This window comes from Danio aesculapii, chromosome 17 (assembly GCF_903798145.1).
Source record: "Danio aesculapii chromosome 17, fDanAes4.1, whole genome shotgun sequence".
NCBI lineage: Eukaryota > Metazoa > Chordata > Actinopteri > Cypriniformes > Danionidae > Danio > Danio aesculapii.
Genome location: NC_079451.1, coordinates 20886186 through 20958112, shown reverse-complemented (window position 1 = coordinate 20958112; position 71927 = coordinate 20886186). Strand labels below are relative to the sequence as shown.

General features: G+C 36.1%; 7 protein-coding genes across 7 annotated transcripts in view; 4 read left to right on the top strand and 3 right to left on the bottom strand.

Moving 5' to 3' along the window:
* Positions 1-12288, bottom strand: part of rpap1 (RNA polymerase II associated protein 1) — a 39170-nt gene extending 26882 nt beyond the window's left edge. Inside the window, 11 exon segments of the mRNA XM_056477009.1 lie at positions 32-199; positions 1939-2040; positions 2169-2267; positions 4430-4545; positions 7145-7273; positions 7276-7353; positions 9609-9767; positions 9858-9993; positions 10078-10170; positions 10253-10401; positions 12096-12288. Coding sequence (XP_056332984.1) covers positions 32-199; positions 1939-2040; positions 2169-2267; positions 4430-4545; positions 7145-7273; positions 7276-7353; positions 9609-9767; positions 9858-9993; positions 10078-10170; positions 10253-10401; positions 12096-12279 — 1413 coding nt within the window. The 5' untranslated portion in view covers positions 12280-12288.
* A 1642-nt stretch (positions 12289-13930) lies between these two features.
* Positions 13931-21551, top strand: si:dkey-13p1.4 (transmembrane protein 151B). The gene is made up of 2 exons (XM_056477386.1): positions 13931-14162; positions 19934-21551. Exons 1-2 carry the CDS (start codon positions 14058-14060, stop codon positions 21485-21487), a joined length of 1659 nt encoding a protein of 552 aa, XP_056333361.1. The 5' UTR covers positions 13931-14057; the 3' UTR covers positions 21488-21551.
* A 6341-nt stretch (positions 21552-27892) lies between these two features.
* Positions 27893-40005, top strand: heatr4 (HEAT repeat containing 4). Its single transcript, XM_056477261.1, has 13 exons — positions 27893-28353; positions 28692-28852; positions 30550-30744; positions 31229-31396; positions 32865-33041; positions 33139-33308; positions 35776-35880; positions 35954-36072; positions 36147-36327; positions 36427-36496; positions 38567-38756; positions 38850-38928; positions 39922-40005. Exons 1-13 carry the CDS (start codon positions 27893-27895, stop codon positions 40003-40005), a joined length of 2160 nt encoding a protein of 719 aa, XP_056333236.1.
* haus2 (HAUS augmin like complex subunit 2) lies at positions 39704-45171 on the bottom strand. Its single transcript, XM_056477107.1, has 7 exons — positions 44969-45171; positions 42921-43027; positions 42746-42841; positions 41499-41568; positions 41284-41416; positions 41075-41183; positions 39704-40514 (listed from the first exon to the last, which is right to left on the bottom strand). The coding sequence occupies exons 2-7, from the start codon at positions 43005-43007 to the stop codon at positions 40401-40403; spliced, it is 609 nt and encodes a 202-aa protein (XP_056333082.1). The 5' UTR covers positions 43008-43027; positions 44969-45171; the 3' UTR covers positions 39704-40400.
* A 125-nt stretch (positions 45172-45296) lies between these two features.
* On the top strand, positions 45297-50898 carry adprs (ADP-ribosylserine hydrolase). The gene is made up of 6 exons (XM_056477106.1): positions 45297-45784; positions 47770-47866; positions 47940-48147; positions 49531-49718; positions 50233-50333; positions 50409-50898. Exons 1-6 carry the CDS (start codon positions 45607-45609, stop codon positions 50747-50749), a joined length of 1113 nt encoding a protein of 370 aa, XP_056333081.1. The 5' UTR covers positions 45297-45606; the 3' UTR covers positions 50750-50898.
* A 4180-nt stretch (positions 50899-55078) lies between these two features.
* cinp (cyclin dependent kinase 2 interacting protein) lies at positions 55079-56547 on the top strand. The gene is made up of 4 exons (XM_056476682.1): positions 55079-55491; positions 55580-55712; positions 55796-55925; positions 56237-56547. The coding sequence occupies exons 1-4, from the start codon at positions 55328-55330 to the stop codon at positions 56437-56439; spliced, it is 630 nt and encodes a 209-aa protein (XP_056332657.1). The 5' UTR covers positions 55079-55327; the 3' UTR covers positions 56440-56547.
* A 41-nt stretch (positions 56548-56588) lies between these two features.
* On the bottom strand, positions 56589-71461 carry znf839 (zinc finger protein 839). The gene is made up of 7 exons (XM_056476681.1): positions 70388-71461; positions 66007-66903; positions 65738-65920; positions 61960-62052; positions 61685-61831; positions 61472-61606; positions 56589-58165 (listed from the first exon to the last, which is right to left on the bottom strand). Exons 1-7 carry the CDS (start codon positions 71213-71215, stop codon positions 57497-57499), a joined length of 2952 nt encoding a protein of 983 aa, XP_056332656.1. The 5' UTR covers positions 71216-71461; the 3' UTR covers positions 56589-57496.
* Between the last annotated feature and the right edge of the window lie 466 nt (positions 71462-71927).

The following is a 71927-nucleotide window of genomic DNA, read 5'->3' as shown; positions in this document are numbered from 1 at the left end:
AATGAAATGCAAGATGTTGATAACCTCTTACTTCATCTTCAGATGAAACCAGCAGAGCTCGCAAGGCATGCACTGCCGCTGACATCACAGCCTCCACACCATCATCCAGACAGAAACGCAGAAGGAAGAGAAGTCCAGCATCCAGTAAAGAAGACAAGACGCTGCTCTTCAGAGAGGAAATGAACTCACCAGCACGAGCCTGATGGAGAACACAAGCGGACAGTGTTCAGAGGAGACAAATCTACAGAAGGAGAACATTACATTCGGATGGATGGATGGATGCATAAATGGATAAAGATAGATGTAGATAATACAAATATAGACAGACAAACGGACGGGCAAACATAGATAATAAAAGATAAAGACAGACAAATTGATGGATGAATGGATATAGATATAAATGATAAAGAAAATAGACAAAGACAGAGACAGATGAATAAATGTATTGATGAACAGATATAGATAAAATATGTAGACAGATGTATGGAGAGATGGACCGATGGTTGGAAGGACGGAGAGATGGATAAACATAGATGATAAAAGACACATGGGCAGACTGATGGATTGATGGAAGGATAGACAAAGATAATAAAATGTACAGACGGATGGATGGATGGATGGACAGTTATAGATCATTACAAATACAAACAGAATGATGGAAGGACGTATGGATATAAATAATAAAGAATATAGACAGAAAGAGACAGATTAATGGATGGATGGATGGATGGATGGATGGATGGACATAGATAAAATATACAGACAGATGGACAGATGGTTAGAAGGACGGAGAGATGGATAAACAGATGATAAAAGACACATGGGCATAGACAGAAAGAGACAAGATTCATGAATAGAAGGATGGATTGATGGACAAAAATTTAGATGGATGGATGGATTGATGGATGGATGGATGAACATAGATATAGATATAATATATAAACAGATGGACAGATGGTTGGAAGGACGAAGAGATGGTTAAACAGATAAAAAAAGACACATGGACAGAGTGATTGATTGATGGAAGGATAGAGAAAGATAATAAAAGATGCAGACGGATGGATGGATGGATAATAAAAGACACATGGTTAGACAGACAGACAGACAGACAGACAGACAGACAGACAGACAGACAGACAGACAGACAGACAGACAGACAGACAGACAGACAGACAGACAGACAGACAGACAGACAGACAGACAGATAGATAGATAGATAGATAGATAGATAGATAGATAGATAGATAGATAGATAGATAGATAGATAGATAGATAGATAGATAGATAGATAGAAATGATGAATTGATGGAAAAATAAAGATAATAAAATAAACAGAGAGATAGACAGATGGATGGACGTATGGTCATAGATATAGATCATTACAAATACAGATTAACAGATAAACAGACAGATGGACATAAATAATAATACATATAGACAAAGAAACAGATGGAAGAATGGATGGATTGATGGACAATGATTTAGATAAAATAGATGGATGGATAGATAGATGAATGGATGAACAAATAATAAAAGATAGATGGACAGATGGACTAATAGATGGATTGATGGAAGAATAGAGAAAGATAATAAAATATACAGACAGATGGATGGATGGATGGATGGATGGATGAATGGACAATGGTCATTAAAAATACAGACAGATGGACGGACAGATGGATATAAAGACAGATGGACAGATAAAAAGTACAGGTAAAAGTACTTTAAAGTGGAAGCAGAGAGGGGAAAAATCAGCTAAGGACCTTAAGCCAGCAATCAAACTTGGGTCGCCGTGTGCACCTCGGCACTATATGTTGGCACACTTAACCACCATCCCTTTTCAGAGATTGCTGCATATTTCTTAGAACACCACTATTTATAATGATATAATAGCTTTCCACATGAACTTTTGTTCCTAATTTTGAAATGTCTGCTTACTTTGGTCAGGACATTAGCGAGAGTGCTGATGGCCAGATTGCGCTGTTGGTTCAGCTGACTGCGAGAGAGGAGGAACAGCTCTTGCAGTGAGTAGCCAGCCAGCTGGAACCCAGAATAGAAAAAAAGAGAAAATATTGTAAGTGTAACACATCTACAGCAGCTACTGAAGAATGCAAACTAATTTTAAGAGATGTACTGAACAGCAGGAGAATTTAGCTGAACCCACTTACCTCTGGCTCGTCTCCATGATGATGCAGGCCTAAATGGGTGGGCAAGTCTTTGGTGGGTGGGATGAGAGTGCCAGCAAAATCAAAACGTGCTTGCATAGCCTGAAAATGCAATCAAGCATTTATGACAACAAGACCATTTACAAGAGAACATTGAAATTTAAATTCAACACTAATGCTCTCAGGACTGTTTGCAGAGACTGTGTATTAGAGGTAATAAGGCTGTGAATAATGTTTTTTTTCTCCACAGTCGATATTTGCTTTGAGTTTATTATTAGGCACTTTCTGGATTTATAATTTTTTGACTCTGCTGCTGGTAACATTGACTTATGAATAAAGTACCACAGTTTCAGCCCAAAATCCTCCTGGTTTATACCTTTTGGGGACTTTTTTTCCATATAGAAGTAGCCAATCAAAACCCTCACGACGGCAGCACACATACTTTATAAAGCTCACAAAAAATCCATAATTTATTGACCAACAATTTAAGATTAATTCTAACAATAAAAATGTTCATTCATCAGCTGATACAAATATGAAACCCAACATATTTTATACAAGTATAACATATAAGTCTCTCCAGATATAAGTAACAGTGTGTTTCAGATGTTAAAATAGTGACTTACAGTATCGTCAACAATACTAATATTTATAGATTTGTTTTATATGAACTTATTTGTTTTTACTATTTTTATTATTCTTTTCCTCTTTAAATGTTTATTTATTTACTAAATTTTTGTGGATTAGTTCACTTATTTGTTAATATTGTTTTGATTTGTATCATAGTCCAGTGGTTCCCAAAGTACTATCATTAGGGGGTCGTGAGACAACGATGGTCCGGGTCGCTTGGTGATTTCTAAAAATCTGATTCATTTATTAAACTATTAGAATTACCATATTTTATCCATAACATACAGAACAAAAAATTTGTAGTTAATAGTTACATTAAAAAAACTAATGTTATCATCCTTTCATTTATTTTGTGACCACTAGGGTGATTATGTTATGTTAAAGACCCAGCACACTGATTTAATGGCACCAGGTTAAACTTTCTGACACCTATACGGCACTCGTGTAGATAAAAAATAAATACAGGCCACAACTAAACATAGAGGATAGTCTGTGAGTGGCGTTCTTTAAAATTAAATGATGAATAGACTTGGGGCTATTGGTGTGTGTGCGCCATTGTGTGCAAGATTTATATAATTATAACCACCTCAGATGATATTGGGGTTAGCGAGTCACTGGCATTGTTATTCTGGGGGTTGCAAGCTGAAAAGTTTGGGAACCCCTGTCATAGTCCAGTTGGACTAAAATGCATGTCAAAATATCTTCTAACAGGTTATATATTAGGAAAACACATTGAAAATGTATCCTGCTAATTTTAAATAAATATGTCACACATAAAAAACTTTGAAAAATACATTTTGGATGATGAACTCATGATCTATTTTTTCACCCATAGTGATGGGTCGTTCCTAGACGATTCGTTCATTTTGAATGAATCTTTTATGTGACTCGAGAATGAGGAGTCCTCTCGGAGTGATTCGTTCATTCGTGCAGGTGGAGGAGAAGATTAGTTCATTTTTCTAGTCCTCTATGGGGTTTGAGTCGTTCGTTCATCACATGAAAGACAGAAGCCAATCATATGCATTTAGAGCCGGAAAAAGATTTGATCCGTTCATTTCTTGAGTCATCTCTTTACACGCTGTCATGTGATGAACAAACGACTCAAAAACCAGAAGACTCGAAAGGTGAACTAATCATGGGTGTTTCCGGCTCAGACTGTATTCTTTGGCTGAGCTTATATGGGACTGTCAGTGTCAGGTGAACGAATGACTCAAATTTGAAGACATGCCAGAAGAGGTAAGCTGAGCTAATCATAGACAAAACACCAGGTAAACAATGAAGGATTGTTTTCTCTTTCTCAGTAGCATTGCATTGTATAGTAACATTCTAATTATGACTAGTTTGTAGTGTGATCAACGTTTGGGCTAGAGGTGTTTGGAAGCATCTCGTAACATTTTAATCTTATTTTGGCAAACTGAACAAAATGACTCGAAGATTTGTTCATCTCGATGAACAAGACTCAAAGGTCAGAGTCAGTAAATCATCCATCTTCCCATCACTATTTATATGAAAAATTACAATTTGCAGCTTCAACTAACCAAATAATAACAATATTCTCTTTAATGTTCTCCCAAAGAAAACTATCAGTTTTGCGAGCACATTTCAATCACATCACTGAGCTTCCTGGTTTGTACCTTTTTGGTGCTGCTTCTCCTGGGTGCAGGAAGGTCTCTCGTCCATTCCAGTTTTTCTGGCTCCACTTTGTCCATGTGTACCCACTTCTTCTGTGGCCTGATGGGCAGCTCCTCTTCTGTAAAAAATAAATAAATAAATAAATAAACACATGAACCAGCAATATTAGTAATTATTAATAATTCCACAACCAAATCAAAACTAAAGCTAGACTTTCAGTTAATTAAATCCCTTATTCCTTTCTCCCATGTATATCGACATATGCAGTACCACATGCTGACGGCAGTGCAAACACACAAGAACTGTTCTCTGTGCAGTAACCCCTGATGTGCTTCATCCATAAATGTCAATGAGTTCCTCTTATCTCTATTACCTTAAAACAAATTGGTGCTTGCTCTAGCTAACTCTGCTCTAATCAGTCTAATTGAAATTGATGCATCTGTGCTAGCATGCTGGGCTCACGGCTTAGCTGGACAGATCTGCAAAGTGTACAGTCCTGAAAATGTGTGTCCAGATCTTAGACCAGGGAGAGTAAAGAACTGGAAACCATCCAGCTGCACTTGTGCTGACAAAATTGGCCACATCCGGTGCATTAGTTAGATTTTTTTAATGCTGTACCCATGCAGATGGCTACAAAAAACAGTCAGTTTTCCTCAAGAAAGTACAACAATGGTTTAGTATCTTGTGTCAAATAAACAATGCCTCTATATGTTTATTATGTTCCATATTGTCTGAAAAGTTGCACCTGACTTTAGGTTGCATAAGAAAGACTGTTCAGAAAAAAAATGTCATTTTATTCTTGCATTGGGTATACAATATACACTCCTTTTGATTTTTAAATTACAACATTAGTATATTTTCTTGTACATTGTGTTGTGTCAATTGATTATTTATTTTTTTAATGACTTTGCAACACTTTTGTCATTATATAGAGAAGACATTCACTAAAATATCCGTGTAACAGCATTTTACATAACAAATTTTTTACCAAAAATTTTCAGGTATAACATTTTTTTATGTTACAACCTTATTTTAAAATTGATTAAATTAATGAAATTGTTGCAAATTTATTAAAAATTAAAAACCTGAAAAATCACATGTACATAAGGATTCAGTCTTTGCCGTGAAGCTCTAAATTGAGCTCAGGTACATTCTGTTTCCACTGATCATTCTTGTGACGTTAAGCTTAATTGGAGTTCTCCTGTGGTAAATTCAGTTGACTGGACATGATTTGAAAAGGCATACACCTGTCTATATAAGGTCCCAGGGTTGACAGTGCATGTCAAAGCACAAACCAAGCATGAAGACAAAGGAATTATCTGTAGACCTCCAAGACAGGATTGTCTTGAGGCACAAGGCTGGGAAAGGTTACAGAAAATTTCTGCTGCTCTGAAAGTTTTAATCTAAAAGTTAGCACAGTGGCCTGCATCATCCGTAAGTGGAAGATGTTTGGAACAACCAGGACTCTTCCTAGAGCTGGCCGGCCATCTAAGCTGAGTGATCAGGGGAGAAGTGCCTTAGTCAGGGAGGTGATCAATAACACCATAGTCACTCTGTCTGAGCTCCAGCGTTCTTCTGTGGAGAGAGGAGAACCTTACAGAAGGACAACCATCTGTGCAGCAATCCAACATCAAGCCTGTATGGTAAAGTGGCCAGATGGAAGCCACTCCCTGCCTGGAATTTGAAGGCATCTGAAGGACTCTCAGACGATAAGAAACCAAATTTTCTGGTCTGATGAAAATTGAACTCTTTAAAATTGACCCAAAGCACACCGCCAAAATATCAATGGAGTGGCTACACAACAACTCGGTGAATGTCCTTGAGTGGCCCAGCCAGAGCCCAGACCTAAATCCTATTGAACATCTCTGGAGAGATCTAAAAATGGCTTTACAACGTTGCTTCCCATCCAACCTGAAAGAGGTTAAGAGGTACTGCAAAGAGAAATGGGCAACAATTACCAAAGACAGGTGTGCCAACTTGAGGCAACTTACAGACTTGAGGCTGTAATTGCTGCCAAAGGTGCATCAACAAAGTATTGAGCAAAGGCTGTGAATACTTCTGTACCTGTGATTTTTCAGGTTTTTTCGTTAAAAAGTGAAGCGTTATGAATACTTTAGAGATGCAAAGTATAAGCAAATATTCTTCAAACTACCAGGTTTCAACCTTATGTCTGCAATAAGTTTTTATTTATTTAAAATATTGTAGCATCTAATATCATCGCCTTTCTTTCTTTTATATGCATTTTAATAAGCAAAGATCAGAACAAGTATGATGTATATTTTATTAATGATCATTAAAAACTATTTCTCTCATATTTTGATTTAAATTTTTACAAACTAAAACATATGATGTTATTTGAAACATTAAAGTAGACTCGTTCCTTGAACTGAATACCCTTCATATAAAAACTTTTGTAAATTCAGTTTGATGCAAGCTCCAATTTGAAATGTCTTTAACCTACAAGCATCAAGTCAAACAAAAAAATATTTAAAGCAAAACTTCAACTATACAGTAATTAACATATATAATCTCATTCTGCACCAAATCAAATGTATAGACACTTTTACTTGCTTAAATTCATTCATTTGAATACAAACTGTATTCCAAAACACAATGCATATTCAGATTTTTTTTTTTAAAGGTAAATAATTATTAAAAAGGAAGTGCAGAGATATTATGTAATCTGCTGCTACCAAGCAAGCACTGAAATCACTTACCTGAAATTGGAGGTAGAACTACAAGTTGACCATCCTCATCCTCCTCCATGGTAGACTCCTGAGCTTTTTTTGTGTCTATTATCTCTGGAGAAGCGCTATTAGCTGGAGGTTCCTTCGAGAAGTCTTTCTTTGCACAGGACTGAATGAAGTCTCAGATCCTGGGGTTCGCTGTGCTTTCAGAGATCTCACAAAGTCCACTAATCTAGGGTCTGACAAAATACAACTGTGTGAGTTTAAAGTAAATAAAATGACACAGTTACAGTAGGCATATATCAGAAACACTGTATAAATAAGGGGTTTGAAACTAAAATAAAATTAATCAATGAATGAAATCAACAGTAAAAATCAACAAAGGGAAGTCAAACAACAGGTGTTTTAAATCTTTATTTCATATGACATTTATAATACACATATACACAAACACAAAGGTTTGGGATGTGTTAGATTATCTTTTGTCTCTTATGTTTACTAGGGCTACATTTCTTTGATCAGAAATTCATAAAACGGTAAAAATAAAAAATAAAATATCTTTTAATTTACTTGAAACTATGATTTATTCTTGACAGAGCGAAACACTTTCATCAGTCAGTACTTCTGTCTTCAGTTTGACATGATCCTTCTTAAGTGATCTAATATGGTTTAGAAATATTCATTTATCGAGCTCACATCTCTCCTTCACGGAGGCACAAGTTTAAAGAGGAGTTGTCAGCAATGTGTCTGAAATGTAAAACAGAGGAAGGAGACCTTGTTCATTGTTTCTGGCTATGCAGGGAAATTCAAAAGTTCTGGGCCATGATTGAACAAGAAATTAATGGTATTTTATCTATTAATATTGGTTGTGACCCAAACCATATGTTGCTTGGGATATAAGACAAGATTAATATGAACAAACAAAAAAAAAACACATTTTGTGCAGGAAAATCTATTCTCCTGAACTGGATCACAGACAAAACTCCTACAAAGTCTTTATGGCACAGGGTAATACTACTTAACTTGTGTTTTACACGGCCAGGTGGCGCATTAGACCAGGGGCTCAACTCCTGTTTCTAAAATGCATCACAAACTGCTTGAGAAACTGTTCTACTATGATAATTGGTGATGAAAATTAATTATGTTCAATAAGATGTACTTGTGCCTCCTAACTGTTTATTCAGTTAAACATGAATTTAACATGAAACATGAACTGTAGGCCTATGTAAGCTCGAAACAGCGATTTTTGATTACCTTAATCTGACTAAAGTCATAACTGAACTAAACAGAAATGGAATTAAGACGTGGAGTATGCATATATTAGTGGCATTATTGAAGTAAACACTGCAATCAAACTATTACCATCATATAGGACTTTTCGCCATATTTTCCGACAAGATCCACACACGCGGCTGTCAGTAAAGGGCCGCACACACACACACACACACACACACATTGCGAAATGCGGAAGTTTTTTTTTCCTTTCCATTTGGCGTGCGTTATTAAATTCCATAACACTCTCACCAGTCCTTACTCCTTATTTGCGTCTAATACCCCAGTTTGTCACGGGGCATGAATGAAATGTTCATGAGTTAGAGTGAAACTGCCGAACTCCAGTTAAAGTCAGGCATCCTGCTGATCTGATTCAGAAGGACACTTTTTTGTCAGATGGCTCACCGGGCAGATATACATCTGTGCTAAACTATCAAGGTGAAAGTCATGATAGCTTGTGTAGAATAGACCCAGCTCCCAACCCAACATTGAGAATAGATTAACGGCGATATTTTTTTATCGCGCAATAAGTGTCTCGCGTTAAAGCAGCGCGTTAACGCCAATAACAGTCCACCACTAGTTTAAACATAACCTTCATACTCATCAGAAGGTTGATTTAATGAGGTCAGATCTTGTGAAGGTTTGTGGGGTATGAATATGCAATATCTCTAGTTTTATTAATCCTTTTTTAGCTTAATTTGACTACTATTATTATTATTAAAAAAAAATTCTCCCCCCTGTTCTGTTCACTTGTTGTTGTATCTGTATTGCCTGAAATTTTTCTTTTCTATTACTGTGAAAACAGATTTACCATTTAGAATTTCTTGATGAACAGAAAGTTCAAAACAAACAGCATTTATTTAAAAATAAAATTCCAACTCTGCAAATATGTTGTAAGGACAATTTAACACAGCCTTGATGAATAATTGTTTTAATTTCCCATTTAAAAAAAAACAAATCTTACTAACCCCAAGCTTTTAATGCTAGTTTAAATACAACAGTTTATAAACTTGGTGATCCTTAAAGGATCTGCAAGTAAAAGAAATCTAACTATTAATCAAACTTGTTTCAGACCAAATAATATACGCACATTGATTGTGCCAAATATATCATTACAATTTGCACAAAAACAAAGATTTTTAATCTTAATGTGATGTAGATATCAATTTTAAGAAGTTTCATGTTTGTTACCAAAAGTGTCAGTGGAAGGTATTAAGCTCACCGAGCTGTGCCAGCACCTTCTTCTGTTCCTCCAGTATCTCGCTCTGGGACATCGCTTGCAACTTTATCAGATTTTCCTCATGAATCTTCATCATCTCCACAGCGCTATTTGCCATCCCAAGCCCTTGACCTGAAAGCAGTATGGGGCCATCAACAGTGTCTGTAAAAGAACCACAAAAAATATATATATATATTATTTATGTATTATAATTTTGAACTGAATCTCTTTCTGGAATGTGTTAACACTCACCCACACATTTTGATTCTGCTTGGTCTGTCTGCATACCCACATGTTTAGATGAAGACTTTACATCTTCCTCCGCCCTCTGTGCAGCAATCTGACGTGCAAAAATACTTTTTCTTGGTTTGGGAACTCTTTCCTGGCTCTGTAGGTGCAGTGACAAACACAAAAACATCAGTTTTAAGAACAAGCTGGGAAGGAGGATGTTGCATATATAATATTTCCTCACCTCATTTTCTATTACAGATCGATGTAAGACTTTAGGGAAAGCACTGCCTGTGATACAAGGGAGCGACACTGGTACGGCACTTGTGTCCCTTTCCTTTAAAAAAAAATGAATAATAACCATGCCGTTATGTTGTTGTTCAGTCAACAATAACAACAGTGTAATAAATAAGACTCACAACGATCCTGGAGAGGACAGCACTGATGTGAGTGTCATGTCTGTCCAAACGCTCTTCGGGATCCTCATCTTCAAAACGAACCCGCTCCTGTTTAAACCGTGACTTCTTCGGAGGTGCAGGGGTCAAGCTGGGAATCTCATCTGGAAGATCTGAAAGTGTAATAATTTCAGTTCAAATAAACGTGATTTGGAGTGTGTGTGGATGTTTCCCAGAGATGGGTTGCGGCTGGAAGGGCATCCGCTCCGTAAAAATGTGCTGGATAAGTTGGCGGTTCATTCCGCTGTGGCAACCCCGGATTAATAGAAGGGACTAAGCCGAAAAGAAAATGAATGAATGAATAAACGTGATTTAAAGTTTGTGTGAAATAAAAATTTACAAGGTTTATTTCGATAGCACACATTGTTATTCTTTACGTGACCAATTAATCCATGAAAGTTAATCCAGTGCAAAAAAATGTTTTGTAATCCTCGTTCAAAGTCTGATCATTTGCTTCTGCATCTGGAGTGGCGGTCCTTCTCTGTTGACATTCGTTTGATATCCTTCAGCATGAATAACTACAGCAGTCGCCATCGTCTGATCTCACACGAAGCAAGAGATCGCGATGACATATGATGACGTGTGCAGGTGCTGTAGTGCTGTCCCAATTCTTAGGGGTAAATTTTGAAGCCCTTCCCCTTAACCCTCGGTTGTAAGGGCCAAGGGGAAGGGGTAGGGGTAGGGGTACAAAAATAGAATTGGGATTGGGCCTAAGCCTTTAAGGTACTTCTGAAGGCAAAAGGAGGTTCAACAATCACATAATAATATGGGAAACTTCACGTTTTACTTTGTGTACCTGGTGGAACAAGTTCCTGTATTTACTTTTGTCTCATTTGGTAGTCGTGACTGTCTAATACTGCATGTCTTACAGTTTTAACTCCTATGAAAATAACTAGCAGAAGGACAAAAACAAAACGAACAAAATATGGACAAAAACCAACAGACTGAGAAGCAGCTTTTTCCACAGAGCTGTCTCTCTTTTGAACTCTGCCCCCACTGACTCTTACTGAGGTAGAGTTGGTTTTATATTCGTACATTCGTTCAGTGACAACTCCCTGTATTGTTTACCATGGTACTTTGAATATTCGAACTGAAATCACATATAAATATGACTTCAAAACAACATAAGCACTATTTAATTGACTGTAAACAATGTTGTGCTTTGATAGTCACTGGCTGCTAATATGATTTCACTATTAGGAATTTGCAAGGAATACTTTTCTGAAACTATAGTATTAAGGAGAAAGTCTGAATGTGTAAAGGTAAAACCAACTTTATCTCAATCTGACACTTTTGGCCACCTCATACATCCCCACACTCTCCTCATAACTTATACTCCCCATAATTACTGCACTATTTAGTATTTGCACATATTCAATGCATTACATTGCACGAATTCATCTTGAGTTGTACATACCCACTGTACATTTGTAATTATATATATATATATATATATATATATATATATATATATATATATATATATATATATATATATATATATATGCACACTTTTGATTATTAATAGCAAACTGTACATATATTCATCTATAGTTAATCTCTGTTCATAGCTAACACAACCTGTATATAACGTTGACAGTACACCCATCTGTAAATATTACCCATAGTTTTTCTGTAACTGCACTTTATAACTTATATCTATATCCTGAACTTGCTGCTGTTGCACTCCTGGTTAGACCTAAACTGCATTTCGTTGCCTTGAACCTGTACATGTGTAATGACAATAAGGTTGAATCTAATCTAAATGGTGTTATGTGGTGACTCAACAACTTCGAGAGTTACAGACCTTCAATGGTCACAACATCTCTGAGGTTTCCCTGCTGGGACACAGGTACTGGAGCAGCGTCTCCTCTGCGTTTATCGGGTCTCTTCACCACACTGACCGTGGTTTGACCGCCCGCACTCAGAAGCTCCCGCTGCTCCCGGAGCAGATCCGCCTCACCTTCCCCGGGCTTGGGGCGCCGCAGCATCCCGCACTCCTAAAATAACACAGGACAGTGTGATGTGTCGGAGGAGAGTGTCAGCAATAATAACGATTTAATATCCAGCCTTCAGTTTTGACAGTGCATCTTGGACTGATTGACAGTCTGGATGATCAGCACATATGAAGCGAGCTTCTATCATTACTAGTAACGTTAGTCAGATCGTAATCAGCACAATCATTATTTCTATACACAAATTATAGAAGTATTCCTTTAATGGAAACCTACGAGCTTTATGTCACGGTCCTCCATGAGCTGAATTTGTATACTAAACACATGTAGAGTTTACAAACGTGACACCGTTTCCGGGTTATGAGTAACCCTTACAAAATAAAAGCCCTTTAGCTTGAAGAGTTTAATAAAATATTGAATTCTTGTAAAACATTATACATATAGAACGTAAAAGAAAATTATTTTGTTTTATTCCGTTATGTATTCTTCTAATTAATTATTATATAATTTACATGACTGGACCAATTTATTATTTTCCTTCCTCTGCTGTCATTGGTGAATATATAATATAATATAATTATATAATGAAATTATATATTTTAACATAGTATATTATATATTTTAACATAATATAATATAATATTATGTTAAAAATATATAATATTATATTATGTTAAAATATATAAATTAATAAATTTATCGCACAAACATAAGACCCAGGAGATACATAAATAATTAACAGAAATTATATTTGAAACATTTTCTCAGAAGCCCAATAACAAAATACTGACTTAAAATCCACTTGTGTATATTATTATTATTATTATTATTATTATTATCTTCCATATAAAAAACTAATTTCTAATGACTGATTTGTTTTTCATCTTTGCCATGATGACTACATAATATTTTACTAGACATTTTTCAAGATACTAGTATTCAGCTTAAAATGTAAAGGTAAATGTAATAGCTATTGTATAACAATGGTTTGTTCCAGCCAGTTAAAAAAAAATCTTTAAGGGGGCTAATAATATTGACCTTAAATTGTTTTGCTTTTTAAAATCAAAACTGCTTTTCTTCTAGCCGAATACATATATACATACATATATTTATACATACATATACGTACATATATATATATATATATATATATATATATATATATATATATATATATATATATATACCTACCTACATACATATACATATACATATATATATATATAGAGAGAGAGAGAGAGAGATAGATAGATAGATAGATAGATAGATAGATAGATAGATAGATAGATAGATAGACAGACAGACAGACAGACAGACAGACAGACAGACAGACAGACAGACAGACAGACAGACAGACAGATAGACAGATAGATAGATAGATAGATATAGAACATACAGTGAAAAATTTCTTGCTCTGTTAAAACATCATTTGGAAAATAGTTTTACATGTTGATCATATCTTCACACAAATCTGTGACAAATATATTTTTTTCTATTAAGTCTTTTAATTATTTTATTTTATTTAATCGATCGCATCTAACGTTCAGTAAGATAATTACACAAACACACCAAGGCATCAGCTTGGGTCTCCATCAGACTTTGGAGAGCAGTTTTTTCCTCCGCAGTCTCCCCGCGGTCTCCGCCCCCCGGTCTGCCTGAATGGGAACACCCAGAGCGGGATCCCCGGCGCTCCTGGCATACATCCCAAGCACAGCACAACCGAGCTGAACAGCGTCCTGAAGCGGGGTTTCATTAAGAAAAGCGGCGCACACTGCAGATAACACATCTAACTGCAATGTTCCACCTGCCGCAGGATGTTGTCTCTAGATCTGGAAACTGATACTACTGCGGAGGACACGGCGCCGAGCAGCCCGGATGGTGGCGCGGAGACACCGGCCAGTCTCGATGTGCTGGAAGAGGTATGAAATGATGGTGACTGCCATCAGGACTAGATGTACCTTAGTCACGGTAAAGAGGGCATTTCTGCATTACTATATCTTCCTGTGGACCACTGCTAGCTTAAGGACTGGTCGTAAAAGTGTGTCTGAGTTTGAGAAAACATAGGTTGGATAAAAATCACTTGCATTTAAAGGCTTTACATTCCTCTGCTTGCAAATAATGCATAAAGTTTACAAGTGCACAAGTTTTTGCAGCATCAGACATCTTACAGAATATCTGATTGCAGATATGAAGTATCAAAGGATGCAATATATATGATTTTAGCTGTATGGTGATATATATTAATTTTTGCATTAAAAGCAACACTATTTGATTCCACAATGACTTCCTGAGGTCAAGCAGATTTAAAGCAGGAAGTGCATTTATACATCAGGAGTAGTAGGTCTATAAATGAGTTGTCATATTCTCTGTATCCGCAGTTTATATGATTTGTGCATTGATCAACATATCAGGAGTGCACTGCTGTGAATATGCCATTAAGTGTCTGTTAGCTGGAGAATCTCCCTCACTGAGAGTCATCAGAACTCAATTTTAGATGATACCTGGAAAAAAACACACTAAACGACAAGACACTGATGCTGATTTAAGCCTGCATCTCTGATATTAATGCTATTGGTGCGTATTGCCTTGTGGAGCCTTCTGGCATGGCCTGCCAGTTCTGTCCCTCTGCTTTGACACAAATCCTGCTTGCAGGAACTCAGAACTGTGATTGGAAATTATATATTCAGGATGTTATTTTTTATTCTTTATCTAAATCAGTTTACCTGTTTAATTAAGGAAATATTAAAATGATCAGAAGTGACAGTAACCCCTCTGGTTAACATATCAATATTTTATTTTAGATACATGCTGTTATTTTAAACCTTCAAATATGATGCAGAACTGAAAGGTTTTCAACATGGATAATTATAAATACATTGCTCATTTTTGCAAAAATCTGTAAAAGCTATTTACAATTTATGTTTTAAAACATTACAAATTATATTTTAAGCATTACATTTAGATTTTAAGCATTACAAATTACATTTTAAGCAATAAAAATGACATTTTTAGCATTACAAATGACATTAAGCATTAAAAAAATACATTTTAAGCATTACAAATTACTTTAAGCATAACAAATTAAATTTTAAGCATTAAAAATACATTTTAAGCATGACATATTACATTTTAAGCATTACAAATTACATTTTAAGTATTACAAATAAAATTAAGCATTACAAATTACATTTTAAGCATTACATATTGCATTTTAGGCATTTCATATTACATTTTAAGCATTTCATATTACATTTTAAGCATTACAAATGACATTAAGCATTACAAATTACATTTTAAGTATTACAAATAAAATTTTAAGCATTACAAATTACATTTTAAGCATTATATATTACATTTTAAGCATTTCATATTACATTTTAAGCATTTCATATTACATTTTAAGCATTTCATATTACATCTTAAGCATTACAAATGACATTTTAATCAGAATCAGAAAGAGCTTTATTGCCAGGTATGTTCACACATACGAGGAATTTGTTTTCGTGACAGAGCTTCTACAGTGCAACAGCATTACAGAGACAGGACAAAAAACAGATAATAAATATATATAAAAAAAATAGAAGTAAGTAGTGAATGCAAATATACAAATTGACAAGTGTATGTACAGCTATATTACTATATACAATGTTATATGAGCAGCTGTTATGTGCAAATTGGCATGTAAAGTGTGTTGTTAAATAAGTGTATATGTGTATAAAAGTGTATAGCAAGTAGTGATGTTGGTTCCACAATTATTTAAGCATTACAAACTACATTTTAAGCATTAAATATTACATTTTAAGCATTCCAAATGACATTTTAAGCATTAAAAATACATTTTAAGCATTACATATTACATTTTAAGCATTACAAATTACATTTTAAGCATTACATATTACCTTTTAAGCATTACAAATTACATCATATATATGCAGTCTTGCTGAAAAGAAGACTTCTTAGAAAGAAAATCATGAAAAATATTTTGACCTTTACTTTAAGTACTTTATTTCAAAATATACTGTTTATATTGTTGGAAGCATCAGGTGTGTATAGAACTATTTATCTCTATATTAAAAACATTTAAATATTTAACAAGACAAAAACAAAACTCTGCCACAGAATTCAAGTATTCTGGTGAATGTTTGTTTGTAGGGATCACTAGATGACAAGTTGCTTTAAATGAAACATAATTACTTAATACCGTGCCACAGTAAACTGGCAAACAAAATCAGTGCCCTCACATTCGGCCTTCCTTAAGTCATTATCAAGTTTCAGCTGTAATCTGCTTATGCATCTTAGACCATAACCATATTACACCCAAAATTTTACTTATCCAGTGGGCATAAGTGAAGATAAGAGCTGGGTTTTTTTGACAGCATGCTTTTGAATGGCTGACTGTTAGCTCTGTCACAGTATTCTCTTTCATGTGGGATTTCCATTATTGATGTTGCACCTCGCTCTCTCCACTTTAAAAGCCTTTCAACCCTTATAAATATCAGAAGTGGTGGTATTAGCTGCTGAGATGTACAGACACTTACTGAACAGCAAAATACATTCTAAACTCAGAGACCATGAACATGAACCTCAAATACAAATACTCAAAACACAATCTTCTTAAATGTTTGGTTATTCAGTTTATCTGAAAGTATGTATAATTCAGGAAATGTACAGAAGTAGCTGACGTTTTTGATCACAATTTGTATTCAGTAACTCACTTGTAGAATGAGTGATGATTAAATGTACAATTTCAGAATTAGAAACAACCCATTTTCCCACATATGAACAACTGCTGTGCAAAGCTATAGAGGGGTAACAAGTTCAGGGCTACACTAAATCATTGCAGAGACACTCTCTTGCACTTGCAGGTTTTCAGAAACTAAATAATCAATTTGATAGATTTTGTCTGGCATTGATTAAAGACTTGAGATATGGTGGCAGTGACATCCAGCATGTTTTGTTTCAATTCATATTTGCCAGGATACACAACAGCCTACGATTTTCACATTGTGGAAAAAAGGATGGGATCTTGTAATCAAATCACTCGCAACCAGTTTAATACAGGCCAATTGTCTAAAGCAAGTGAGTGCTTGTTTTAGGCTTAATAGACATAATCTGGAGTCTTTGTGTCAGGATGTGCTATAGGTAATTAAGTCTGAACTGAAGGATTGCAACAAATCCTCAGTCTTGTCAAGGCCCACTTTTCCCCACAAAGATCTATAGCCTTCTAGTCACATTAAGACTCACTGTCAGTGCCTTGTCTGCACTTTATTAGAATCAGACTATAATGAAACCATGTGTGTTGTAGTATTTTATGTATTTTGATTAGTTTTTTATTAGAAAGGTAAAAAAAAGAGAGTTACTTTTAATTTTCTTTATTATATATTAATCTTACATTTATTTATTTTCTTTCCTTCCAGCCTTCTTTTTTTTTACTGAAACTGTATTTAATAATTGTAGTTTTATTTAATAATGACAAAACTGATGTGGGGACGTAAGTTTCTAGAGTAAGGAGTAACTAACAGGTCAACAGAAATATTAGAAAATAATGTACACCAGATATCCCATTACAACCATCTTACTTCCAAAACATCATTAGCTAGTTACCTTGGCTTGAGCCATTGAAAGCAGACTATTGCAGTTATTAATTCAGTTTTTAAATTGGATAGTTCTGGTTCTGGATTTTGATTAGTTGAGCCACATTCAAAGCTGTTATAAAATACTCTACAAACACACACTAGTGAATGTTTCTGGTCAACTATTGCACTATGAGTATTCAAAACTGAGCCAAGTTTTATTTTGTGAAACATTGCTACATATTGTATTAACCATTTAATCAAAGCAATAAACCCCCTGAAGCTGTGGTATATATGGTCAAATTAGGCTACTTTTCAGGCTGGCTGAAAGGTGCAGTAAGTGATCTGCCAAAATGCTAACAGGTTAGCATAATATCTTTGAAACACAGTCCCTCCTCTGCAGTCCAAAGCCACGCCTCCTGAAACACAAGCGTGCGTACCTTAAAGATAACAGTAGACAACCCTCTAGATCAGGGGTCACCCATCTCGGTCCTGGAGAGCCGGTGTCCCTGCAGGGTTTAGCTCCAACTTGCCTCAACACACCTGCCAGGGTGTTTCAAATATACCTAGTAAGACCTTGATTGGCTCGTTCAGGTGTGTTTGATTAGGGTTGGAGCTAAAATCTGCAGGACACCGGCCCTTCAGGAACGAGTTTGGTGATCCCTGCTCTAGATCATGTCATTCGCCAGTTAGAAAACTTTACTGTACTTAATAATAGTACAATTCTGAACGAAAAACTACATGCTGTTTCAGACAGAATATTCAAAGGAGCATGGTAAACAATATAGGGAGTGCGTCACAGGTCATAAAATTTGTTAGTCTTATGCCTTACCTAGAATATAAAAATACATATAAACACATTTAGATTATTTACTTTAATCATTACTATTGGAATGTGAAGAGACTTTCAACCAGCACAACCAAAAATGTTTCTGAACACAATTACTTGCACCTTTAACTTTTTTTCCCCTCGCCGCTGTTGCCACTTGCTTGCATGGTTTGGGATCTGTAGAGCTGCGCATCGATGGAATGCTCTTCAGTGTTTGGACTCTCAGTAGCGATTATTAAACCACACTGAACTGAGCTAAACTAAACTGAACTTAAACTCTGAAAACTGAACACTGTTTCAATTTACTATGATCTTTTATGTGAAGCTGCTTTGACACGATCTACGTTGTAAAAGCGCTATACAAATAAAGGTGAATTGAATTAACTCTGAGCTAGATTATGTGTACCTGGGCTACCTTGCCGAATGGTATAACACTAATGGCTATGCCACAAAAACACACAAATGAAGCAAAACCTGTCAAATGATGTCAGTCTGCACGCCTAGAGTTTCATGACTGAACTTATTTAGGTATTATAACTGTATTTATTTGCTTCATCAGTGCTAATAATGTACAGAGTAAATTGGCCATAATGTGTGAATGTGTATTGGAAAGTGTGTGTGTGTGTGTGTGCGTGTGTGTGTGTGTCCCACCACTAGGGATACATGAGTTGACTCAGTGAGTGAGTCTGCACTTGTGAGTGAGTGTTATGATATGGCCAAGACCTGCATGGAGCTATTTTAGTGGTGCAGTCCTCCAAAAATAATTGCATTCATTAACCAATCAGAATTCAGCACATTAAAAGTATAAGTGGCACTAAATATCTGTTGTTTTGTTTATTAATTATATATTTTATTAATTATTATATATATTCACGTCACGATGGCGTAGTGGGTAGCACGATCACCTCGCAGCAAAAAGGTTGCTGGTTCGAGCCCTGGCTGGGGTTAGTTGGCATTTCTGTGTGGAGTTTGCATGTTTCCTCCGGGTGCTCCGATTTACCCCAGTCCACAGACATGCGCAATAGGTGAATTGGGTAAGCTGAACTGGCCGTAATGTATGTGTGAAAGAGTGTTTCCCAGTGTTGGGTTGCGGCTGGAAGGGCATCTGCTGCATAAAACATATGCTGGATAAGTTGGCGGTTCATTCTGCTGTGGCAACCCCTGATAAAAAAGGGACTAAGCCGAAAATAAATGAATGAATGTTTTTTTTTATTCACAGCATTCATGTATATACATTCTGCCTTACAATATGCTGATTACTGTTTCTCTTTCTTTTTATTTCCTGTAGCAATGGCCAATAAAGCAGTCCCTGAGTGCCTCTATGTGCCGCGATACGCACTGGCGTTGCCTCCTCCTGTCATTGCTCATGTACAGCTGCCTGGGAGCGGTGGCCTGGTGTCAGCTCACACAGGTGACCAAGCTGAGTTTCGATTCCTCCAGCACGTCCCTTACGGCCTCAATGAACTCTCTCAGAGGAGGAGGTCGCTCCATGATATACCACGACAGCCCTTGCTCTGATGGGTATGTCTATATCCCGCTGGCCTTCCTGCTCATGCTCTATGCCGTATACCTTATGGAATGCTGGCACTGTCGAGCCCGCAGTGAGTTACAATGTAAGGCCAATGTGGAGAGTGTGTATGAAAGAGTTTTGCGTATGCGTCAAGCCCGACCTTGCGTATGGTGGAAAGCCATCAGTTACCATTTCGTACGTAGGACTCGACAAGTAACGCGTTACCGGAATGGAGATGCCTACACAACCACGCAGGTTTATCATGAGCGTGTAAACACACACGTGGCAGAAGGTGAGTTCGACTATAGCCGGTGTGGAATGAGAGATGTTTCACGCAACTTACGTGGACTGGAAGGTCACGCGGCGACGCGGTTGCATTTCTCCAAGTGCTTCAGCTTCGCGGGAGCAGGACCTGAAAATGCATACCTCAATCAGCGTGCCAGGTTCTTCTCAGAAATTGAGGGCCTTGATGACTACATGGAAGCCCGTGAAGGGATGCTTTTGAAGAATGTCGACTTTAAAGAGCACCTCATAGCTTATGTGGATCCTGACCAGCTGCCGTGGTACACCTCACGGGTCACCTTCTGGATGGCGGCTCTCCTCATGCTCTCCTGGCCACTGCGAGTACTGATTGAGTACCGGACGGCATTTGTGCACTACCAAGTTGAGAAACTCTTCGGATTGGAGTATACAAACAACAGCCCATCTCCAGAGGGCGATGACACTGCGAGGAACAATCGATATGGCCTTCCAAGAGCAGAAACGGTGGACAGTACTGAGCTGGAATGGCACATCCGCTCAAACCGCCAGCTTATTCCAAGCTACTCAGAGGCCATGCTGATGAACCTGGGGGCTTCTGGGTCAAACCACAGAGACAGTATCTCCTCCAACCGCTTGCTGTTGGACAGTTGCTCAACGCAGAGTTACGGGACGCTGGTGCAGAACTGTGAGCACTGTTGCCAACAAGAAGGAGGGCAAAGGCGGCCAACAATCAGCTCCAGTTGTTCCTCCATCTTCTCTCGGCACACCTTCCACTCTCGTTTGTCTTTGGACACCTCACACTTCTCTCTCTGCCGCATGTACGGCTCTAGACGCACTGTGGGACTATGGAGGAGCCGCAGTAGTACCCTAACAGAGCGATGCTGCCCTGACGAACAGTGCTGTAGGTCTTACACCAGTCAGCTGGCTCTCAATGACAGCCCACCAAACTATCAGGACGCTCGATTCTTCCCGGTCCTCATAGTACACCGGTCTGAGGGCTGTGGGGAGTCCTCTGAGGTCAGGAGGTATTATGTTCGCAGAGGCTCCTGTTGTGTGGAGACTTCAGTTTAAAGAGGTGCTTCACCAAAAGATTTTAATTTGCTGCTAATTTACTCACAACCAGACCTTTCACAGTGAAAAGTTTTTCTTCAATAGACAATTACAAATGTTTCATTAGCTGAAGCTGTGGTCCTTTATAACTGTGGAGATTTATAACTGAGAGAGACAATATTGTTCCTCAAAATGGTGCACTATAAACATGATAAGCTCAAAGTATGCTAAACAATTGTGGAAAGCCTCAAATAAATGGAGTAAACTCACCATTTGTGGTAAATTAAAAATTTCTACCATAACAACATGTTTGTAGTGAGTGGTGCAGCGTACAGTTGGCTCTCATTACCACTCAATTCAGTAGTTAACGAAATCTATTAATGTACTATCAAAGACACTATTTTTATACTCTTACATGATGACAGTTGGGAACCATGCAATATATAAAGTTTTAAACTAGGGATGTCCAGATCTGATCACGTGGGCCCAATCAAGTGGATTAAAACTCAATCGGAATAGGACACTACCTCCCGATCAGGGCTCCAATATATTTGTGTATATATGTATATATTGTCATAATTTTTTTAACACATCTATAGTTATTCGGTGGAACAGAGGTGGAACTTTCTTGACCACACAGAAACAGCAACGTGTGCTACATGACATCACTTTATTGCAGAGACGCTATTGGTTAAATGCCAGCAAAGTAGAACATGGAAGCAGCTTAAAACGGAATGCGCGAGTATGTCTGCGGTCTGGAGACATTATAAATTTGAAGACGACAGCATTGCTATAGCAAACTCTGAGATATGTAAACTTAGGACTGCCTGCTGGGTATTTTAAGTTGAGGTGCTATTTTTTTACTGTTGTTTAAGTCCAAAAGTAAAGAATTTATGTTATTTATTATTTGATTGTTTAAGCTACCACACAGAAGGGCTCTGTTTGTTGAATGTATTTTTTAAAGTATCTGATCGAGTTTCGGTATTGGTAGATACTCAAAATCAACTCGGTTCGGACTAGAGGGCAAAAAACCCTGATCAGGACATCCCTATTTAAACGGTGCTTAACCATCTTAAACGTACCACAGGGTGACGCGGTGGGTAGCACGTTCCCCTCACACCAAGAAGGTTACTGGTTCGAGCCTCGACTGGGTCAGTTGGCATTTTTGTGTGGAGTTTGCATGTTCTCCCCGTGTTCGTGTGGGTTTCCTCTGGGTGCTCCGGTTTCCCCCACGGTCCAAAGACATGTGCTACAGGTGAATTGGGTATGCTAAAATTGACCGTAGTGTATGAGTGTGTGTGTGTGTGTGTGTGTGTGTGTGTGTGTGTGTGTGTGTGTGTTTGTGTGCGTGTGCGCGTGTGAATGAGTGTGTATGGATGTTTCCCAGAGATGGGTTGCGGCTGGAAGGGCATCCGCTGTGTAAAACATATGCTGGATAAGTTGGTGGTTCATTCCGCTGTGGCGACCCCAGATTAATAAAGAGACTAAACCGAAAGAAAATGCATGAATGAACATACCACAGGCTCTACGCTTCACCACAATGGTAACCTTACAAATTTCAACATTAAAGAAAATTTAAGAAAAATTAAATACTCATTTAAATTTCTCTGTTAATTTTGTTAAAAAATGCAAAAATAATACTTTATTTCAATTCATAGTTTTCTTATACAATCTGATAAAAAGCATGATGGGAACTAGAAATCTGTTTCTCCCTAATACACTAAACTTAAAGTTCACAAAGAACTATAAGTTCATGTCACTATGTCTCATGTTCAATTCGAAGACCAATTAATTTTTACACTGTTGTAATGAATCATTTAACTTCACTGTTTGAGACTTTCGGTTATGACGTGCAGCTGAAAAGTCGCGCAAACTGAGCTTGTTGCTAAATATCAACGAAAAAACCCTGAATAAGATCCAGAATGTATTTAAATGTTTGATACTCACTTAAAAAGAACTTAAGAGATGAAATGCCACCAAAAACCGTTAAATTAGAACATCATTCAAAGCCATCTGTAACGTTACTGACAGGGATAGCTCAGAGCTAGCCAACAACCAAGCTGAGGCAAAATGCAACCTTAAATTGCCAACAAATGATGACATTCTCGGTGCAGTTCAATCTTTAAAATTTCAATTCTGAATTGACTGACATGATGATAGAAGCTGTAAATGGCATTAAAGTGACTGTCCCAATTGCAAAGAATTGGTGAGGCAGAAGAGAGAATCTCCCAGATGTATGTTTTAAAAAAAGTAAAAAAAAAAACTTCACTAATTGGTTTTACAGCTTATCCTGGATGCTGCAATCTACTAATTGGTAAACTAATAGTGTCAGTTCAGTTTTACATCAAGTGATGAGAAGCTCCAGACTGTTGTCAGTGAGTTAAGGACAGTTCCATGTCAGAGTATTAAAAGTAATAATGAAAATCTAATAATGTTTGATCATTTGACCTCAAGTCATTGTCAGTACTGTAGTTTTGCTTAGGTTTTTTCTTCACTTCGAAGTTTTGTGTGCCTTTGATGAAGTTTCAGCAGTTTTAGCTAAAAGTCTTCTTTAATGTCCCACAGAAAGAAATAGTCACCTGTTTTTAAATGGTCTCAGAGTGAGTAAATTAACAGCAACTTTGGTGAATAATTCAGCGACAGAAAAATGTAATAACTAAACTTAATAATTTGCACTATATGAAAAGGTGGAATTGGTGGCTGTTTAATTCCTCATGAGGAACTGTTAATGTGGAACTGATGGAGTGTATCCTCATGAACTCTGTTTTGCTTCAACAGTAAACACATGCAAAATTAGAAATGTGGCTTATTCAGTGCAGCACTGAAGACTTTTTAGTTTACATCTGAATTTTAATTAAAAGGCTGGGTTGGGATATATGTCAGTAGAACCAGCTCTTCAAACTATTTAGTAACAGCTGACTGGTAAATATATCTCCTTTAATAAATTATTTTAAAGAAAAATATAATGAATGTGTTGAAATTAGGCCAAAGATTAATTGCTTCTAATGAATGTTTGTGGTAACTGAAGGAAAAAAGTTATCACTGGCTTGCTCCAAGGGCATAAGAGAGAGAAAAAAAATAGCTGCCATCTTGCCTTTGTTAATAATTTGACATAGCATATGTTTAAATATGTTTTTTTCTATGACTTATCATTAATACATAAACAATATGAAGCATTGCTATAGGATTTATGACAAGATTTGCTTGTTAAATTAAAAAAGGGAATTTGCTAAATGCTTGTAATATGTGATTCAAAATCATTCAAAATGGTATGAAAAGCAGATGAAAAGTGTCCATGTCTGGTGGTTGCAACAGTTGTCTTTATTCATATATTCATCTTTTTTTGCTTCATTTACTTAAACTTATTAATTTATTTTATTCTGTTAATGCTAATCCACCAAATCAATATACTGGCATCAAAAATTATTGTCCAGTTAATAAAAGCAAAGGCTGCATGGCAAGTTGCTCACATTGTTTCAAAGGATGTGTTTATGTATGCAGCTTGTATAATAAAACTTTTCCCGACAGCAAGATGGTCCTTCAAGGTGGCGGTAGACATCACATTGGAAATACATTTGGCATAATGAGAAAAACTTATTGTCTACTGTAGGACAATTCCCTTGTAAACCCAATGTTATGGCTTGACTTGTATGTTTGAAGTAAAGCTGTGAGAAAGAGAAGAAAACTTGTTGAAATGGCAGTGACTGTTAAAAAAATAGTGCAGAATAAAATTGAGACAATGCTAAAACACAGATTCTGTCATTCATTTTATACACTGTAAAAAATATTGCTGCCTTATGTTTTTTTGTTGAATCAAATTAACATTTCTAGTCATCTCAAGATATTTAACGGAAATTGACTAAAATATTAAGTAAAATTTTGTATAACATAACAACATTGATGAAACCTGATAAACTTATTAAAATAAGTTAAAGCAACATGAAAATACTTGTTGTCTTGGCTATATCTATATATATCTATATCTATACATCATATACATATATATATATATACATATACATATATATATATATATATATATATACATATACATATATATATACACATATATACATATATATATACACATATACATATATAAATATATATATACATATACATATATACATATATAAATATATATATACATATACATATATACATATATATATATACATATACATATATACATATATATATATATATATATATACATATACATATATACATATATATATATATATACATATACATATATACATATATATATACATATACATATATACATATACACATATATATATATATATATATATATATATATATATATATATATATATATATATATATATATATACATATACATATATACATATATATATATATATATATACATATATACATATATACATATATACATATATATATATATATATATACATATATATACATATATATATATATACATATATATATATATATATATACATATACATATATATATACATATACATATATATATATATATATATACATATACATATACATATATATATATATATATATATACATATATATATATATATATGTATATATATATATATATATATATATATATATATATATATATATAGTATATATGTATGTATATATATATATATATATATATATATATATATATATATATATATATATGTATGTATATATGTATATATATATATATATATATATATATATATATATATGTATATATGTATGTATATATATATATATATATATATATATATATATATATATATATATATGTATATATGTATATATGTATATATATATATATATATATATATATATATATATACATACATATATACATATATATATATATATATATATATATATATATATATATATATATATATATATATATATATATATATATATATATATATATAGTGCCGAGTATACCCCATTTTGAAAAAGAATATTTTTATACATTTCTCATAAATATGGGTACTATATATTGGTGCATTCAAACAAAACAGATTTATTAAACAGTTTTAGTTATTAAAATAATATTTTAGTGACAGAACATCTTTAGAAATTAAAAGATAATACATTTAAATTCATGCAAATTATTGCAAAAAAAATTCAAACTACATTTCAACAAAATTGTATATATTTTTTGTATATATTTTTCTGACTAAACTAATGTATGTGCACAAATATAATATTGTAAAACATATAGAAAATATTTGTTAAATGAGAGATTTGTGGGAGGTGTACTCCTATATGTTGAGCGTGTATGTCTTCCTATTTTTTCCCCTCAGTTCCTTCAGATTATAATCAGTGAAATCGCTGATATTTCCTTTATATCTAGCTGTGGTAGAAGATTTCACCAATTTAAAGGCAAAACATATGACTTAAGATTTATAGACAAGATTTAGCCTATATTTTATTGGATAAACTTTCTTTTTAAACAATTTAATGGAAATTTTATATTGAGGATTTTATCATTTAATATTCCCTAAGTGAAACAAAATATTTTCATTAAACAATAATTCTTAATGAAAAACTATTTTTACAACAAGAAATCACGATTTTTAGCTATACATGTATTGATTATCTTATTTTGACAGAAATTAATATACAATATAAGATCTTGTAATCCATGACAACAACTAAGAAATTATTAAAATAATAGATGGATGGAATCATTAATGTATTTTAAAATGTCCACATAAAATCCTTCCAAACACCACTAGTAGACACTTACTTCATAAACTGATTGTTTCACATGTTATTAAATGAATATTTCGCACCAATGTTCTTGCTTTCATTCACACACTCTTAATTAATGTTGGACATTCTTAGCTTATACTGTCCACAACACACCACACATAATAAAATGCCTGGAGCATGACGCCATCTACAGACCCCTGGAGGCCAAAAAATGAATCAGTGAACGAACTCTCCTCACCAAGTTCACTTCAAGCGTTCATGACAGGCTTGAAAACAAAAGCGCGTCTTGTTGCTATGCCAACATTGAGCGCTGACAGAGCTGTATTTGTTAGTAACTTGTCTATCAGCGACCTGCTTTTCTTGTTTTATTGATTTAAAGTTATTATTATCCTTCTTGCAAGCCGAATTGTTTGATATCAACTGAAAAATACATACTCTAAACAAACGTGACGTTTATTTGACGTGAGCTGTTCTTCAGTGGTGAGGTGATTTGTGCAGTGTGTTGGTAAGTCACTTTTCCTTTTTTATTTGTATTCCAATGGTGGTTTTTTAAAATGGTATCCAGCTTTCTTTTAACAACTAAAGGATGTAATAACCAGCAGGCCTTACATATATAAGAAAATAATCCATTTCTAGTTGATTATTGTTTTCTTTTAGACAATTTCAAAAGAGCTCTCAATAAGAAGCATGAATCCACTACATGCAAAATGGAGGCCAGAACAGCACAGCAAGCGAAGAGAGAAGCGTCTGTACACGAAACTTCTAAATAACGCAAGCCAGTGCCTTTCTTTCTCTGAAGATGTAATCAGAGAAATGAGGCCCATTCCATATAAAGAAATTGATTTTAGCTGGCTTTTCCATGCCACGGGCCCCTTAGCATCAAGTACCAAGTTAAAAAAAATAAGGAGGAATAAAGAAATACACAACCTCATTAATCCTTTAACTCAACAAGCAGGCAAATCTTCTGTACAAACCTCTGCAAAGAACGATGTGAGCGATGTTTTCAGAAAAACAAAACCGTTCGGGATGTTGAATGCGCATACCTGTCTGAGGGAAACTTTTATAGAGGATCGGGAAGCTCAGAACAATAGGTGGCCAGAGTTTGCAGCAAATACAAATCAACAGTTACAGCTCAGGAAAAAACACAGGTAGGTCTGACTGCAAGATATTTTGCTTTCTTTAAAGTGATTTGCCCAAATTATCTTCCCAAAAACTGTCTATTCAAACCTGTATGACTGTCTAGGACATATTTTGAACTGAAGAATGATTGTTGCCAAACAGTTTCCATTTCCATTTATTTCCACTGTATAAGTGAAAGTGAGTGGGTTATCAAGAGTGGATTACCAGTTTTGGTTACCAACATTCTTAAAAATATATCAGTTTGTAAAGTTCTAAAGGAAAAGGAATGACAAAGAATTTGAATCTTTGGGTAGATTACACTTTAATCTCCAGCCTAACACTTGTGTTTTTTGTCTCTGTTTACCAGGATATCAGATTATATTTTTTCTCCAGCGAGCACCAATGTGCAGAATCACTTAAACACCAAAATAACAGTCAAGCACATCGAGATTCCCCTAGCCCCTCGTCTGCATGATATCTTGAATCCACATGCAAGCAGCCATGTCTCTGAACAGAAGATTGTCTCAGGTTGGCTTGCAAATGTTTCTTAAATGTGTTTATTTCTGAGGTACTTTTATGAAAACGCCATTAGGGGTTTTACTATTGAACTGCTTAAATCAGTTTCATCCTAAATCGTTGGTTGTCTTATTTCATATTGCTCGTAATTTTTTTCCCTAAACTTCAATATAATAATTTACATTCCTGAATAGGCTTGACCTCCTTATTTGCAGTTTTGCTGTGTCAATGAATACTGGACAAAACCTCACTGTAAAATCTGATTGTTTTCAAATCATTTGAGAAAATTGATTACCTCAGAATTTTGAAGTAAACTATTTTTTTAAACAAAGATTACATTAGTAGAACTTTTTTAATTATTATTTTGTACTAAACAAAAGATTAACTAATACAACTTGCATTTATGAATTCCCAAGGACCACAGTTTCAACATTCAAGTGAAGAAAAAAAAGTCACCTATATGTTAGGAGGATAGTTCACCCACAAATTTAAATTCTGTCATCAGTGACTCACCATTTACTTATTCAAAAACTTTCAAGTAGGATAAACATTAACTCAAAGTTTCTTGGGTAATGTAAATGATCAGCAGACTAGCATGTGCTAAATTCACTGTGCATTTATAAGCAATTTAAACTTTAATTAACCACAGGCTCTACGTTTCACCAGTGTTAACCATACAAAACACATGCAAATCCAAATATATACACAATATTATGTTGTGAAAAGTAATACATTTTTATTATTTTTGTTGTCTTCATTAAACAATTGTATTTGTATTGCTTAAAGGTGATATATTAACTCAACTTCTGTTTAGCGTAATATGCTTTGCAAACTAATGAAGCATTTGCAGAAGTAGATGAAGCTGATTGAAATGTAGAGGCCTTATTGTCTAAAATTAACTTGAGCTCTGCAGCTAAACTTCCTGTGAGCAGAAATGGGTTGAAACTGAACACAGAATATGTGCAGTTGTGAAAGTCTTATGCTTTTAAGATTGTGCAGGGAATTCTTAGAAAAAGAGGACGTATGTATGGGTGTGGCCAACAGAGGACTAGAGAATGATTGGCAAGTGACAAATTTCACTAAACTCCACCTGTTAATATCAGCTGCCTATAAAAATTGAAGTCAGGAAATGAAAGTTGTTGCTCACCACCTGAATGTAATTCTTGCATTGCATAGAGGATACCAGAATTCTGTGAATCGAATTATTCATTTTCAATTCAATTCAATTCAATTCCATCATTCAAATTGTATCCAATAAATTGCAAATTTTTTTGACATTGAAGAAAAACCCTCTCCTGACCTTTTTTTTTTTTTTAATTGAACATGCATGGAATTGATTAAATATTCCAACAATTATTATTATTGTGCAAAAAAAAAAAAAACACACAAAATATCATGCTTTGAACTAGAAAAATGTTCAGTTTTACAGTCCTGTTTTCATAAAAGGATATTTTTTGTTAACTATACTATCAAGTTGATCCTTTTTTTGAATTTTAAAGCTATAAAGGTAAAAAATGATGATCTGTGCTTCACTCTAATCATGTCCCCTCAAATGCAAAAAAAACCCTGTTCTTACAACATGTAAGTGTTGTAATTAATATACATTAAATGACACACTTGTTTGGCCATTAGTTGCTCAGCAGCAGTGTGTGAAAAGCCTATGGTGACATAAGTTCATGCATGTAGTTATTGTCATTATTTTCCTTTAGCAGGAACAAATAAAGCTTTAAAAGAGAAACAGCAATGGATGGATCTTCAGCCTACCAAAATTGACTACAGCCAAGAGCATGGTCTCAGACCTCCTGATTTTATTGGACAGGATTCTGAGACGCCAAAACTGTCAGTGGCCGAAATTTCTGCTCTTCGATATGCAGTGGACAAGTGGAGGATTGCGTGCAACGTCAGTACGTCTTTAGTTTCACAGCTTTCATCTTATTATTAATACTTATATTGATAGCCTATTCACTGATACAAACAAGTTATACTTGGAAAAAAAACAGATTTGTTACATGGGATGTATATATATATATATATATATATATATATATATATATATATATATATATATATATATATATATATATATATATATATATATATATATATATATATATATAAGCATAACCTAAATGTTTTATCTAAAAAAAAAAAAGCTCTTTTGATACTTGTCTATATTTCATTGTTTTTCCATCATCACAATGACTTTTGCTGCTTGTTCAAACTACTTGTTTGAACGACTTCATTGTTTTAAGTTTAATCCACTAAAATTTGTAAAAATGATTAAGCTACTTAATTGATTTGTGTTGGTCAACATGTAGGAATAGTGTGGAACACATTTTATACTGTGATGGAAAGACCTTTTGGAAATTGATGATATGTTTCATGTAGAATTGCCAGTGTGTAACCAGAGCGATGCTAGTTGGCAGAGTGTGACCCTCAAGAGCCTACAACGAAATCTTCGTGACCCTAATTACCAGGTGCGACTGGAGGCCATCATAACATGTGCATCAAGAGCAGTTCATGGACCACAAGTAGAGCTCGACCCTGGCAAAGCAGGTTACACAATGTTATTGTTGTTTTTTAGCCCCAACCTAATCAATAGAAATTTTTATAGTGGGATTTTGGCTGCTTTGTGACATCATTAAGCACACGAAAACAACAGATAGTTGTAAAAGATATTTTTTTAAAGGAAATATCTCTCTTTGCAGAAGACTTTGAGATTTGTAACCTTCTATTAGATTACACCACACCCTGAATAACATAAGCCCCTTTCACACAGTGATACCCGTAAACATCCAGAGAATTTTTTGTAACAACTTTACCGGTAAATTGAAAAAAGCGCTGTTCACACAAGATTTTCCGGAAAAAAACATTATTATGTACATCTCAACATGTGAAAGTGTTCCTCCATATGTTTTCATCAAAGTTGTTCACAATACTTATCCATCTACAGAGTTTGTAATGTAGTCAAATGTTTACAATACAAGTGCAGCCGTTTCGAGGTCATTTGTGGTTAATGATGTCAGAATTTGCCGGTATTTTGGAATAGATGTGTGAATATAATACGCGTGTACTGGTGCTCACCGGCTGCTTCACAAGCACATGCTTCAAAGTAAAACAAACAACGGCTAATTATAAGCATTTTATTGATAATTTACACAGTTGGCATTAAGAAGAAACATAGAAACGTTATCTTACTAACATCTAGCAGCTTAATGTGTCTGGAAAAATATTCAAAGGCTTTTATTTTCATAAACAGTGCAGATGTGAATATGTCTGAATGTTTTGATTGGCTAGAGTACACATCTCACGTCAGTGTGTTTTTAGCGTGAATGCGCTATTTTTGGAAATTTTCCTTCTGCGTTCAATCAGGGCAGCATACCGGCAAATTATAATCCGGTATTATAACCCAAATTATATCCGGTAATGTTACAACTTCTCTTCGGAAAATTGCTGGCACGATTTTACCGGTATTTTCAAAAAGGGCCTGTTCACACATACAGACCTTTCTGGAAAATTGCCAGTAATTTTCCGGAAAGATCTGTATGTGTGAAAGGGGCTATAATAGGACCCCTTTAAGCTGTGTTAACCTCCTTATTTACATTTTTGCAGTGTCAGTGTCATTGATCTGATGAACACAGCATACCACCTGTTTGAAATTGAACATCTTTTTATAAATTGCCAACTGCTATGAAGCTTTTTTTCCCCGTTGATCTAAATTAAAACAGTCTATTCTTTATTCAGATTCACTGGTTTTACATCACTATTTGACATTTCTTTTTAAATGCATTTATTTACAACACAGTGTTTCTGTGACTTTACAAATCATGTAAATGTGAAGCATTTCATTCCAACCCCAAAGTAATCCAACAGTAAAAAGTCTGCTTTTTCCTCAAGATTTTGAATGACCAAAAAGCAGTGTGAATAGCCCTGTTGTCACAAAGCAACCCATTTTAAACACTCTAAATGCTGTTATTTGTTAACTTCCTGTTCACCTTTGTTCAAAATAATTGTTTTTGCTTAGGTCAGCACTGGAACAGATTGAAGCTAAAGGCAATAACTCAGAAGCTGCAGGCCATTATTAACGCAGCCCTCAATGACCCAGTAAAGAGAGTTCGGACGGCTGCTGCAGTGTGCCAGTATGCCATGAAGACGCCTAATGCACAAGCCAGAGACATACTACGAAGCATGATCAAGCAAGGTATTTAATTAAAATAACTTGGCATCAAATATTAATGTCACAAGTAATATTTGTTCTAGCTGTCAACTTTAAATGACCGTCATATGTTTTGACTTAGACCTGTCTGGCACTGGCACAGACAGCTGGGTGGCGGCACAATGCTTGGCGATAGAGGGTGACGTGAGTCAAGCTGTCATACAGAGAATCCTGTCACAGCACTTCCTCAGAGATGCTCCTTCAGATCAGGAAAAGTCTATGATGTTACTTTCTAAGATTAGCAGCAAGACGGTCAGTGACTCTCCCAATAAATCTTGATCCATACGGTTTACACTATTCCTAAACTATTTTAAAATGTTTTTGAAAGATGTGTATTTGCATTTATTTGATGTAAAAATACGGTAAGACTGTAATATTGTAAAAAGTTATTTAATTCTAATAATAATTTGAAACATAATTTATTCCTAAGTGTTAACCTGGAAATAAAATAAGACACCAACAAAGGAAGAATGGTTCAAAATAGTATGAGAAGTTGAGGAAATAGAAAGAATGAGATATCGATATATACTCTACCGGTCAAAAGTTTGGGGTCAGTAGGATTTTTAAATGTTTTAAAATGAGCTTATCCTGCTCACCAAGGCTGTATTTATTTAATGAAAAATACAGTATAAACAGTAAAACTGCACTATACAATAACTGTTCAATAGTAGTATATAATTTAAATTAATAATTTATTCAGTGATTTTAAAGATGAATTCGCAGCTTCATTACTCCAGTCTTCAGTCACATTCAGAAATCAGTCTAATATTAATTGTTGTTATTATTATTATTTATTATTATTATATTAATAATGGTAATAGTAATAAAAGAAATGACTGGAGTAATAATTTTATTTAAAACTACACACAATAAGCAGTTTTTTAAAATTTAATAAATATTTTACTATTTACCATTTTTTTACATTTAATAAATGCCGACTTGATGAACAGAATAATAATAAAAAAAAACATGAAAACAAAGCTGACCCCAAACTTGACCAGTACGTTCATATTACAAAAACAAATCTTTGAGAGTGAATTTGTAAAATGGAATCCCTCGCCTCAACTGGAAAATAATAGTTTATATCTGAAAATTATGCATAATTAAAGTATATTTGGAAACCTGGATTTTTTATATTTTTAATAATTTTTGTTTTTGATAATATTTTAATTATGTTATTTTTTTGTCAGCTAAGTTAGTATTTTGTATGCGTATGCATGTATGTATGTATGCATGTATGCATGTATGCATGTATGCATGTATGTATGTATGTATGTATGTATGTATGTATGTATGTATGTATAGATGCATTTATTTGTATTTTGTTCCTAAAAATCTATAAAAATCAAATATTAAATATTATTCTTTTTTATTTATTTCTGTGGTGGCAAAGCTAAAATTTCAGCAATGTTACTGTAGTATTCAGTCTCATGTGATTGTTCAAAGATCATTCTAATAAGCTCATTTGCTGTTCAAAAAGCATTTTATCCTGGACGAGCCCCCAAACTATGTTACGCCCTGTGTGGCTCGGATGATAAAAGGGCTAAACATAATTATGACAACCCTACATATGCTATGGACCGACACGGACAATGACGTGGCAAAAAGTAGTTCGCTTTATTTACAATATAGATAAAGAAAAAAAGGTTTCATATTTATTATATTTAAATATATAAAATATTTAAATCACCCAAAGTATATTTACAAATGTGAACAATAAATGCAAAATAAGCAAACAAATCAATTGAAACAAACCTGATAGAGGGATAGAAAATAAACGGTGCTAAGTCAAAGAAAATAACTAATAATTAAACACCCACTAACTAATCCCTTCCCACCTCTAAATAACTAAAGAGAAATCTGAAATCCTCACTAAACTGCACACGCTAGCAAAACTTACAAAGGGTAGCACCCGCTTCTGACCTAATGAATTACAGAGAATCAACTACATGTGTGTAAAATGTAAGTCACGTGACGAACTTCACTTTCCCTTTCCTTTTAGTAGATTTAAGCAGATTTAGCTTGGACGTTCTGAATAGATGTACAACTCAAACAAAGTAAAAAGCAAACCACTTTTTTGCCACGTCCGTTGTCTGTGTTGATCCTTATCAGCTAACGTCTCAGGGGAATTAAAAAAATATTGGGTTGTCATAATCATGTTTAGCCCTTTTCACCCTTCGAGCCACACAGGGTAGAACATCATTTATCTTACTTTAATTTATATACAGTAGTTCCTTTAAAAGTAACACTTCAAAGCACTTTACATACATATAAAATACAGAGGTAAAAATACATGCATAAAACTAGAAAAAAAAACAAAAGCAATGATAGTAAAAAGTATTTGAAATCATATGTAGTTTTTAAATCTAATTAAAGCTAGCCTAAAAAAGTCAAACAAGTTAAAGCACATGCAGGGGTATAAGGGATTAAAAGCTTAGACAAATATTGCAGGGCAAGACCATTCAAGACCTTTTGAGTTTGTATAAATATTTTTAAATCAATTCAAAAACTAACTAACATGATCAATATATCAATGTTAAGACTGTTCTGCATATGACTTGTCAAATCCACAATACTTTTTTGCTAACAAAAAGTTCAAAAGAACATCATCAACTAAATGATACTTTGGTATCTACTGTCACTTTTGAATCGTTTCAAGCACATTTACATAAAAAAAATGATTCTGACCCCAAACTTTTCAATGATTTTTCTCATCCAGACACTAGTGCGCTCTCTTCTGGCAGAAGAGTTAAACAATGCTAACTGGAACGCTCGAGTTCAGGCCTGTAACAGTATTGCAAAGCTCAAGAGTCCAATCAACAAGGTATAATACTCTCATTTCGGCACCTATCTAAATATCTAATAGTTCACAAAAAATCTAAATGCTTTTCATCCAGGATGTTTGCACCAAACTGCTCCACGTGATGTGGAACGACTGGAGCTGTGCTGTTCGTCACGCTGCAGCATTGGCTCTGAGTAAACTGGACGCAGCCAAAGAGATGCACGCCGAGCTGAGGTCACTATCTCTGCCCAACAGACACATCACAGTGTTTGTATTCAGGCCATTCTTAACAGACAATATCTCCACAGCACAAAGCTGGAGGAGGGACCGAGTGCTCGCCGAGTCGAAGCGTTGACTTTTATTGGTCAGCTCAATATAATGACACCCACGCTACGTCCCACTTTCCTGCGGTGCTTTAATGATGACTGCGAGGCTGTGCGCAAACAAGCTTGCTTGACTGCAGCGTCTCTAATGATGAAAGATCAGATGGTGAGAAATCAAAGCAGCTGTGCTAATACACAATGATCTGTGATGGCATATGAGCAATAAAAAGACATTTCCAATGACTGCGTTGAACATTGTGCGCAGGTCTTGGATCAGCTAATTAACCTGATGCAGAATGAGCCATTATGGGAGGTGAAAGTGGATGCAATTAATGGTAAGCGTGAAAATTCATTAATTCAGTACCATGTGATGAATGTTATTTTGACATTTAAGTGCCACTGTTATGGTATTCTAAAGGCTAACATTGATCAGTGTTCAAAAAACACCTTAAAAGTCTGCATGAAATCAAAATTTTGCCTTATATTTCTAATAGACATTGTTAGTCTAAATAAAAAAAATTGTTTTGGTAATCTTTAATCTAAATCTAACCATGTGCTTCTGCTCTGGAAAGGCTGTCTTTCTCTGATGACATCAGCTTGACGAGTTGAGAATAATATGCTAATATGCTTAGCAACGCCCCACCGACCATTAATTTGCTGCTAGTGAAAGATGAGAGGAGAAGCCAAAAATAAAATCCCACCCCCTACGCAATAATAATTTCAGTTGGAAATACATCACGATACTGAAGTAAAAGTCTGCATCAACTTATGCTTCACGCAGACTTTAAATTTCTCATAATATACAAGGCAGCAGTCTTTTGCTAGCTGAAATGGTTCTTTCAAGAATCTGGTCTCTCTAAACTCATAGCGTACTCTGCTCTGATTGGTCAGATCATAGGCCAGTCTGTTCTGATTGGTCTACCAATTACAGCATGTGTTGGAAACCAAATGTCTATTACCATATCTGACTGTCAGAATTACTGAATCTAACGTTAAACAGCAAGAAGGTCGCTGGTTCGAGCCTCGGCTGGGTCATTTGGCATTTCTTTGAGGAGTTTGCATGTTCTCCCCTTGTTCGAGTGGGTTTCCTCCGGGTGCTCCGTTTTTCCCCACAAGTACAAAGACATGCGCTATAGGTGAATTGAGTAAGCTAAATTGTCTGTAGTGTATGTGTGTGCATGAGAGTGTATGGTAGTTTCCCAGTGATGGGTTGCAGCTGGAAGGGGATCCACTGCATAAAACATATGCTGGATAAGTTGGCAGTTCATTCTGCTGTGGCGACCCCTGATTAATATAAGGACTAAGCCGAAAAGAAAATGAATGAAGGTCTATGCAAATATAGGCCCTTTCACACCAAGTGAATAGAAAAACTATTAAGATAACAATAAAGACATTGTAATAAAAACAGTGACTGCGCTCGCTAAATTCACTGTTTGATTAGAGCGATTACATGAGCTGCATTCTCTGGATAGATGCTAGTACTAGGTAACAAGGGGGTACTGCCAAATGAAAAGCATAAGCTAAAAATAAACAGGTCATTATTGTTTGTCAGTGTAGATGCATTCTCATTGTATGTACATTTTTAATTACCGTGCTTGGTGTGAACAGGCTGTAAAGCTGGAATTACCATCAATTAATTTCAGAAGATTCCGTATGAATTTATGAATTATTTTGGATTAATTATATTGCATAAAAAGTTTCTTAATGGAAATACCAAGATGCGCATACATTTTGAAAGTGCATAAAAAGTGCACAAATGAGTAGGGTGAACTTTTTGTTAGATAAGAAAACAAATTCTCATAAACTACAATGGAAACATAGAATAAATTGTGCATTAAAAATATATATGATTAATTACAGAATCTGAAAAATAACTGATCATGTGATGATAATAAATAGCCATGATGGGATGACATTAGAGGAGAAACGAGCAGAACAACCATTGTAGAATTTCTGAAATGTTGGTCATTCTAAAATCACTTAGCCGAAGTCCATCATCAAAGTGGTTTGGTATTATTACCTCCCAGAACTGTCTTGGGCGGCTGTGCTAACAAAGAGCACTCTTGTTCGCACATTCATTGATATTCTTCTTCTAAGGTGCAAGTCATTGATTATAAAAGAAAAAAGACCCACACTTATTTCTCTTACCACAACAAAATCCATTTTTCTTTTTGATAGTGACGATTTTGTTCTCTTTGACTCACTGGATGAAAATGGCGCTTTATTAGCAAATGTTTTATGCAATACTTTACTTCTGCACATAGACTAATTCACATCTCTGGATGGATGTAAACATAGCTAATGACTTTGATGCATTAAAAACAGCTATTTTACATATTACATGAAAGGTCATATCTGAAGAAGCGTAATAGGACACTAAAGGAGTTGATATAATGTAACTGTAGCTTTAGGGAATATAGGTTGGCTGAATCCAGCTCTGCAGGAGCTGCTGATGTGGGCTGTGCATCATGAGGAGGAGCCCGGTGTGCGCGTCGCTGCATGTGAGGCCCTGAACAATCTGGGTGCAAACGGCCTTCAGTTCCAGCATTTCATAGAGGATCGTTATACACTGGAACGCAACGCTGAGGTGAAGAGGTGCGTGTTTACATCAAGTCACAATCATTACTGAGAGTATAAGGTTGTACAATGGTTTTCTGAATGTTACTTTAAATTTACTTTCTCACTAAGCCACATTGAATGTCTTCTGAAAAAGCATGGATACAGTCTGCATGGAGACCAAAGCAAAATGAATGATATAAAGCTCCAGGTTTGTGCACTTTGCTATGCTTTAGGCAGTTACTATTGGGTTTTCAATACATTTTGCTTTAGAACAGCGGTTCTCAAACTTTGTGATTATAATGCCCCTCATTGTCCAACTCAGTATTCAAAGACCATCATTTTCTTTATTTCAGCTGTAGATTTCTATACTAAATTAATAGTTCAACCTGACAACTTTATTTCTGTAATCGTTTCTGCATTTTCCACTAGTAGATGTTTATTTGTCATATCTTAAAAAAATATCTGTAAATTAGCAGTTTTCCTTATTTTGTGATTCATGTTTTTATTTTTTCCTTTTGAAGGGACTTTGATCTTTCTTTCAACAACTTTTAATCTTTAAAAGTCTGCAATTGTGACTTTTATTAACATTTTTAATAGTTTACAATTTATAGAATTGTCTGTCTTGGTGTTACAGTACAATTACGGTACAAAAAGCTTGTAATAAACTCCAATGTTATGTAGTAAACCAGTGCATGTTATGTTATCTTACCAACTTAATTCTCAATATATTATACATTATATTATTCCAAACTACTAAAAGGTAAATATAGATCACTTTGTTAAACTTTAGAGTTGAACTTTCAACATAAAGTCGACAAAGCTGAGACCGAGCTCTCATAATGCAATTCACAACCACAAATAAACAGAAAACACTTGTGAATCATAAAATACGGAAACTGATAATGAAAAGGTTTTTTTAGTGTAGGAATAAATACTATAGAGAGGTCAATGGTTACCATCAACATTTTTTATTTAGCATAGAAAGTATCTCACAGATGTTTGTAACAAGTGGAAAGAGAGAGAGTATATGATAACAATTTTATTTTTGAGTGAAATATCCTTTTAGGATTGATTTTGAAATTAATTTGTTAAATTCATTAAAACAACAAAGTCCTGTGTCACGATGTTTGAGAACCACTGTTCTAGAAATAGATGCCTCAACATCACACTAACTGGTTGCTCTTACACTGTTATTCTGTAGGTGAAGCTGATGTGTTCGGATCACAGCATTACACAGAAAATGCTCTTAATGGACGATCAGCAGCAGCAGATGTTATTGTGCTGAATTTACAGTTTCATTTGCTCCACTACACCAGAACATTAAAATCTTTTGATGTGTTACCACCGCAGTCACTGATGTTCAGGCTAGCTGACTAATAGTGTTCAGAGAGAAATTATTTCATGGATCCAACCATTCACGACTTATTTTACACTCATGGCAAACAAAACCCTCAAATTTTAGCTTAAAATATGGAACATTTCATTGCAATTATTTAACGGATACACAAAAGACAAAAATAAACATGTATATTTACATATTGCTAAGTATTTGAAATATAAAATCCACTCAGTTCTTTTAGAAACTATGCAAGTTTGTTAGATGTCTACAGAAAAAATGATTCAGTAAATCTATACTATACCTAATAACAGATGTGGTCATTTTATTTCTAAATTCTTTATTCAGCTAGACATGTCCTTAATACTGGTCTGTGGTTGTCCTCGCCGCTTAAGGACTTGCTTGTACAGGTTCTCGACCTCAGTGACCTGAGCCAACAGTTGAGTTCTGGCATTGCTCTGATGGAGTAAAGGGCAAATATATAAATATTATAGGATCTACATTATAAATATGACAGGTTGTGGAGAAATTAAAAGTAAAGAATATATAGACATTGCTTCCAAAGCTTAATATATAAAAGTCTGTAAATGAAATGAAAGTGAAATTTGATCATGACAGCAAACAGTTTGAAAGTGTGGTCATTTAGAGTTTTTATTTAAAGTTTTCAGATGTGTCTATATTCATTTTTAGACAACACAATACTAATGTTGAACTTCAAAAGAGTAAAGAAATTAATATTTGGTGTAATAAGATTTTCAATTGTTCAATTTCAATAATTGTCAATTTATGAGAGAAAAAATGAGCTTGAAATAACTATATTCGATTTGTGGAAGAAATGTTATCAGACATTTATAGAAAACAAATATTAACCTGTATTTATATTTTTCCAGAGCTATACAGTACACACAGACACAGACACACACACACACACACACACACACACACACACGCACGCACACACGCACACACGCACGCACACACACACGCACACACACACACACAAGACTACTACACTTACCAGATTAGTTAAATGATGGTCAGTGGTCGGAATTGCTCGAACCATCTCAATTTTCACATCCAAGTTCTGAATGAACTCCGCCACCATCCGCATGAGCTCTACCACATACCTGTATATGAAGATATAGTGAAATAATCCAAAATCAATACCGTTCCCAAACATGTTCAAACAAAAAAGAAGTGTGGTTAAGAACCGAGTGGGGCAGTGACCTGTGCAGATCAGCCTGAATGGGCAGGTTCTGCTGACACAGAGGCTTTGTGAGTCTCTCTCGCAGGACTGTCTGTTCTCGCAGCACCTCCTGAAGGTGAGAAGTGAACTGTTGCAAGGAAGCAAACCTTCGACCTCAAAACAAGACGTGCTCATTAGTACAATTTGTAAAGTATGCGTGGACACTCACATTGAAATGTTAACATGCAACACTTACTGAGATAATGATTGTGAGCAACGTCTGCACAGTCTCTTTCCAGATTCAACAGCTCTAAATCTAAATTAGCCTAAAACAACATGAGCCACAAGATGTCAGTTGTCAAAAAGTGTAGCATTACTAAGGCATTGCTAGGTGGTTGCTGAGCAGTTACTTAGGTGTTCTAGGTCATTGCTAAGGTGTTGCTAGGGTGTTCTGAGTGGTTGCTAAGGTGTTGCTAGGGTGTTGGTAGTCGGTTGCTAGGGTGTTCTGAGTGGTTGATAAGCAGTTGCTAGGTGGTTGCAAAGGTGTTCTGAGTAGTTACTAGGCAGTTGCTAACATAAATCAGTATAGTTGTAGTATGAATTAGCATGTTGTTAGCCTGTTTCTAACATAAATGTGCATGTTATTAGCATGGTTATAGTATGAATTAGCATGTTTCTAGTATAAACTAGAAAGTTGTTAGCATTAATTTAGTATGAATTAGCATGTTGCTAGTATGATTAGTATGTTGTTAATATGAATTGATTTGTTCTTAGTATGTCCAATGTTAAGTCAATGGCAGTTTTTTTATAATAGAAGTCTATGGGACAGTTGCTAGGGTGCTGTAAGTGGCTGCTAGGGTGTGGCTAGTAAGTTGAAAGGTCATCAGTGATTGGCAGATTGGTAGTCTGAGTTAAATGAGCTCAAACTTAAGTCTGTAAGTTTATAAGTTATGAGGTCACAAATTTGGTCCAATGTTAAGTCAATGGGAATTTTCTGAATATTCCAGGTCAGTTTTCAGAAAACCATAAGTGGGATCAATTGGAAAAGATATAGAAACTTAATTCAGTATAGTTTGGAGTTAGTTTGGTGGTTGTAGTATGAATGGTCTAGGAGGAGAAAGAAGAAGTTTATGTAGTATAACAGTATGTTGGCTTTGTCAAGCCACCATCATTATTGTGAAAATTGCTCTACATGTACAAATAAGCTTGAGGTGAATTAATCTCTGAGGGTTTCCAAATCAAAATCTAAAAACAAAAAAAGTGTTTTCAAACCTTTAGAAGTTTCTTATATCAGTTGCACATAAAATAAGTTATTTAGAAAAAAGCTATAAACCGGTAACCATTGACATCTAGGGAAAAAATACTATGGAAGTAGATGATTACGGGTTTCCAACATTCTTAGAAATATATTTTTTTGTGTTGAACAGAAGAAATTCAAACAGGTTTGAAACAAGTGCAGGATATTGATAGACTATTCCTTTAAGTGCTGAAATGACGTTGAACCTGATCAAGATCTTGTCTGATTCTGTTCAGCTGCTCAGCTTCCAGTAAAGATGAGGAGAAGATTTCTGAATCCCGTGGCACAGCATCAAGCTCCTCCTGAAACATCAATAACACAAATGCATATGATAAACCATCGGAACCGTTATGTCACAAATTATGTCCTAGTGTAGTTTACCTGTGTCATGGTGCCGGCTGTTACACATCTGGCTAAAATCTTAGCAGCCGGTGTCACCGTGTAAGCAATGGGGTCCCAGGAATTCATAACAAGGGTTTTTTCCAGACCTGATGGCAATAATACAAACAATGAAGACTAATAAATTAGGGCGCTTTTTCAGCTGTCTCATGGTTTATTTCTTTGACTTTAATCAAAAATATATCACTCTTCTGTTTTATATATAGTTTTTTTCATGGAGACAAAAATGAGAAGAAATGAAAAAACATAAGACCTTGCTTTTTTCTCAAAACATTAGCTTTTGCTCACAAAATTGTAGCATTTTCTTAAAGACACTGAATTCACATGAACAACTGAAGTCAGAAGCTCATTTTCTTCATCTCACCATCATTCTGTACATTTTTGAGCTCGGTGGTCTACATTTAGACATTGACCCTGTGATGCTGTTCAGTCATTTCTGAGAAATTCAGAAACTGATTAAGGTTTTGACAGACTTTAGTGCATCACCCAAACCAAATCAGATTGACACCTGAACAGCTGTTTAAATGTCATTTCCTTTGGCTTAGTCCCTTAATTATCAGGGGTCACCACAGCAGAATGAACTACCAACTATTCCAGCATATGTTTTACGCAGCGGATGCCCTTCCAGCCGCAACCCAGTACTGGGAAACACCCATACGCTCACATTCACATGCACACTCATACACTAAGGCCAATTGTTTAGTTCATCCAATTCACCTTCTAACTGTGGGGGAAACCGGAGCACCCAGAGAACATGCAAACTATACACAGAAATGCCAACTGACCCAGCCGGGACTCAAACCAGCGACCTTCTTGCTGTGAGATAACAGTGCTAACCACTGAGCCACCGTGTCACCCAGCTGTTTAAATTCATCACTTAAATTGTTTTATTAATATTATTATAACTACTTTTGCAGTTTCACTGTAAAATGTTAAATCTTTTTACATTACTTTTTTCCACTTCAGCAATAATCTGCTGTCACAACTAGGCCCGCATGGAATCAGCGCACGTAGACCTCTGCAGATTTCCAGCCCATCATTTATCAAGTCTATTTATTTACTTGTGCAAATCTAGATTTATTCATTTTTTATATTAATTTCAGTAAATATTATCGACTAATATGAAAATGTTAATATGTTTATTTACAATACAATTAGCAAAGTAATATTTTCTGTCTTTTAGTAGCTATATTATATAGAAGACTTGCTCTGTTTAGCAAATAAGTGGATTTATATGGATTTGATTGGAAACATTAAATAAAAGTTTCAAAGGTATTGTTTTTTTATTTAATTTTTTAATATTTTAAGTTACGATAGTTACGATTTTAAAGTTACAATACTCCCAAAATCATTCTGCATAAATCCGCAGATTTCTTAACAAAATTCTGCCCAGAAATAACAAAAAAAAATGTCCGCAGATTCTGTCTGGCCCTAGTCACAACCACTAATTTATAATAGAAACACTTTACTCTTGTTTAACAATACAACTTATCATAGATATCCATTAGTTTTTACTCTTTTACACAAAAACATAAAATATAGAATAACGTAAAGGTGCAAATAACTCGGGAACTAGAATGTGCAAATAAGTTGCTGAACCATTTGATCACACTGTAAAAAAAGATGTTTTGTCTTGTTTTCCAGTCCAAATGTTTAGAGTCTTATGCACTTAAGAAGCAAAACGACATGTAATTAAATAAGAGAATTAAAAGTAATTAAACAAACTCAGTTGACTGATGTGTCAAACTAACAAATGAGATCTAACAAATGAAATCTGCATCTCCAGTAATTGTGTCTTGACTAAAGTTACAGGATTTTTTCGATACATTTCAAAGCACAAATACTAAAGAATACACTAATTTCTGCACTGTATACAGTATCATTGAAAAGACTGCAAGTTTAAGACCCTTTGTCTCCTTCAACAGAAGAGGGAATGTAACTCTCTCTACTTCTCTCTTACTGTTACACCGCTATCAGGTCAAGAAATGCCATGTTTTCTCGTGACTTATTCTTTAAGGGATCTGTGTTACCTGTCGTTGTTCAATGCGATTTCCCCCGACCTGCTTGGTTCTACCAAATAAATCGTCTGCTGTGCTGTTTTCAATCTACCGCCTAAGCAATGCAACTTCCTTCTTCCTGCTTTAGATCCGCAGATTCACGAATACCTCCAAAGACAAAACACTCTGCACCTTTATTTGTAGAATCAGTCAGTTAAAACTAAACCACATAAATATAACTTTAGTTGGCCAAAAAAATATATATGATTTAAATAATATCAGAAATTTACATTCGTCGAATCAGCAGGCATGAAAACGTAGAATATCATTAAATAACCGCGCCATTGCTGTTTGCAAGGCTCCGCTACTCTGTAATTAAATATGACACGAATTCATTAATAACGATACTATAACATAAACAATCGCGTCTGTGAAGTTCGTTACAGCGGTTTTATTGGTAAGTGAGAGCGTTTTATAAGGCCGCATTAATCGTGATGCGGTTCTATTTGAGGTTGTGCGGTAAGTCGCGGGTCACACAATGACAGCAGTCCTCAAGCACAACAAACCGCAGATGTCACAGTATTATTATTATTTTCAGTAGATTCGCAGCGTCTCGTCTGAAGCGCTTTCTGTAGTGCAACTTGTGTTTGTATTCGAGTCCGGTTGTAGTGATGTCAGCGGCGGCGCGTGTCGCAGCGCCGGTGATGATGCTGTCGCGGTTCCGCGGCGCGCTGGTCGGCTCGGTACTCGGCGACTGTATCGGAGGAGAGTTTGAAGGCGCTGTAGATGTGCCTCTGGATCGAGTCCTGCAGCATCTCTGCGCTCTGGAGGACGACACACGGGGCGACGGTAAGCCAAGCAATCTCCTATCTGAGAGCGAGCATAATGAACATTACCTGACGCTTGATGTTCAATCTCTGACTGTCAGTATCTGAAGGCCAAGACTTTATTAACCCGTGGTCTATTCTAACTTTAGGGCTCACACCTGTGGTACTTCGCGGTCAAATCAGACGATATTACAGCAAGTTCATCGATAACTGCATGTACTGCCAAATAAATAAATAATGGCTTCCCTGGCAGTTTTGATCTCTAGTACAAATCTCAACATATACTTGAATTAAGATACAGTTGAGATGGAAAACAGGAAAGAAATAAAATTGTAAATATTCTGTGGAATTGAACAAATCTAGATAGATATAGACATATACATACATTTTATTTAGTGACCATATAAGAGTATTCATTTATTTTTTATTTATTTGTTTGTTTGTTTATTTAACAAGGACAATACACTTGACATTGTTATAGAATTTCTTGCTAGTAGTCAAACTATTTCGTATCTGTAACACGAGGCGATTTGATCATAACTTGGTGTTATAACAGCTATTGTTACATTATTTATTAATATGTGGAACTTTTTGGACCCTCAGACGCTATGGACATTTAAAATGTAAAACAGGAAATAGGCCAGGACCATTGTTATTGTTTACATCACTCAAAATGGTCTATACAAAGACATGTTGAGTACAAAGGGCATATAGCATGAAGCTAATTTGCAGCCCTCGTCCCTGGTTAGGCTCTACATAAAAAGGGGAAAAAAATAAACAAATAAAAACAACTCAACAAACATGTACAGTATATACTGAGCCACAAACATAAAATGTCATTCAATCTGCATACCGAAGAGAAATGTAAACCTGACCAACCTGAAAGAATAATACTTAATGTTCACATTGCTGTAAAGACTTCAACCAGAGAGTTCTGATTGTAGTTTTAAATCAACAGGCATGGCATACCATAGATGTGAACCTTTCACTGAAATGAATGACTGACCCATGGTGGTTCTGCATCTGCGGATTCAATTCCCACTTACTGCCCCTCTAGTCTGCCCCATCACTGCTGAATTTATCTGTCAACTCACAGACTACCTCAGGGGCGAGACTATGTATACACCTAAACGTGGTTTTTAAAAAAGGAAAACTTTCAAAAACTATAAAAGCTTATCAAGTTATGTTTTTAAAGAATTTGACAATGATGCCATTTTATTGGTTACGTTTCTTTGTAAAGTGATCTATTGTGTTTCCTTCAAATGACTGACTACATTTGACTTGGTCTCTAAAAATCTTACATTTAACTTTATAAAACCTGCAGAAACCCGTAAGACGATAAGCATTATTTTATCATAAATGTACTAGTTTGTTTCAACAATATATTTTCTTTAATTGCATTTATATTTTAATGAAATGGGTAAATCATAGCATATTTTGATACTTTGACTTGGTGATATGCTAAACATGGCACATTTATCAGTCTCTGCAGGATTTTGCAGGGACAATATGACATTATTTGCTTCAATTGTTCTGTTTTGCTGTCAAAATAACAATTATTTATTTATTTACTGATCTCAAGAACTACAAAATACTCATAAAATGTTGGAGCGACTGAATTATATATATCATGAGCTTTTTAGTGCCATACAATATAACACAAATCTTTGAAAAATGTCAAAATGAATCCTGTAAATATTGTAAATATTAATTGAATGTATGAAAGGAATATTGGTGTCTTCTATAATAACAATAATAAGCTTATTTGTCCAACTGTACCTTAAAAATTTATTGTGTATTTCCCTTTAGTTTCATACAGTTGGTCATTTCTGGCAGGAAAGTCCAGAGGTGTGATGGAGATTATTTCTGTTTGCAGAAACTGGCTGCATTCTTATGAACTTTTTGAGCAGGCTGTCAAATCTAGGATGAAAGCACGCTATCCGAGATCGTCACAATTTCACAATCGTACCATCTTTGTTCATTTTGATCTAATTTACACATTTTCAGGAATTCTTCAGTACAGCGATGACACCGCCATGATGCGATGCGTTGCAGACTCGCTCCTCACCAGGATGACATTCGATGAACGAGACATGGCTCAAAGGTACAGTGCTTTTAGAGACAGAGTCCTCATGAACTGGTATTCCATTTTCACTGATCACATTGTTTGATTTCAGATTTGCAAAGGAGTATAGTCACTCTCCAGGGCGAGGTTACGGCTCAGGGGTCGTTCAGGTTCTGAGGAAGCTTGCGTCGCCTCATCTGAAGGATGTCTTCCAGCCTGCACAGGCTCAGTTTGGCGGCCGCGGATCTTTCGGGAATGGAGGAGCCATGAGAGCAGTGCCCTTCGCTCTGGCCTTCAGACATCGCACTGATGTCCGCAAGGTCAAAAAGATTTTAATAGTTCATCCTAAAATGAACATCTGTTGTTTATTTGCTCAGTCTCAGGTCGATGTAGGTGGCTTCTTTTCTTATGGTAAAACATTTTTAAAGGATTTTTAATGGAAATCGCGGTCTGTGGTGCCAGTCAGCGACTGAAGCCAAAGAGATACGATTGGCCAGTGCTAGAAACTGAACATCATTTATTACATTATTATGCTTAATCCACAATCTAGACAAGCGATCTGAAGTGTGTTTATGTTAACAAACAGAACAAATGTTGACAGGTTAATGCTGTGAAACTGTTAAAATGTTCATTCTGATTCACCAATGACCTCGATTTTAGCAAAAAACCTTCATTAATAGTCTGCTAACAATGTTTACTTCATCTTAGGCTGAGCAAATGAATGTCAATGTTCACCCAAAACTGAAAATGATTACAGTCTATTACATACTATTAATATAACAGTCATTGTTGCTCACCCTTTAATTATTTGAGTTTCTTTCTTCTGTTGAACATAAATTAAAAAAAAATTAATTTTGGTTGATGGCACCCATTGACTTCCATAGTAATTTTTTTCCTATTATGGAAGTGGATGCATGCCAACCACCGGCATTCTTCAAAATATTTCTTTTGTGTTCAGTATATTTTTAATTAATAACAACATAATGAACCAAAAATTTGCAAGCATTACAGCTACTGAAAAAAAGTGTGAAATCAAGCAGCTTTGTCATAATTACAGAAGACATATGAGCAATATCACACGAACAGAAGTGCGTTATGGCTGTATATTGGCACTGGTGAGAGGCGTGTGTTAATGTCCCACCAGTGATGACATACAGCCATATTGCACTGCTAGGAGTGTGTTGCGTTTATACAACAGTTCGACGGCATAATCGTGTATATAAGTACCAAAAAGTAACTTTTTTATACAAAGGGTTACACAAGGAGTGGCCAACGCAAAATACATACATTACTGATATGGGAGTCCTATCTCACACTCAACAAAATACAATTACTATGGTATAAATACAGCACTGCAGCATACAAAAGAGAGTGATCGACTAAAAAAAAGTCACTTACCAGTTTTACAATGATTTGATCAGCTGTAGTTTGAACTTACGCTGATTGGATCTCCTCTAAGGGCTTATTATGCGGTCTCAGTCAACCATCTTGTGGATAGACAACGTCAGCTGTTTTTGTTCTGCTCAGGCTAATGGATGCAGACACAATGGATCTTAGAAATTATACATATTTAAAATAGGCACTGTCCTTATAAATAAACTGCATAGTTGCAATCCAGAGTTTGAGAACCGCTGGTTTAAATTGGACATGCTAATTTGCACTGTTTCAGACTAACATTCTGTCCTTCCATTTGTCTTTGGCAGTACTCACGGTTTGGCGCTATGCTAACACACTCATGCTCTTTGGGCTACAATGGGGCAGCGCTGCAGGCCCTTGCTGTCCATCTGTCGCTCCAGGGTGCTTTGGCTCTGCCTAAAGATTTCATCGACAAACTGATCTCAGAAATGGAAGAGCTGGAAAAAGATGAAACAGCCAAGCATGATGCTAAAGCGTAAGTGAGCGTCTGTGTGTATCTTAAAGGGCTAGTTCACTCAAAAAGATAGGTGATAAATCACTTTCTCCAGTGGAACGTAGAAGATATTTTGAAGAATGTTTAAACTCCTTTTCTCTCATTTGTAATTAAATAAAATGGAAATAACAGATGAATAATCTAATTCATTCATTTTCCTTCGGCTTAGTCCCTTATTTATCAGGAGTCACCACAGCGGAATGAACCGCCAAATATTCCAGCATGTGTTTTATACAGCGGATGCCCTTCCAGCACTAGGAAAGATGAATAATCATAAAATGAATTTACACAAAATGTATAAAGTTGTTACTTAACAGGAAAATTAAATAAATAAAACAAAAAAACCATTAATAATTAACAAAATAATAAACAAAATTAACAAAACATTAATAATAAATATTCTATAATATTATTAATCATAAATATTCTTCTAAATATTGGAACTAATTTCAGGTGAACTGCCCCTTTAATTGCGAGCTGCTGCTTCCCTCCACAGGCTAAATTTATCAGAGTTCCCATATTGCTCACGTTTACACAGAGTGAAGGAACTCATGGACAAAACCAGCGTGAGCATCGAGGAGGTCATATCTGAACTGGGTCAGTATGGATTAAAAACCTCCATAATGGCAATCACCAGTGTTTTTCTTGTATTTGACTTATTCTTTTCATTAGGGAACGGCATTGCTGCATTACAGTCTGTGCCCACTGCCATCTTCTGTGTGCTGTATTGTTTGGAGCCCCAGGACGGCCTGCCGGAGCGATTCGGAGGACTGGAGAGGACGATAGCCTACAGCTTGGCTCTGGGTGGCGACACCGACACCATCGCTTGCATGGCAGGGGCGATCGCAGGGGCACATTACGGCATCGACTCCATTCCCCTGAGCTGGCAGGTCAGCTGTGAAGGGGTGGACGAGGCTGATGATTTAGCAAGGCGTCTGTATGATCTCTACTGCCTTCCACAGCACAATGAGGACAGGGGGAACAATCAGCCGCACACCACAAAAACTGACTGAGCCGCTACAGTGCCACATGCATTAGAAAAACTTTACCTGGCACATCGTGTCCAAATCACCATCATCTGTGTTTATAACATTGTGAATCTTCTCGTGCAAAACTGTTTACAATAAAAAGAACAGAACGGTACCCTTTCATTGGTAAATTATATCCGTTTGGTTCTTTCTTTTGCATTTTTAAAGCAGGATTTTAAATGATTTACGGTGGAATTCGTCATTTCTCCGGTGATGAGAAAAGATTTTTGATTTATTGCCTTGTTTTCAAAAATAAATCTATAGTGACAAAAATAACTATAGTAACAAAAAGTAACAATAAATAGTTATAGTGATAAAAATACATCAAAAAGTATACATTTTCAACCTCGGGAAGAGTAATAAAACGGGTGACAAAAATAAGAATCATCAGAAAATGTCCTGTTAAATAGATTTTTCTGAGAAAGAATAATGGCTAATACATTATACCATGATTTACAGAAGAAACACTGAAAAAATCATTCATTTTAATAATAGTTTTTGTATCAAAAGGTGAATTTACATGAGAATATTTTGGTGACATTAGAACAGTGTTTCCCAACCCTGTTCCTGGAGGCACACCAACAGTACATATTTTGGATGTCTCCATTATCTGACCCATTCATTTCAGGTTTTGGACTCTCTTCTGATGTTATGATAAGATGACTCAGGTGTGTTTGATTGGGGAGAGGTTGAAAATGTGGACTGTTGGTGTGCCTTCAGGAACAGGGTTGGGAAACACTGCATTTGAAGACTGTTCAGGGGTCACAGTTCTGTCCCATTTAGGGCTACACTTTAGGGCTAAAGTGAGAATCACATTTTTTTTGGCTTAAAATCAAGCTCACGATTCTGTAGATGTAAAATAAAGGTTAAAATGAGTAGGTTATTACCGTTATTCTCAAACATGTGGTAAAACAACAATATTGGGCCTGTGCAGGTTTACTGTTGCTAAATTTTGCATAGACTTTGAACGGTGGACTTGAATAGACTTAAACTTTGTCCTGGTTGTTAATTCACAGTAAAGTGATGACATCAGAATACAACTAATCATAATTTTAAAGTTGAATTATTATGTTTGAGACATGTTCTTGTCAATTGTCACTGACAACATTATCAGACCATGTTATTCCACTGGTATGGATGAAACATTTGTCATTATCAGATTCCCTTTTGCGTTACATTCAACATTATATAGGCTAGAGGAGTTATATTGACCCTGTTAACATTTATTTTCATGAACAACACTTGGTGTTCGCTATGAAAAAACCCCATATGAAATGCTTGTAATCATAACTCTAAATTGCGATATGGTCATTTAAATGATGTGCGCAATTTCAGTTTCACTTTTCACTGGCGAGTGCGCTCATGTCATGGCTGCCGTCACTTTGAGTTCAGTTTGCAACAAACTGAACGTTATTCACAGCCTATGCAGGTTCTGTTCACTAAAGTAGACATGATTCAATGTGCATCAGCTCATGTGTGATTTCGTGAACATCATGACAGAACATTTTGGGGTAAATTCTACCTTATAATTACAGTGTGTGAAACTTTCAACACCATTTGGAGGCGTCCATGTTCCTGAGCATGTATATAAAACAATGTGAAGACCTGTGCGACTGCCTACACTTCTCTTCTGACCTTATAATTATAATTTATCTATATAATTGACTGAACGATTAAAAAACTGAATTAGGATTGTGTGTAGGGTCGAATCGAGATCGCATATATGAGATTGCTCATATATTTTACATGAATATATCAGTTTCACGACAAAAGTTCTGGAGTAGAGTGTGGTGTGAGTGTGCAATCTGTCTTTGTCACGAGTATGGTGCTGGCGAGTATGTTACTTTAAAGTGGCTTATGGTTTTTACAGTTCTTCATGGCATTTTATTGCGTGGTGCATTAAAGTTATGTCATATAAGTCTTATTTACCATCCCAACCATCGTGGATGACTCATGAAGATGATCCCAGCCATCGAGGACTTCCAAGACAACACATACACTTAATAAACACTCCATCAAACGAGTACACATAGACATCACTGTGTCTGAATATAATAACTTAATTTAATTCTAACTTGAACTAAATCTGATTGTAAAGCAATAATGTGCACATTTTGTGAAGCTGCTTTGGAACAATACTGATTGTAAAAAGTGCTATACAAACTTGAATCAAACTAGTTGAATGTGCAGAGAGCCCCCATCCTCAAGTCCCCAAACTTGCTGTCTTATCCCAGGCCCATAGCCGGGGGTTCAGGTGGTTCGAAAGACCCACTCCTCACTGACAAAGGTCCAGAATTTGTCCCACATGAGCTCATTTGTCTTATTTTGACTGCTATGCCATCATAAATAGTGAAAATAACCCACTGAAAAAGGCTTTAAAACTAAACGGAATCCTCTGTTGGCTGTCGCTTCAGTGTGAGCTAATCCGTTTTGGCCAATGCTAACAATTATTTTTCATGAGTTCAACATCCAATTGTGCAAGAAAACATACAATCTGACATACAGTTGAAGTCAGAATTATTAGCCCTTGAATTATTAGCCCCCCTGTTTTTTCCCCAATTTCTGATTTATTTTCTCTTTGCCATGATGACAGTAAATAATATTTGACTAGATATTTTTAAGACGCTTCTATACAGCTTTACGTGACATTTAAAGGCTTAACTAGGTTAATTAGGTTAACTAGGCAGGTTAGGGTAATTAGGCAAGTTATTGTATAATGATATTCTGTTCTGTAGACTATTGAAAATAAATGTTGCTTAAAGGGGCTAATAATTTTGATCTTAAAATGGTTCATAAAAAAATTGAAAGCTGCTTTTATTCTAGCTGAAATAAAACAAATAAGACTTTCTCCAGAAGACAAATTATTATCACACATACTGTGAAAATGTCCTTGCTCTGTTAAACATCATTTGGAAAATATTTTTAAAAAAGAAAAGAAAAATCAAAGGGGGCTAATAATTCTGACTTTAACTGTAAGTGAAGTCATCCTTCACTGCTGTATTGTTTTTAAATAGAGAAAAGAGAAAGAAACTGCAAGTAACTTTATTCTAAATCTTGGACTTTATTCTTGAAACAAGAAAATGAGCAATAAAAAGCTGTGAAGCACAAAAAGCAACCCATATTACAATGAACTTGAATACAGTTTTAGATATTGATGTTATCCATAAATTTTCAAATGTACTTTTTTACAAGAGAGGCTAGAAAAATCGTGAAGCTCTACATTAATATTATTATTATTATTATTATTAATAATATGTTTGGCCATTAAAATGGCCAAATTCTGACTAATTCTATGTGCTGGCCAGTTTGTTATTAGCCTATTAAATGACAATAGGCCAGTTTTTAATTTAAAACTTTAACAGATTCTTGTTTTTCTGATGATGATGTTTGATGTAATAAATTAGTATTTTAAAAATAAATATTATTTTCACATTTCTTTATTCTAAATCTTTAGGAAATATTTTTGGAACATTAAAAAATAAGCTGATAAGCTAATTCAGCTAAAATTTGTGCTTAAAATGCCACTTAAGCCCCATTTTTTATTTAATTATGAATTAATAACTATGATTTAAATGCTGCATTTTATTACTGCAAAAAGGTTTACTTTTGGAGAAAAAAGAACCACTCCTTTCCCCAGGCTGGCTATGGGTCTGTATCCATACACAATGACTTGACATTCCTTATAGTAGGTTCATCGAAAACAAACATTTATTTTTGAGAGATGAACTAAATATTGAGCAAGAGACTAGCTTTTGCAGGTAATCCGTGCAGTTTTGAGTTGTTTTGAGAAATACACTTAATTCAACAAATGTACCAAATTAGGAGACGAAGAAAAACTAATAAATACAGTTTCTTGATTAACAAATGTTTTAGTTTTGAAAAAGGGACTGAGCATATAAGAGTAGACAGCGAGAAGGCTTGTTGAATTACAGTGACTTTAATCAGGAAGATGCAGTCTTATTCTTGAATATCAGTGCTTCTGTGTGACAAAGTGCCTTTTAATTACATTAAAAAAAAGTAGCAAACCAAAACTTCACGCACTCACTTGCCTTCGACGTAGTCCCTGAAATTTCACGGGTCGCCACAGCAGAATAAACCGCCAATAACTCTGGCGTATATTGCTTTTTTTTTACATTCGGCGGATGTAAAAAATATTATTAATTATTATAATCACAAATCCATGAGAGCAACATGTGGTCGTAAAGCTGCAGCCTCTTCAGTTCTCGCACTTACAGCCAGTCATGTAATGAGCTATCTGGGCCAGCAGGTGGCGGTAACAGGCTGTGAAAATGCCATAGCATGACACGGCAGAAGCAGAGCAAGAGTGGAAAAGAAACACGCGAGTCTTTGGGATGTTGATCGTTGTGTGGACTAACCAAAATACTGTGATTTGCGATGGAGTTTAATAATAGACAATTATGTAGCCTGTTGTGTATACGAATTTTGCAACTTGTTAATTATAATTTATAAGAATGTAACAAGTTGTACTATAAGAAAAAGCACAGCAAGCTCATTCAGCTGCTTTTCCGCATTTCATATATTAATAATAATCGTAAATGAGAAATGTCGCAGTCCACGACCCCCCAAAAGGGCAATTTGACAGGAAGTGGCAGGAAATTAAAGGACGACGCCGCAGACTGGCATAATCTCATCCTGAAATGGGAGAGATTAAACGACGAGGGATCCACGACTGCGACTAAAATAGTTAACCTGGGACTGAATAAGAAGTAAGTTCATTTACTTTAATGTACAAAATGAGAGTTTATACTGCATAAATAGCATATTTACCTCGTTTTCTCCGTGATCTGTCTGTAGGTCACACGCCGAGTCTGAAGTTGTGATGGAAGGAGGCAGTTTGTCCTCTGGAGATCTTGCAGAAAACCTGACGAAGAGCAACCAGGAGCTCGAGGAGGAATGTGGGAAGTTGAAAGATGTCGTGGATAAAATGGTAACTTCTGGAGAAAGAGCATTATATCTGTACATTACACGATGAAATACATTAATAAAATACTTTGAATCGTCCCACCAAAGGCAAACATAGTGTCAAAGATGGAGAAGATGGTCCAGGCTGAGCGCGGGATCTGTGAGCTGGAAGCCTTTCAGTTTGGAGAGAAAGGAAGACCAGAACCACTCTTTCACTCATGGTCCACTAAACAGTTTGGTAAGACAGACTCATAGTCATAATATCACTTGTCAATCATATGTAAATTAGTCTGTGTACATAAGGTCAATTAAAGATTGATTGATTTAGGAGTGTGGTCTGTTCTGCCCTGCAAATGTGACACTTTAACATATTAAATCATTAATTTTTCCCAAAACTGGTGTGAAATGCATTACAATATGTAATATTAAAATGCATTTTAAAATATCACTATCCTTTACTGTAAGGTAATATAAGTGTATGTGAATCAAGCACTTTTCCCCCCATATGTCCTGTGTCATTGACCTGTTTCTTCATCCTCTTCATGGCAGCTGAAGTATCTTCCCAGCTCTTTGACTCATACAAGCAGGAGTTGGCGTTGAAAAAGACTGTATTACAGGAATTAGCCCACACGGCTAATGCTGATCTGTCAATGGTCTACCTGTCATCTTGGCTTTATCAGCCCTACATTGATGACAGTGGAAAACTGCTCCTAGAGAGCCTGTTATTGGAAACCGGTCACAGACCTTTGTGATTTAGTATATGTGTGCAAATTAAAGGCATATAGTGGTGTACATGTATCTTGGATTTAATCTGTATATCCTCCTTTCTCCAAAAAATAAAATGCTGTTTTTCTACTGTATTTAACCTTTGAGCAGTCTTTACCATACAAACTCCATGAACTCACTCACAAAAGATTTAATGTCATCTTTGAACATGTCCCTTTGTATTAAAAATGTTGAGATGTTTCAAAAACACAGTAAATCAGGAATTATATAAAAAGTAATAAAATAGTGCATCAACTTTCCAAATGAATCCTGCACTAGACAAAACTACTGCATAACAGAAACAACGAAACATCTGAGGCTGCGCTCGGAGATTACAAGCATCCCTGTTTGTTTTACAAATCTAGATCGTTTTTCTCACTGGAGTGGCTTATCAAAAGCTCAACTATATATAAGAAATCTCAAAATACCTTGTTTTTGGGCCAGATCGACCACATTCAGCTTTAGGCTGAGGGGGTACTATTCAAACACGTGTCCAAATGTGTTTGAATAAGTAAAGTATAGCATGGGGGTACCGATTTAAACTGTATTATGACTACAGCCTGGGGCTTTAACATAAAGGAACAGTTATTTACAGATTTCACTGAAGGTCAACTAAGTTGACACAGTTTCACAAAAATCTCACCACAGCTTGACTGAACCTCGTTGAGTCCGTAACTTAGTTTTGGCAGATTTTTCTTCCTCCCGTTTCCACATGTCATGAAACATTCAGCTTTCAAAATAAAAAGCGCTCGGTTTCTTCCACAGTTTAGTGTGTTGTCACATAAGTAAATATCACTTTCCATCAACACCCAGTCATGGACTCTGAAACCAATAGTTAAGATATGCCAACATAAGCGAACACAGTCTAAAATTTGAAATGAACAAAGACTTTAGCATAAACAGAAAACACTAATATATAATAATACTGTTTTTATACAAATTTACAAAGAATGCAATAAAAGTTCATTGAAAAAAAACACCATAACACAGACAGAACGTATGTATGGTGTCAATAATGGACAAAAACAGCAAGTGAAGGTGTGGCTAAGTCTTCCTCTCAGTTTCAATGCCCAGTAGGGCGTGAACCGTCTCTAAAGGAACTCCTTCGGGGGCCTCGATGTGCATCATAGTGCCATCGGGACCGTTGACTATGACGATGCCTTTAGCGGCCAGCTCCTCTGCGCTCTGCATGACGAGCCCCTCAGCTGTCTGGATGATGACTGGAGTTTCCTGCTGCACCACCTGACCGGCCTCAGGATCTTCTACAGCTTCTGCCTGGTCATCTTCAAGCTCTTGCGGTGTTGGTTCTTGAGTTAAGTTTTTATGCTCAGTGTCTGTGCTCAGAGCCTGCTCCAGCTCTTTCACCTGATCGGCAATATCGACGGTGGTGCTGCTGTTCAGAACCTTTGAGATCTCGGGATCTTCAGTGGGTTTTGTAATATCTGAATCCGCAGAAGGCACTTCCGTCTCCATGGGCTCTTCTTCCGTCCTTGTTGGAGTAGTGTTTTCAGCGCTCTGTGCTTCATCTGCGGCAGTCAGATCTACAGACGTCAGGTTCTCCAGTCTGGTCAACACCACATGAGGCCTTAGCAGCACTGAGTCGTCAACAGACTCGTCCTTCTGGATGCCGTTCTGATTGATCTGATAGCCGTTGGTTTCTTCAGAAGGGTTTTCTATTTTAAACCTTTTTGCAGGAGGCAGCATTTTGGCATTCTGTCAAGAACAGGAAGGGAAAACATGATTAGCATACGCAGGGAACCACGAGTGCATACTGGAAACTTTTTATACGTTTTGCCTGTTAGTTTACACAACAATGACTGTTCACATGGACATCAGTAATCTAATTATTTGCTTTAATCTGAATAAGACAATAATATGATTAAAGTGTTTACATGAGTTGCTTTTTAAATGTTCCTTTCATGATCCCGTTTAACATGTTATAGCACATAGATCCATTAGCATTGTTGCGTCACCACCCTATCCAACATTTTCTCCAGAGTTTTCAGGTGTTTTATTTTTAATTGTTCAACTTTAACTGCAGTTCAGCACTTTCACTATCATTCATCAACATTCCATTCATGCCCCTGTGACAAACTGAGGTATTGGATGCACATATGACATAAGGTTTGGTGGAGTGTTGTTTTAATGGAATTTGATACAAGAAAAAAAATCTGCCTTTTACAATGTGTGTTTCTGCAGTCCTTTACTGACTCGGCAGGTGCAGTGAATAGTGTCAAACAGCCATGTGTATGAAATATCCTGTCGCAAAATGTGGCAACAAGTCCTACATGATAGTAATGGTTTGATTAAGGCGTTTAGATGTCTTCAATGTCTGCACTTCAATAATGTGCCTAAAATCTCCACATATTAATCCGATTTCTGTTTAGTTTATCACTTTAGTGGGATTAAAATAATAAAAATAAATAAATAAATAGGGCAATGGCGCAGAAGGTAGAGCTGTCGCCTCACAGCAAGGTCGCTGGTTCAAGCCTCGGCCGGGTCAGTTGGCGTTTCTGTGTGGAGTTTGCATGTTCTCCCTCCGTTTGCGTAGGTTTCCTCCGGGTGCTCCAGTTTCCCCCCCACAGTCCAAAGACATGCGGTACAGGTGAATTGGCTAGGCTAAATTGTCCATAGTGTAAGTATGGGGGCAAATGAGTGTGTATTGGTTTCCCAGTGATGGGTTGTGGCCGGAAGAGCGTCAGCTGCGTAAAACATATGCTGGATAAGTTGGCGGTTCAATCCGCTGTGGCGACCCCAGATTAATAAAGGGACTAAGCCGAAAAGAAAATTAATGAATGAATGAAATAAATAGCTGTTTACATAGACTCTTAATCCGAGTACTGTCTTAATCCTATTAAAATTGGAGTATTGGTGTCTATGTAAACGTACCCATTGTCATTTTGGGGATTGAAAATGCACACGTTTACCAAATGGATTTCAAAGTGGTAGAGTTTAAAATGCTGCCATTAGCTATGTTTCCATCCAAAACTGTGAATCAACTTTATGCGCATAACTGAAATATCGCACAAAAGATGTGCGAATAAAACAGCTTTTCCATCCAATGAGAACAAAATCATCACTTCCTGATTAACAGGCACCCAATATCAACAGTAAAAACAGAACTTGCTGTGGTAGGAGAAGCTGCGTCAATCTTTTCTTCATTTTATAAATGAATTAGATCTCAGAAGACAAATGCTGACACGCAGTAAACACGCGGTGGCGTTTGAAGGCATGAGACGCGGAGCACAGACACTCTTGATTCTGGAGGTCATTAATAATATAATAACACTAATACTAAAAATAGTGAAGGCATTTTAAAATGACCAAAACAACATTTCAGATGTTTTACAGTGCGCTCAGCCTGCTGGTTTGTCCATTCACAAACATTTTGATCATCACATGATCTCTAATAACAAAATCTTATGACTTTTTTTAATGCACATACTGGAATTTCTTTGGTAAAAGTGTTTCCATCACAGTTTATGCTCATCTTTTCTTTTCAAATAAAACAGTTTACACTACTCAGTTATGCGCGTGTTTTTTTTATGCGCATTTTCAAAATTTACGCACATCTTGGCATAAATAGATTGTGCATAAAATAGGTGGATGGAAACGTAGCTATTGTCGTGTCCATGTAAAACAAGAGTCTTTGAAAGCAATTACATCATGCACATGCATTGTACGGATTTAGAGAGCTGCAGATAAAAGATAAGTGCTAACACAACAACAGAGTACATGGCAAGTTTTTAACACTTCATCAGAAAAGTGTGGATTTACTTCATATTTCAACCAAACCAGAGACGCATCTTGCACACATGATAAATTATACATAGAGACGAGCACAGAGACACCAATGGCACGTTATTACTTCTCTACAGGTACTGTTTACTAACAGGACGCCAGCTCTTAATACTGGCCTGGCACAAGTAATACAGTGAATTTGGCTGTTTTAACAAATGTGTAAACATGGAACATTTTGAAAATGATGTTGTGTAGACGTGAAACTATTTCAAAATGGAGGAAAAAACTATAGAAAAAGCACACAAATGTATTCCCGTAGCTTGATAATATTCCAGTTGGTTGGGACTGTTTGCATCTATGGAGGATGAGGGAGCTCTCAGACTTCACCTAAAATATTTTCATTTGTAATCTGAAGATTAGCAGTGTTTTCAGGGGTTTGAAATGACTGAGTAATTATTAACATTATTTTCATTTTTGGGTGAACTAACAATAACTTTGAAGCAGTTAGATAAAAAAAATGCTGACAGATTCAACATAAGCCAAAAATGCTCTAGACAGGGTCCACTAGTGCCAACAGAAATAAACACTCTGTGTGGGTCTAGGTAAATAAAAGGTTGCAGGGCGAAAAACAGTAAATTAAAATGTAAACATGTATTAAAGGAGAACTTTGACTGTGTTCAAGAAGCTGTTTTAAATAAAGTTCAAATATAATGTTGTAGTTTAATCATCAAACATTCATAACCTCCTAAGACTTCAGTGTCCACATACGTTGACAACACATTTTAGCTCTTAAGTGGCTATTTAATACTTTGAATGTTTTATATTTTGTTACAGACATACAGTGTCATCCTGCAACCGTTTTGCAGCACATAAAATGTCCTAAACACTTTTTAACTGCCCAAAATGGGAAAAAAAAAATGTTTTTACTCTCTGATTGTCAAAGCAAGTTAAAAAAAATCCCTGTTAAATATGCATAAAAAAAAAAAAATAAAAAAAATCAGGAAAAAGTGTTTTATGTAAATTCGGACCAAGTCCACATATATGGACAGGATTTTTCTCTAAAAGTACATCAAATCAAAAGATGATACTTTAGGATAATACTGATCAAAACTGACATTTATAATTAAAAAAATCATGCTAAATGTGTTACTCTTAATGACCAACAACTAAAGAAATTCAATTCAATTAAATTAAAAGTCAATTAAATGACACTTAGCCCTAGCAATATGTCCTCTGTGCAATCCTGCTTAAAGTATTTCAGTTTTTGACAGAAGGTACCTCAATACTCCGTAGACTTTTGGTGGCCTGATTTGCTCGTGGCTCTAACTGATTTGTCTTTTGACTTTGTTGTCCTTCAGAAGAAGTCAGGAGTTTCAGTGCGTTGGGATCTGTTATACCCAGAGATTGTAAAACCTGGAACGAAAGGAAATTTGTTTGGTACTAAAGTTTGATCACAAAGCTGCAATGACTAAATGTCTAGCGATGACTTACTCCCATGTTGTTGACCTCTATAGCTGGCCGAGAGGCTGGTGAAGTGTGCAAATATTCCAGCGCCATATTCTTCACCTGACTGTGAAGTTCCTCAAACTCATGGTACACACTTGGGAACTGTTGCTTTGACGGGTAGCCCTTCTCCACCTACAGGCACAAGAACAACGCAAGCTTGCATGAAATGTAATAACATGATAGTTTACTTGTTGTTCCAAGAGTCAAAAATGAATACAACTAGACAAAGAAAAAAGTCACCCTAGGTGTAAAATCAATACCTTCATCAGCACAAACTCCCAGACAGTCATGTCCCGGGCCAGACGCGGAAGAACAATCTCCATGAGATCTTCATCATCGTACTGCTTAATAAACTGGAGGAGGAGGAAAAATATTTAGTGTTTGCAGTTAGTATGTATTGAATGGCACTAGTGAGATTGTTTAACTTCATTTGCTCAAACAGTAAGAAATGTTCTTTAGGCAAATAAGTTTAATGTTTTAATGGCAGACTGGACTAAAGTATTGTATTATAATACATTCATTGTAAACACATTATAACACATTATAATTATACACATTATTGCTTAAAAGAGAGTTCCTATAAGAAAATCTAAACCTAATATAAACCTGCAAATTATTTAGGGATGGATGATGCCAATTATTTTCTTTTCGATCCGATACCAAGTATTTCAAGACAACAATTGTTGATATCGATACTTCAATGAAAATCTTATAGTGATTTCATGTTTTTTAAATCACCTTCAGTATTATTTTGAAATAGACATAATTCTTTTTTACATTTATTAAAATTACAGAACATTATTAATTGAACAAAAACACCATATAACAAAAAATAAAACATTGCACAAACCTTGTTTAAATTAAAGAAAACCTTGTTTGTATTTATTAAATATATACAGTTGCAATCAGAATTATTATCCCCCGTAAATTTCCGTCTGTTGAGAGCTGATTTTTTTCCAACACATTTCTAAACATAATAGTTTTAATAACTCATTTCTAATTACTGATATATTTGATCTTTGCCATGATGACAGTAAATAATATTTGACTACATATTTTTCAAGACCCTTCTATACAGCTTAAAGTGACATTTAAAGGCTTAACTAGGTTAATTAGGTTAACTAGGCAGGTTAAGGGTAATTAGGCAAGTTATTGTATAATGATGGTTTGTTCTAGACCAGGCATGGGCAAACTCAATCCTCGAGGGCCGGTGTCCCTGCAGAGTTTTGCTCCAACACCAATCAAACACACCTGAACACCCTAATTAGTGTCTTCAAGATCACTAGAAAGCTACAAGCAGGTGTGTTTGATTAGGGTTGGTGCAAAACTATGCAGGGACACCAGCCCTCCAGGATCGAGTTTGCCCATCCCTGTTCTAGACTATCGAAAAAATATAGCTTAAAGGGGCTAATAATTTTAACCTTAAAATGTTTTCAAAAATAAAAACTGCTTTTATTATAGATGAAATAAAACAAATAAGACTTTCAATTAAGCCCATTTTCTAAGATATTTAGCAAATAATCAATTTTAAGTGAAATAAATGTTTCAGTGTTTGTAAATGTTTTGTGTACATTAGAGATCTGAGTTACATTATTTCTTAATGAAAGGATAAAATATGAATTTATGAACAAATTCTTTTTTATTTTCTCAATGATGGAATTTTGACCCGATTTGATTCATCTTAAGGAGTAAATCACAGGCTAATTTGAATTTTTAAATGAACAAACCCTTTGAGTAGAGTCTTGTGCTTTTGACTTGTTTGTCCAATCTTCATTTAGTTGCTTTAAATCAGGATTTTAAAGTTGTGATTCCCTCACAGCAGGTTGCTTTGGTTCTTGGCATATAGTGTTATAAGACTTTAAAAAATGTCCATATATGGAATAAATCAACAGTAAAATAATTTCCAGACCCAGCACTTCTTAAAAAGTGGGCAAACATTCGTCATCCAAACATTCTGAACACTGTTTTACAACAGCAAGCTAATTGCCATAAAAATTCAAGTAATAGTTACATTATGCTGAACACAAACAAGACAACCCACAGAGATTTGGCATCATAATAAAAAGCCTTTAAATGTGCATACTGCAAAACTGAATACATTATTTATTTTTAATATGCAAATAGTATAAAACACCAGCACGCACATGTACAATACTGTGGAAAAGTCTTAGGCCACTATTAGTGTTTTAACCAAAAAAAGGTCAGTTATTTCAATATTGTTTGTAGAATGTCAGTTTGAAATATATATATTTATATTTCCAAACATTACTTTTGCCATTAATTTTACTTTTACAGTGAGAATATTTTCTGCACGAGTCTGAAAACAGCCAGTGTTGATCTGATCATCATCCAGTCTGTCTGAACAAATCTAGAAGGACTATGGCAACCATCTCTAAGATGCTTCAAAAAACCTACCTGCAAAGCTACAATATAGTTCAAAGTGTTAGGCGCTTGTGTAAAAATGCTGTAAAATGAGGATGCTTTCAAAACTAATGCATAAATACATTTTATTGATCATTTAACTAAATCAAATTAACATTTGGTATGACCAGACTTAAAACACTTGGTGCACTTGACCATAGTTGAGGTTTTTTTGAAGCATCTTGGAGATGTTGCCAAAGGATTGAGTTTGTCTCAGTTTGTTCTGTTTCTTCATGTCATTTCAGACAGACTAGATGAGGATCAGATCTCTGTGTGGCTGTTGTCAGACTCCTTTTTTTGGTGAAAATATTAATGGCTCAAGACCTTTGTATAGTGCTGTACAGGGCTTCACATTAACTTTTTTGATCAACAGCCAACATTACTAGCCACTCACCATTTTCACTAGCCACAATTTTGTTGTTGGGGAAAATATATTTTATATGCATAAAATTAATTTCTGGCATGCTAAAATGACTTGATTTAGATTTGTGCTATTTCCATGAGCATGAGCAAATGGATTGTGGTTTTATAGTGTTGCATTGCAATTAGATTTTATTTCACATGACTTTTCAGAACTCAACACTAAGGATTGTCCAAATATTTCTCTGGCCACACTAGGGTTGCACGATTTACTGGTGCTCCGGTAGCACCGCAATACTATGGCTCTAAAATACTTGCGGTGCCTCTGTAGTTTGTACATGGTAGTATCATCATTAACGGTTCTAATATTTAACGCTGCATGTGGAACAGAACAGTCACAGTATATATAAACAAAACAGAATATCTGTACAAATAAGTACATATAGCTTCTCAATAATTAGGGAATTATGAATTAAATGTAAATATTATAAAATATAAGATTGTATTTGTGACAATTTGCTTTATTTCATAGATTTGAGTTATGAATTAATACAGTATTGCGATACTACTTGGTATCATGATACTTCATCTGGTATTGTATCTTGGCCTAAATTTATGGTATTATGACAACCCTAGGTCACACCAAAAATAATGTAAAAAATTAAATAAATAAATAAATAATTCTTAGCCCAAAATGACTAAGCAAAAGAAAGCAGGTGAAAAACATACAGTGTCCTCGATCACATGAAAGGTTAAAGCGAAAGCAACCTGCTGCTTACAAAAAGAGTTTTTTAAAAATCTGGAGCTCTTAAAAGCAGCAGGACTGTGAGTGCACGAGCGTCACTCAGAGAACTGATCACACTAGTTACGTTTCAGGCACAGATGCTTCGTGCAAGGACCCTTTGAAACTTTTAAACACTCGCGCGGATCACATCACCGGAAATCAGCCTTGACACTGAAGCCCTCGTCAGTGCGTCAGGATCGCCTGTGTCTTACCGTGCGTGTGATCATCTTATCATTAGGTATTCACAGGCTCTTATTTTACTCACGCGAACACAATTATTATTGTCATCCCTCACGCTGGCTCCTCATTGGGCAATCCTTATTGTTGAACTCTTCTTTTTAAGAAAACTACCATTTAAAATTAATATAATGGGAGCGACTGTCTAACCCGCCACAGCTGAAATTGACCCGCATTTGGCAGGTTGCCGGGTGTTAATGTTAAGCCCTGGTACTGTATTTGAATCTGAATCTTACTTCTTTTAGTCGGTTTCTCTGTCTTTGTGCTTGCTGCTCCAAGGTCATTCCTCTGGGGAACTTGGGTGGCCGTCCAGGTCGCCCTCTTTTAGGTGGCCGTCCAGGCCTCCTAGGACAACCAGGCCGTCCGGGTCCCCTGGGCCGCCCTGGTCTCCTGGGTTCTACCTTCCCAAATTCTTGAACCTGAAATTTCATTCAATACGATCGTTTGGCAACTGTTAGCTACCCTCAATGTTCCAACAGCTAAAAGACAAAACAAATCAAATTACCTTTTGAGTACTGACTGTTTTTACATGAATAATATCTGTTTCTTCAGTTTCTGAAGGTTGTTCATCTCTGGTTTTAGAAAGGTCTTCAGCTTGAACCGGCGTTGGGTTCTTGTCATGTGTGGGATATAGCTTATAGTGTCTGCTCAAACCAGCAACTCCAATGTACGATTTCTCACAGGTATCACATTTAAAGGCTTTGTCACGGAGGTTAAGTGTAACATCCGAGGTCTTCCTCTTGCGGTCTTCTCCCTCCTCATCCTCCACACTTATCTCAGAGTAGTCGTCTGAATCCGACTGGTGGCTCTCAGCTAAGTCCTCATTTTTAATAAACTTATAATCCTTCACCTTGTGCTTTGGTGGTCTGGACACCCGACCGGAGCGTGTCTGGATTTTTAGAGGCTTCTTTTGGCGATTCTTAACTTTCTGGACATTCTCTGCAACAGGCGGAGTTGAAGTTTTTGTTTGTACGGTAACGACTTTGGTAGGCATTGTTATCTTGGCTGGAGGAGGAGGAGACAAAACTTTCGGAGATGGGACAAGAATCTTTGGGGTAGGAACAACTTGAGGTTTTGCTGGTGGACTTTTGACTGTGGCCGGTGGTGGGACATGTACCTTACTAATGGGGACAGAAATGGTGCTAACGACTGGAGCTGGTTTCTGAAGTAGAAGCTGAATAGGAGGATCACTTGGGTTTTGTAAGAAATATTGCTGCTGGCCAGGCACCGGCGTGATGTGGATGATTTGCGGGCTGCTTAACGTTCCTACAGTTGAAACTTTCACCAGTGGCTGACTGGTTGACAGATTCTGTGGCTGTAAAATAGTTATTGGAGTTGTCTGCCGTTGTTTATTTTCTTGCTTCAGAGGGGCCTGCACTTGAATTTGTATGGGCTCGGGTGCCTGTATAATTCAAGGTGTGAAAAACAACATTAGCATTAGCTAACGGCTAAATAATTCACTTGTGGATTAAAATGGTTCATGCATCCAGAGAATATTTGAATGATTGCATGCAGAATAGTAAACAAAATAAAGAAGCGATACTTTGATATATCACTACCCTAAGAAATAAGATAGCTTCTCAAACAAAACATTTAGTGACCATACTTTCTGCCCAAATTGCATAATTGCTAAGAGCAATAATTCAAATCATAAACTAAAATAGAATCTCATTTCAGTCTAATAAGTGTTCAAACTTTTGATCAATTATGTTATAGAATTCACACAAGAAGAGAGAAAGGCTAGGAAAGTATGGATAAAACAGGTTCAAAAGGACGCATGTACGTTAAGGCTGATTTATACTTCTGCATCGCATACTTCGCAAGGTTGCATAGTGCTCATCGTGCCTGACACTGAAGCTGATGCACACCTCTCAAATAAATGTAACTACACGTCTCAACGACAGGTAGCGCAAGCTCTGTGATTGGTCAGCTTGGAAGCTATGACCAGTGTGGGTGGGACCGCGCAAACACGTTGGAGTGTTTACATTTGTCGAGTGCCGTGAAGGAGCTCCAGATGAAAACTTTTGTTTTGTGTTTACCTTAAGATTAATGTTGTTGCATGTCCGACCGGTTCCTGCCTCCCCCGAGTTTGAGCTACTTGTACAATAAGGTAGCATTAAGAAAAAACTAAATACCCGCAAAAAAACACGACACAGAGGAACATTTAAACCTACTGCCAGCTAGTGTTTCGGAAGTGTTATTGCAGAGCAACAAAAACAGCACGCAGAAGTATAAATGCGCGGAGGGCAGGTGTCGTGGGTAGCATCAACACAGAAGTATAAATCAGCCTTTAGCATGCAAGTAATACTTTAGGTCGGGTTGCCCAAACTCGGTCCTGGAGAGCTGGTGAGCTGGTGTCCTGCATAGTTTAGATTCAACCCCAATCAGATACACTAGAGCTAAACTCTGACACCGGCACTCCAGGACCGAGTTTGTGCACCCTTGCTTTAGGTAATATGCGCAGATGCACATGAGATGATACTTGTGAAGGAAAAAAGTATGTACAGTTGGAAATATGTTCAGAAGGAATATTGTAGATGGAAATTAACAGAAAGACATATGGAGAGACGTAGCTCCTGAGTAATTCAGTAGCTCCTGGACAACTATAGTTTAGACTTTCAACATTGCATTTCTTGCACACACATTGCATTATCGATCCTGAAACGATATATTGTGCAGCCCTAATATAAATACAGACAGGAAGTAGTTAAGGAAGCACAGAAGGGCATTGAGAAAATGAAGAAGTATAACTGGGAAAAAGTAGAGAGAGAAGGATGTTCAGCGGGATATACTTGTGGAAAAAGGGAAATATCTACAGAGGGGAAAATGAAAGAAAGGGAAGTATGTGGGAAAAATAACTGAACAGATGAAAGAAGAAAAGGAAATCACTATGGGCGTGAAAACATTATGGACAGATCACAGCAAAACAGATAATACACAAACAGATGTATATACTAAAGGAAATCTGTGCAGAAGAAAGAAAGCAACAAACAGAAAGAACAACAAAAGAAAACACTTGTGGTGTGGTGTTTACAATGGTACATGAGTTGCACAATTGGTGTACAGAATAAGAATGAATAGGATGTGTGCAGAATTAAAAAAAAAAAAAGGAAGTACATAAGTAGATAATTTTGGAAATGGAGAAGTATTGAAGGCTTTAAGTATGTGCAAAATAGATGAAAATACTTATGAAATGAAGAATGAACAGATGACATGAAGGAAATCTGTGCAAAAAAAGCATGAAGTGAAAGAGGTTCCATACATGTGGAGGAATAGATGTACAAAACTTGCACATGTTTGCAAAAATATACAATGCATGTGCAGAATAAAAACCAGTACTGGGGAATATGGGAATTGTGGAAGGAAAAATAGTATGTGCAGAAGAAAGAATAGAAAAAAGAGGGAATGGACAGAAAGAAATAGGTCTTGAAGAAAGAATGTGCAAAATACAAAAGGCAATACACAAAACTGAGTGTACTGGAAGGAAGCACAGAATGAAGAACATAAAGAAGGAACTGCACACAGAAGAATGAAGTAGGTGGACAAATGGAAGGAAACAAATGGAAACTGAAAGAAACAAATGGGAGAAAAGGAAATGCAAAAACAAGTACGGATGGAAGCATGTGCAACATCAAGGAGATCTGTGCAGAAGAAAGGAATCATAAACAGAAGGAAAGGAAAATAAAGGAAATACTTCTGGAAGGAGGAAAGGAAAAGAGGTATGTACTGCATACACAAAAGTATGGAAGGGTAAAATAGTATCCACCGATACCAATAATGCACCAATAACAGGATGGGAATCTGCAAAAGAAAGTATTCTGAATGGACAGAAAAGTGTACAGATGGGAAAACGTATGGGAGAAAGTGTAGAATAAAATAATGTAATGAGGGAAATACAAAAAGCTGTAGCAGTAGTAGTACAGAAGGAAATGTAGGTATGTAGGTAAAGGAGGTATGGAAAGAATTGTGTGTGGAAGAATGCGAAAACATGCAAAAGGAAGTGCATGAGTAATGATGAAAAATTCAATAAGAAAAATGAGAAAACAATAGAAATACAGGTAGACTGTGTCTGGAAGAATGAATGTGCAGAATTCAAAAGGCAATACACAAAACTGAGTGTGACTGGTAGGAAGCACAAAATGAAGAACGCAAAGGAAATGCACACAGAAGAAAAAAGTGGACAATTGGAAGAAAACAGAAGGAAACAAATGGAGAAAAGGAAATGTAGAAACAGGTATGGAAGGATGCATGTGCAACATCCAGGAGATCTGTGCAGAAGAATTAAACCATAAAGGGAAGCAAGTACTAAAGGAAATACTTCTGGAAGGAGGAAAGGAAAAGTGGTATGTGCTGCATACACGGAAGAATGAAAGGAAAAATAGTATACTTGGAAATTAAGGGAACACTTTTAAAAGGCAATCCACCAATAATAGGATGGGAGTCTGCAAGAGAAAGTATTTTAAATGGACAGAAAAGTGTACAGAAGGGAAAACTTACTGGGGAAAGTGTATATCAATGAAGAACAAACACAAGTACAATAAGTAGTAGTACAGAAAGTAAGCAAGCAGAATAGAATAAGAACAAAAGACAAAAAACAGGAGGTATGGAAAGAATTGTGTGTGGAAGATAGAGAATCCATGCAAAAGGAAGAACAAAGGGGTGAGGAATGGTGAAGACTTCATTAAGAAAAATGAGAAAATGGAAATACATGTAGAAAACTAACAAAGCGAACTAGGTAAATCAAGATAGGTACGCAGATGAAAAGAAGCTTCTTATATTTTCTGAGAAACTGTCAAGTCACAGTCTGCTGAAGTCAAATAACGAAGTCAAATAACTGAATATTGCTGAAATACAATCTCACAGACTCGTGAAAGACCCTGTGGTACCTTCTGGGTGGTCGTGTGGGCTCCGTTCTGCGACTGCTGCAGCGCGACCTGTTTGGCGACGCTCTGCAGCTGCTGCGACGCGTTCTGCACGATCCCGACCGGCTGCGACTGAATCGTCGTCGCCAACTGCAAATTACTGGAGTCTAGCGCGATGTAGGAGGTGGGCTGGGCCGGGACGGCAGCTCTCTGCAGGATCTTCGGGGTCGGCGAATGGGTCACAACCGGCTCGGCATGGGCGATCATCTGTGCTTTACTCACTATAACCTGCTGCACGTCCACGATCGGGGAGGTGGAGGTTTTAACAGCGCTGTCAGTCCCCGCCACATGGACCAACTGCTGTTTGGCCAGTTGCTCGATTAACTGCTGCTGCTCCTCTGCAGATAATCCCGAACTTTCCACGAAGCTGCCGTCAGGCTGCACGTAAATGATGGTGGTCGTAGGTGCGAGCGCGTTTAAGACTTCCCCGCTGACAGTGGAGCATTCAGCGGTCATACCGGCCTCTGCGGTGGCCTGAACAAAAGACGTGATAATGCTCGGGTCGGTAATCACCTCACCACTCACGATCTGCCCGATCACCTCCTGAGTAACGTTCCCCTCTACAACTTGGACATCCACTGCAGACTCAGTGTGCATCAACTCGACCAGGCCTTGATCAACGCCCCCTTCCGCGGCGGACAGCGTTTTGCTGGCGTCCTCTTGAATATTTCCCCTTTCGGTCGCGGGTTGTGTAGTTTCGGGTTGCGGTAAAGATCCGCTCGCGCCGGGGTTGTCCATTTTCGCCACTGCAGATTTGGACGCGGAATTATTATCGTCTTCATTGTCCGCCATTTTGTTTACGGGAGCAAAACTTGCTAGCTGACGTAGAAATCCTCACAGCAGAGCGAACGGGAGCCGTGTGCTTGCAGACAAAAATATTGAAAATATGAGCAACGTGTGAGGGATTGATTTAAAGGCCGGTCCAAAACATTTCAAATGAGCGAAACGGTTATAATCCAGAGACGCTCGCAAATGTAACGGTAGCAATGCAATTGGTGTTCCCGTCCATGCCACCGATGACGCGAGCACAGAGGATGGGTAACAACAAATTACGTCATTTCCGTTTTTAGCGCGCCGTTCTGCCCGTTTTCTTTTTAATAGTCGTGTTTTCCTTTTTCTCATTCATTTTAAATAATTAATAATAACTATAGTATTTATATATTATTACATAATGTAGCGTTTTATTAAACTCGACAGGCTCCTAGAATGTAATATGTTGGAATTACATTGTGATATAAATGTTCTTTTTTAGGAGAAACAGAAAGACAGATCTCTCGTCTTGTATGCAGAATACTGTTGGACAACAGCAACAACTAACCTGACAATGAAAACTTTATTTCTAATCCTTTATAAAAGAAGAGACACTTTAGCAGGGATATCTGGTTTATCTTATAAACAAATATAGTAGATTTATTTGTGAATTATTTTAATAGACCCGATAAAAGAAATCAAGGCTAAATATAAACTAAGCTGAAATTGGGATGGAACAATTAATGCCTTTCTC

Excerpts from the sequence above, each read along its gene's own strand:
- cinp (XM_056476682.1), top strand. The coding sequence starts at position 55,328 with ATGTCGCAGTCCACGACCCCCCAAAAGGGCAATTTGACAGGAAGTGGC. Across the intron at positions 55,492-55,579 it reads AACCTGGGACTGAATAAGAA|GTCACACGCCGAGTCTGAAG; the intron begins GTAAGTTCATTT and ends ATCTGTCTGTAG. Across the intron at positions 55,713-55,795 it reads AAGATGTCGTGGATAAAATG|GCAAACATAGTGTCAAAGAT; the intron begins GTAACTTCTGGA and ends GTCCCACCAAAG.
- znf839 (XM_056476681.1), bottom strand. The coding sequence starts at position 71,215 with ATGGCGGACAATGAAGACGATAATAATTCCGCGTCCAAATCTGCAGTG. Across the intron at positions 66,904-70,387 it reads CCCACACGACCACCCAGAAG|GCACCCGAGCCCATACAAAT; the intron begins GTACCACAGGGT and ends TGAATTATACAG. Across the intron at positions 61,607-61,684 it reads TAGAGGTCAACAACATGGGA|GTTTTACAATCTCTGGGTAT; the intron begins GTAAGTCATCGC and ends CTTTCGTTCCAG.
- si:dkey-13p1.4 (XM_056477386.1), top strand. The coding sequence starts at position 14,058 with ATGTTGTCTCTAGATCTGGAAACTGATACTACTGCGGAGGACACGGCG. Across the intron at positions 14,163-19,933 it reads GTCTCGATGTGCTGGAAGAG|CAATGGCCAATAAAGCAGTC; the intron begins GTATGAAATGAT and ends TATTTCCTGTAG.
- adprs (XM_056477106.1), top strand. The coding sequence starts at position 45,607 with ATGTCAGCGGCGGCGCGTGTCGCAGCGCCGGTGATGATGCTGTCGCGG. Across the intron at positions 47,867-47,939 it reads GAACGAGACATGGCTCAAAG|ATTTGCAAAGGAGTATAGTC; the intron begins GTACAGTGCTTT and ends GTTTGATTTCAG. Across the intron at positions 48,148-49,530 it reads ATCGCACTGATGTCCGCAAG|TACTCACGGTTTGGCGCTAT; the intron begins GTCAAAAAGATT and ends TGTCTTTGGCAG.
- haus2 (XM_056477107.1), bottom strand. The coding sequence starts at position 43,007 with ATGAATTCCTGGGACCCCATTGCTTACACGGTGACACCGGCTGCTAAG. Across the intron at positions 42,842-42,920 it reads CAGCCGGCACCATGACACAG|GAGGAGCTTGATGCTGTGCC; the intron begins GTAAACTACACT and ends TTGATGTTTCAG. Across the intron at positions 41,569-42,745 it reads TCAGACAAGATCTTGATCAG|GCTAATTTAGATTTAGAGCT; the intron begins GTTCAACGTCAT and ends ATGTTGTTTTAG.
- heatr4 (XM_056477261.1), top strand. The coding sequence starts at position 27,893 with ATGAATCCACTACATGCAAAATGGAGGCCAGAACAGCACAGCAAGCGA. Across the intron at positions 33,042-33,138 it reads ACGAAGCATGATCAAGCAAG|ACCTGTCTGGCACTGGCACA; the intron begins GTATTTAATTAA and ends GTTTTGACTTAG. Across the intron at positions 36,073-36,146 it reads GAGATGCACGCCGAGCTGAG|CACAAAGCTGGAGGAGGGAC; the intron begins GTCACTATCTCT and ends ATATCTCCACAG.